This window comes from Cydia amplana, chromosome 13 (genome assembly GCF_948474715.1).
Source record: "Cydia amplana chromosome 13, ilCydAmpl1.1, whole genome shotgun sequence".
NCBI classification, from domain to species: Eukaryota; Metazoa; Arthropoda; class Insecta; order Lepidoptera; family Tortricidae; genus Cydia; species Cydia amplana.
In genome coordinates, this window is record NC_086081.1 from 2,055,300 (window position 1) to 2,115,910 (window position 60,611).

General features: G+C 37.6%; 3 protein-coding genes across 3 annotated transcripts; 2 read left to right on the forward strand and 1 right to left on the reverse strand.

Moving 5' to 3' along the window:
* Positions 1 to 5,644: 5,644 nt before the first annotated feature.
* Positions 5,645 to 6,724, forward strand: LOC134653222 (zinc finger protein 512B-like). The gene is made up of 2 exons (XM_063508550.1): positions 5,645 to 5,684; positions 6,196 to 6,724. The coding sequence occupies exons 1-2, from the start codon at positions 5,667 to 5,669 to the stop codon at positions 6,715 to 6,717; spliced, it is 540 nt and encodes a 179-aa protein (XP_063364620.1). The 5' UTR covers positions 5,645 to 5,666; the 3' UTR covers positions 6,718 to 6,724.
* Positions 6,725 to 9,529: 2,805 nt separating this feature from the next.
* LOC134653685 (uncharacterized) lies at positions 9,530 to 15,445 on the forward strand. Its single transcript, XM_063509077.1, has 5 exons — positions 9,530 to 9,553; positions 12,896 to 13,048; positions 13,955 to 14,119; positions 14,627 to 14,768; positions 15,260 to 15,445. The coding sequence occupies exons 1-5, from the start codon at positions 9,530 to 9,532 to the stop codon at positions 15,373 to 15,375; spliced, it is 600 nt and encodes a 199-aa protein (XP_063365147.1). The 3' UTR covers positions 15,376 to 15,445.
* A 2,613-nt stretch (positions 15,446 to 18,058) lies between these two features.
* LOC134653357 (uncharacterized) lies at positions 18,059 to 54,316 on the reverse strand. The gene is made up of 5 exons (XM_063508694.1): positions 54,225 to 54,316; positions 28,898 to 28,997; positions 26,814 to 26,975; positions 19,133 to 19,262; positions 18,059 to 18,209 (listed from the first exon to the last, which is right to left on the reverse strand). The coding sequence occupies exons 1-5, from the start codon at positions 54,251 to 54,253 to the stop codon at positions 18,112 to 18,114; spliced, it is 519 nt and encodes a 172-aa protein (XP_063364764.1). The 5' UTR covers positions 54,254 to 54,316; the 3' UTR covers positions 18,059 to 18,111.
* Positions 54,317 to 60,611: the final 6,295 nt, after the last annotated feature.

A 60,611-nucleotide genomic window follows, 5' to 3' on the forward strand; every position in this document is an offset into this window, starting at 1 on the left:
CTTCCTCAGGCCCGAGTGCTCGCGGCTGCTGCACTTCGTGCACTCCGTTGTCGTCTAAACAGTTTAAAATATGTCTTACGAAAGTTTAATTTCGATCATTCATTCATTCATTTTAGCTATCAGTCGCCCGTTGCTGAGCATAGGCCTCTCTTCGTGTACGCCACTTGCCACTTGTCCCGGTCGTGCTAATCTCATCCAAAAGTGTCCCGCGATTTTTCGAACGTCACCCAGAAGCTAATAATTTATGTCTGTCTGTCTGTCTACTGTCAATTGCACCATTCGACTAACCCGGGGTTAACCGATTTAACCTGGAGCTACCATGGTTACCAGTACAATTTGTTTGGTTAACCGTTTAACCGCTTAACCCCAGGTTAATAGTGGGATGGTGCAAGTAGCCCTAAGTAACTCTGCGCCGACTTGGACAGGTCAAAGTGTGGATGTGTCGTTAATGATTAGACTTCCATACTTTGTCATTGCGAAGTGTGTCTTGCCCCGACTCTATCACGTATGTAAGGAATGAGCTTGTACAGTCGCAGAATGCGGTCCTATCACTCAGCCAACAGGGCAAGCGGCCAGTTTTTCCTGTAAACAAGTGATAATTACGTAGCTTTGAAAAGTTTCCATATTATGTCATGTAACATGAAATATATTATTATTAGGTAAAACTATATTATTGGGACATAAAAAGACAAACTAAACAATAAAACTAAACTACATGCATTATAAAATTTAAGATAATCTTATAAATAAACTTATATATAATAAATGCTCCCCAGGTCGCTGTCATGTGTTATGGTGCCCAGAAGACTGGCAGCGTTACCTCGTTGGATGGCCATCCCTCGTTAAATAATTATTTACAAAACATTCTCGTACGCTTGCAAAGATACTCGAACTAACCCTACCAACAATCTTAAGCAACGTTTTACCTAAAACGCCAATTACTTAGCGAAACAGTATTATTTCCGACATCATTATAATGGGTATTATAGTACAATACGCGTCTGACACTACCCAGCGGCCTAGTTACGCAAAACAGTGCTTTGGCAACTGTATTACTTGAATCAGGAAGGGATCCGAAAGCCTACTGGTAAAGATCGGTTTTCCTAGGATAGCGGTGCCGTTATATAGCGGCCGTCTCCATACTAAATAATACGGCTAAATATGGATGTATGGAGACGGCCGCTATATGACGGCACCGCTTTCGGAGGAAACCAAAGCTTAAGCAGAGTTATTCTTAAAGTTCGCGAATTGTGTGTGGCTGGTCGAATGTATCTATAGTCTGACATGAAATTGTAGAAATTAAAATGTGTCAACATTGTAGTGTCGTTCCGTTTTCTTAGATTGATTTGAAAGGGACGAGACTAACAATGTTGCCACTTTTTAATTTCTACAATTTCTTGTCGTAGTTATATCCAATTTCAGTACAGACCCAAAACTACTATGATAACTAATGCAGCGGAATTGTGACATGTTGAAATACATATTTGTCGAGACATGGCACATTTGGCGTGTCACATGCGCGTTGCCGACCCTTTAAAAACTTGTAAATTTCTTAAGAACCCCATACTGTAGCCCCTCGGGAAAAATTCTGAGCGCGCGAGCTCATTCCACAGCCGGAACGTCTGCGGGAGGAAATTCCTCTTAATCGCACAGTGCGTGACCATTTAGGTTCTCAAGCTTTTTTGGTGACGGACCCCTTTTGGAAAGCGAAATATTTGAAGGAGCCTCAAATAAATAAAAAATCGGTCGTCTCTGTCTACTTATAGAAGAGCTGTTTTTTTTTTCTTATTAATACAAGTATTCTCGCGGAGTCCCAACAGAGGCCTTGCGGAGCCCTAAGGGCCGCGGTCACACTTTGAGAATGGCTGCTCAAGGGTGTCAGGATGAACACCCTGCCGACGCGACGGCGGGCGGTGCCATCATGTCAAACATTTTTTATTCACGTTCATAAGAGCAGTTACTTCACCAACCCCGATGCTCGTTTACTAATGATTTCGGCACGATCATTAAAGATTGCTATGCTATACCAATCACCGATCACCGCTAAGTTATCACTGCATTCTTATCATTGCTTTACCCAACATCTTTAATCGTCCCCGAAGCAATAGAAATACCAACCAGAGAGAAATAAGTTTATGAAAGAGTTTTAACCTCTATTAATTGAGGTACCTATACAAGACTACCTACTATAACTTGGTCAAGCAAATCAGTAGAAAAAGGCGGCAAATTTGAAAAATCGCGGGTTAGCAACACTATTACGTTTGAATTGTTCGAAAATCGCGTATCATTTATATCTTATCTGTGGAACTGTTTTGTTTAGATTTAGAATAATGGCCGACTGGATGTAAAAAGTAAATTAAATAATAAAGTGCTTGTTAATTAATCAGAGTATCTTTTATCAAATATCACACATTTCATCGTTGTTCGATGTACATTGCTGCTTTTTGTTCGTTTCCTAGGGATACCATACTTTAGTTTGCTTTACATTGTTACTGACATATCCAGCTTGATAAACTATAGTTTTGATTGATTACCATATCATAATCCGGATAGTCGTTCACAGTCGATCCGTGTTAAAGCGAGAGCGCTAGGATAATTTGGGGTTTTGTATGTACTATAATTTAAATATTACTTCTCTTTATGGCTGCAATAAACAATTATGATTATGATTTATTTTCTATCTCAGGCTAAATCATTTATAATATGAACACTTATTTACAAAACAATACAAAATACACATTAAACACATATAAAAAAACCTAAACTACGGTGCCGCCAGCTGCGGGGCAGGGCCCAAGCTGCCGGTGGTCAGGGGCAGGACCGCAGAGGTGAGGTGCGAGTGAGGAACCGACGTATTATACGGCAAATGGTGGCCGATTTTCCGTTTAGATATCATCATCTTCCTCGCGTTGTCCCGGCATTTTGCCACGGCTCATGGGAGCCTGGGGTCCGCTTGACAACTAATCTCAGTAATTGACATGGGCACTAGTTTTCACGAAAGCGACTGTCATCTGACCTTCCAACCCAGAGGGTAAACTAGGCCCGTATTGGGATTAGTCCGGTTTCCTCACGATAGATAATGAAGTGTAAAGTAAGTAATATAGAACTATATCACATAACTTAGATCAAACTTTGGGGAATAAGGTAACAATATTAGATAGGGCGACATACGAGCGAAAAAGGTCATCGAGCCATAAGTTCGCGAATTACCTACTCGCACGTCTATCACCCACTTTAAATGAACAATCGTTTGTCAACAATTTTATCCATACAATCGATAGCGCCATCTATACTACTTAACTACAAAGCCCGCAGCGTATAAAGTTAACGCTCTTGATTAACTAACTTCTCTCTGCACATTCCTGCTTCATAAGGGAAGCCATAAAGTTGAGCAGTTTAGCTAAAACAATTTGATAATCGCCCTTACGTAATAAGCCATTACGTCTGGTCTGGTTTGGACCTAAATCGGACAACATATAACAAGACAAGTGTGTGGCAGATACATTATTGATTGGATCTATATAGAGCTGGCGGCCTAGCCAAGGTGTTAATCGCTATCGCTTCGCCATCGAATCGCATTGTGTCTCTCTATCACTCTAAAAGTAGTAGTAGTAGTAGTAGTAGTAGTAGTAGTAGTAGTAGTAGTAGTAGTAGTAGTACGGGGCCAGGCCCCGTAGACAACATGCCAATCGCTAACGCTCCGTAGCGAACGAAACGCAACTGTCACTGTCGCACTATAATATGGAAGAGTGTAAGAGAGACACAAAGCGTTTCGTTGTCGAAGCAATAGCGATTGTCAGCTTCGCTAGGCCGGCTTAACCCCTCGTATGCTTAAGACACGGATCCGCGCGTGGGAATTTTAATCTATTGTTGTAAATGTCAAGGTCACTTTTTCAATGATCAAGTTTGACAGGCCGCATACGAGGGGTTAAATCATTCGCACTAGCTGCCGGTGTACCCAATCGTTAGTCTTTCATTTTTCCAATCGGTAGCCAAAATAGCGAAAACAAAACACTTATAGTTTTGTTTATGACTGTTTACCCGTCCGTCTGCCTGTCCGTAAGTCATAATCATTTTACTCGAAAACTAATAGTTATATTTATTTGAGTAAAATGTTGAATATACCTATGTGTAATTTGTGAGCCGCTAGCCGCTACTAAATTTTGAAGTTAAAATTCAATATTACATTGGGGTTCACTTCATACACGTAACTAAAGTGAAAAAATAATTGAACAAAAATTAAGTTTAACACATCATTCGATAAGGCTTAAAAAAGTTTTGGCTTTAAGGTTTTAAAAAAGGTCCTGCTTTTTTTAAAACCTTAGATTGCAGTAATACTCCCTATTAATTGTAGGTAATTCGAGTTAAATTAAACATTTAACTTTAAAATTCCTCGGGGTGTTTAACAGCTCTCATACATCGGAAGCAGCTTTCATACAGGGCGTACACAAGTTCCGTGCACCATACACCACACTTGACATTATAAATACCCTGCTTTCCTCCAGTTGCACACTTTCTTCCTCGCCTCGCAGAGAGAGAGAGAGAGAACGAGAGGAGAGAGAGAGAGAGAAAGAGAGAAGAATGAGAGAGAAAGTGAGAAGAGAGACAAATTTAATTATGCAGAAAATTGTGTTTAATGTTGTAAATATTTTATAACTACATAATATATACGTAGTTATAAAATCATAAGAGTAATATAATATGCTTATGTCATAATTAATTGTAATTTGTGTTAAATTTGTAATTTTGAATTTATTCCGCGGGGTATTTAACAGCTCTCATACATCGAGAGCAGCTTTCATACAGGGCGTACAAGTTCCGTGCACCATACACCACACTTGACATTATAAATACCCTGCTTTCCTCCAGTTGCACACTTTCTTCCTCGCCTCGCAGAGAGAGAGAGAGAGAGAGAGAGAGAGAGAGAGAGAGAGAGAGAGAGAGAGAGAGAACGAGAGGAGAGAGAAATAGAGAGAGAGAACGAGAGGAGAGAGAGAGAGAGAGAAGAATGGGAGAGAAAGAGAGAAGAATGAAAGAGAGAAGAGAGACAAATTCAATTATGCAGAAAATTGTGTTTAATGTTGTAAATATTTTATAATTATAACTATCATAAGTAGACTGATATAATATGCATAAGTCATAATTTTTATTCCGCGGGGTATTTAACAGCTCTCATACATCGAGAGCAGCTTTCATACAGGGCGTACAAGTTCCGTGCACCATACACCACACTTGACATTATAAATACCCTGCTTTCCTCCAGTTGCACACTTTCTTCCTCGCCTCGCAGAGAGAGAGAGAGAGAGAGAGAGAGAGAGAACGAGAGGAGATAGAGAGAGAGAGAGAGAGAGAGAGAGAGAAGAATGGGAGAGAAAGAGAGAAGAATGAAAGAGAGAAGAGAGACAAATTCAATTATGCAGAAAATTGTGTTTAATGTTGTAAATATTTTATAATTATAACTATCATAAGTAGACTGATATAATATGCATAAGTCATAATTTTTATTCCGCGGGGTATTTAACAGCTCTCATACATCGGGAGCAGCTTTCATACAGGGCGTACAAGTTCCGTGCACCATACACCACACTTGACATTATAAATACCCTGCTTTCCTGCACTTGCACACTTTCTTCCTCGCCTCGCTTCGATTGCAACACGTCGGGAAAATGTCGCGAATATGCTGTGTAAGTTTATTTATTATCTTGTTGATTAGGACAATTATTTAAAGTGAAATTAAATAGTGAATCACTTAACTTAGGCAACTATCGTGGTGAATTGGCATTGTGTTCAGGTATCTACAACAAAATGTATTTTCCCGCTATTAATTTTACAAAAACGATTATAATCGTGAAATTTTATTGATACCATTCTAATTTCTTGACTTCTCCGCGCGTAAGGATAAAATAGTTGTAGAAAGCAACATTAATATCATTTACCTACAATACAATAAATAGGTATTAATTAGCAAAAGATGCAGTTGTGTTATATTTCATACGGAAGCAATGCTAATTAATTAAGATAATGTATCGTCCAAAGTAAAATAGGTCAATATTATGTATATAGGTAATAATCTAATAATATTTTCTTTGGGTCTCTACGCAACAATTTTTCTTTATACGTATACAACTATTGTTACCTAACACTTACAACAAATTGTTGATGTTTACGATGTTTACCATGCATTTTATCTTCCAGCTACTACTCCTCTTGAGCCACCAAGCATTTTCAACTGAACAGAAAAAACGCAGCCTTATCAACTCCCTCGCCGTGCCAGCCGGGTTCCCAGCTCGCCACTCTGTTACAGAACTCCACAACCGCATACCAATACCAATACCCCAGCCTATACCGATACCTGTTCCACGGCCCGTACCGTACCCTGTAGGCGTTGGTGTACCTGTCGACCAGCCGCGACCGGTACCTGTGGTTATACCGCACCCAGTAGTCCATATCATCCCGCGACCAATAGCGGTACCGATAGATAAACCGTATCCGTACCCGGTAGCGCATCCTGTGCCGGTAACGATCACGCAAGGGGTACATATACCGGTTCCGCAGCCGTATGCGGTTGGTGTGCCGGCGGCAGTACCGGTACGGGTGCCGCAGCCGGTACCGGTAGCTGTTAGTCCGGTACAGCAGGTAGTTCAACCGGTAGCACAAGTAGGAGTGAGTGGGGGGGTTGTGGAAGCGCATGGTCAGACAATAGTGCATCCTTATTGAGTGATAGTCTCATCATAATGACTGTACTTATAAGATTCTTGCAAGGCTGATCTCCGATAATTCTCATGTTATGGAGGAAACAAATAAAGCATCGAGCTAAAAAAGATTAGCATTTTACGACATTTATAATGCATATTTTAAGTTTTGATACCAACATTTAGCAGATTTTAGAAATGTATTTGGCGTGAATAGATTCTTTATCATTCCCGTTAAAACTATCTGAGAGAGTTAATATCTAAAAATGTTGATCATGAACAATATCTATACGTTTAATTTAAAATTGTTAAATGTAACTACGAACTTGTGTAAATTCCTTTTGTGCTTCAATGATAATAAGTATAATGAAAACATTGAAAATGCAACGATTTTGCATTGTTTCATTATAACTAATATATAGGTAGTACAGTCACCTGCAATAATATGTTACTCTTCGAAGGCCGCAAAAATATCTAACAAGATCTTATTTGTAGAGCCATAAGAGCGTGTCACATATTTTTGCGGCCTTCGTTGTGTAACATATTATTGCAGGCGACTGTACTAATTATTTTGTTTGTATACATCTGTAACTACGACCTTGTGAAGATAACCGTGAGATAGCTCGCTGCTCGTGAGATAGCTCTGATAAGATGTACCTATTTCAACCAAATGTTTATATATTGTTTGCATTGATTACTATTGCATGATTTAAGTGTTAATGTGTTTGCATATAGTAGAATAGTTTTTTACTTATATCAGAACTAAATGCGTATACCACTATAGCAAAAGATGAAAAAAGTTTTCAGATGCGTTATCGTATAACCTCCCAACTACAGTCAAGCTCCCAACTGTGGTTCAAATAATTATCTGTTTTTTTGAAGTGAAAACTTCTTTAGCGGCGCTCTGCACTTTTGGTGACGGGGAAAAAATGTTAAACTCGTAACAGGTGTCACGTGGCCGTAAGGTACGTAAGACGAACACGTGACGTGATCGAAAAACTGTTACTTCAATGTCATTGAGTTTTTCTTTATTGATTTAAAAGCCATCTAGTGAGTTTCGCTCTAACTGGTATTAATATAACTCGAGTACTAACAGTGATGTGCTTAGAGGTTGCAAGTAATGCGATGAAATAACGCTAGATGGCGTTAACCTCAATTATACATAGTGCTGCAGACATTTTGCAATAAGTAGTGATTGAGTTTTCACTTCTGCCGGCACTCCCTGAGTGCAACCCATTGTTTTTTTTAGTTCAGGTATTTTTTGTAGTTCTAAGACAAGGTATGTTTATTAATGGAAGAAAAAACTCGAAGTAAACCAAAAGGGACATTGGTATGGATACTTAATTTCCTTTTGAACTTGTGGACCATAATAGTGGCAGTATTGGACTATAGTTGGCAGGTTTTACGGTAGTCTCCTATTCATCGAATCACTCTTTAATTCTAGTCCTAATGCCAACCAATTGTTTAGCTTTTTAAACGACGTTGTACATTAATCAAATCTAATAACTTTATTCTGTAATGCATCTTCGTTACATTATCTGATGTTAATTAATTAATTAAATTATTCGATATGCGCAGAGTTATTAACTCAATTTACAAAAACAAACTGCAAACGATATCGACCCTTGTCATATTACTTTGCACATATCGAATTGACGACAGCCTAAGTAGGTACCTAGTTTCCGTTAAATTAATTATCTAAGTTAACTTAATAAAGCTTTAACTTTTGTGTAACTTATTAAGATTTAATTATTAAACGTTAATATACCTCATTTGTATTGTGTCTTAGTCTTTATATGTACCTACCTACATATTTATCTTTATAAGGGCCCCCGAGAGCTGCCGCGGGTACACGGAGCGTGTGAGCAGGAAAAGAGGAAAGGGACGATCGATTCTCCACACAAACGTAGTTCCCATTTTCCTCAAAGTATTCAATAGGGATGATGACACATGTTGAATTTTATAACTAAATCTAGTAAAATAGATAGCAAACGAGCAATTTATCACAATAATGTGGATATTAAAATAAAATATTGAAAAATTACACAAATACAGGACCTGAAATTTTCAAAATTTAAGATTTTTTTAACTTCCAAAAACGATAAAAGTAAGGGTACCATTCGATTCCTTACATTTCATCCAAAAACATATTGTATAGCAACTATATACATAAACGCAATATTTCACCGACAAAAACGCAATTTTCTTGTTTTGTCCATACTACAAGATGGGCTCCGGGCTCCCAGAGACCTTGACGTCACGTTCCCTTGCCGTTTTGTATAGGGCGTTTCGCGAGTGAAGTGCTACTGTCGGCCTTTAACTACAATTTCTGACTTTTGTGTTACTTTAATACAATGGGTCCCCTATAGACATTTGATCCTAAAAACCGATCGATTGATACCATAAATGAAAATTAGTCATGTAGCATATTGATGGGGATTGCATTGACATTAGGGTTTTCTGAATAGGTATGCATGCATATATGCGTTGTTTAAAGGCGATATATGCATAATTGCTCTATCTGAAGTTTTTACAGCACACATAGTAAACAATACATTATCAGTTAAGTGTAACCTTGTTAGTATACGACTAACCCACATCTCGCTCTGACGCATTTTGTCAATGTTATTATAGCAAACAACCAGTTTTGACAGTGACACATTCGCTCACGTCTATACGTAACTTACTTTCTATGCATCTCGCTCGTACTGACATATTAGTGCGAGCGAGATGTAGGTACTTATAGAAAGTAAATTACGTAGACGTTGGCGTATATATCGGCATTAAGTATCGCGGTATCCGAAGACAATAGGTACGAGTATTTTATTTATATACACATGGGGCATTCTTCCAAAGGTCAGGTTTGGTCAGTGACGTGACGCGTATGGCAAAAATTTGTCAACAATTATTTTTTCATTTCTTATGCTCAGAGCCTATGCTATAGAGAAGAGAAGAGGGTTATTGTTGTTCTAAAAAGTATTTCGAAAGTGATACGTTTCTGCACTAGAGCATTTAACTTTCCAAGTAGGTACGATTTTTTTTATTTTTTACAATAAGCAATTGAATTTTGTTATTAAATGGATTTGACATAAAATTTCCATATCTGCTATTAAACTCCCCATTCCATAAATAACGATACTTTTACCTAAATGGTTAATTGAAAGTATTAGGTAGGTTCAAGAAAGGCTATAAAAATTATACTTACTTAGTCATGTTTAAAAAAAAACACATGTATTTTACTTTCCTTGTATTTGAAATGACTAGCAGAGTGTTTAACTCGGGTGTAAGGCATCATTTCAGCCTCGGAATATTGGCGCTCTCACTGCGTTCGAGCGCCAAACTACCTCGGCAGAAATGAGTGCCTTTCCTCCTTTTGTTAACAATCTACTATAGTTCGTTTTTTTTAGCATTAGAAAGAAGGAAAACGCTTTTTAAAAATCAGTAACTTATACTTATGAAAGCAGAAGAATATAAATTATCGTATTAGATTCATGATTGTTACATATTTGCCGTGACTTATTTTTAAAACATGTTTTTCAATTAATAGACACATCAAGATTGTTTACCTTTTTTCTAATGCTAAAAAAACGAATTATAATAAGAGGCTGAAAAGGGGGTGAAAATTTGTATGTGAAATCAATAACCGCTCAACCGATTTAGATGAAACTTGGTATGGAGATAGTTTGAGATGTGGGGAAGAATATAGAATAGTTATCCCCGAAATCATCCCTTAAGAGTGTAAAAAATTGGGTTGGAAATATATAGAGTGGACCAATTTGAGGGTCATTTTTTTTTTTTTTTTTTTTTTTTTTATTCTATACTAAAATCTTATAATAAATCAAACAGAAAAGTGCCGTGAAACCCTATCGGGTTTGTACCGACACGACATTCGTGGATACATTTTACGTTAAGCATTGTTGTGATACATGGGATAATCGATATTTATATAAAATTACAAGTGAGATTACTTAAATTCTACAAGAGATAAATTAGCGGGTATAACTAAATAGCTCCCACTCGAGTACACAATCGGCCGTGCATTCCTTATCGCTGTGCGGTTTACGTGTCAAGAAAGTCTTAAGCGGCTCAGGTTTTCCTTAAGGCGTATGCCATTAATTGAGTACCGAGTTTGAGTATGCACCGGGTGGGGCGTGCAGCGGTTACAGGATGATCTAATTTATTCAGTTAAAAACTTCGGGTAAGAGTATTTCAATTATTGATGGATATATTAATTATGTAGTTATTATAAAGCTTTTTTATTATTATAACGTTTTAACATTGATTATTTACCTATATTTATTACATTGATATGGAGAACAGATTGAGAAATATATGAATAGGTATATATATATATATATATATATATATATATATATATATATATATATATATATATATATATATATATAAATATATATATATACACATATATATATATATATATACATACATACATATGTATGTATGCTTTATGTAGATAAGTTTATGTTGAGACTCCATCAAGATAGTACTTATTTAGTAAATTCTTTTTATTTTTCTCGTTTATAGTGTTTTTTAAATTTATGGGTAGTTCGTTAAATAATCTTGGTGCTATATATGCTATTGTTCTTTCTCCGTATTTATTGTTACTGTTGATAGTTGTGACTTTCTTTTGAGAAATCTTTCTTATATGCATTTTTGATTGAATTGGTTTCATTATTCGTTTGTTATGAATGTTTTCCATTAAAATTAAGAATTTTATTTTACATTGGATGGGCATAACTTTACAAAATTTAAACAGTTTGCTATAGTCGTCTCTAAATTGATCTTTTATTTTTCTGGGAACTATTAGTTTTAGTAATCTTAGTTGTAGGTTGTATATTTTATCTAAGTAGCTTTTGAACGTTCTGCCATAGCTTGTAAGCCCATATGCTATGATTGATTCAGCTAGTGCATTGTACATGTTAATTAATATTTTGTATGGTACTTTATATCTAATGACTGAAAACTTAGAAAGGATTGCTCGCAATTTATCGCATAAGGCATCAATGTGTGGGCCCCAATTAAAGCGTTCATCTATAATAACCCCAAGATATGAGGCTTGGTTAGTCTGCTGTATTGTTGGACACGAACATCTAGGAAAAAGGGTGAAAAGTAGAATGGAATAAAAAGCAGAGTTGTTTAAAAATTAAGTTACCCAAATTACTAATTCCACGCAGACGAAGTCGCGGGCAAAAGCTAGTGTTATTATAAGTACAACATGTCGGCGTCTTAGCTTTATCAGAACATTATAAAATTCTGTCACCTACCGGACACAATTCTGATTTTGCACAACACAAAAACAATTTACTAAACACCTTTATACGTCTAATCTATAATCAAATTTCGTATATCTGTTATCAGTAATAATCCCTTATATCGACTGATACCGTATCGACGTGATTATAGCATTCGGTTGAACGTGCCGCCGCGCGCGCATCGTCGCGAAGAAAACTAAAAATAATCCTCTAAGAATAGTACTAGTGCCACAATGTACAAGCGTGAGTATATGTTTATATCACTCTTATTTTATTGATCTCTAGAGAGAATTTATCTTACGACAAAGATAAGTGATATGGGAGTTGCTCAGATTTAACGTATCACTGTTTTGTTTGAACAGGGGCCCATTTCTCGAACGGTATTAGATTAATAATATTATTAGTCTACGAACCTGTCAAGACCCATGACAACACTAATAATATTAGACTAATACCGATACCGTACGAGAAATGCACCCCAGATTGATGGAAACGTAGCATTTTTCATTTTGTTATTATTTTTTACGTGTCTGTGACACCTTTAAAAACTCGTCACTTGTTTACTTTGCTTGGGTGGAAAATCTACAACGCACCATTCTGATGATTCATACTAAATTTATCTGAAATATTATTTATTGTGAAATTAATAATGCGAAATCCTGAATCTTAACGTCCCACTTTCAGGAAAACATCAATTGCGTATGTCATCATTCATCAAGTGTCAGAAACTTTCTTTTTAAAAGTGTTACCAGTGAAAAATATACTATTATTCTTTTTCGCACTTAATCAACATTAATTATTCAGTACCCACTGTTCATATTGCCTCAATGGCAACATTTAACGCAAAGCAGTTAATTAAAACACGTTATATCTTTCATGGAACGATAAAGAAACGTTGACATTGTCATTATTGCATGCCAGTTATAGAGGAATGTAATATCGTTGCACTTTTCTTGGTCTAACTCTAAACGGTATCGGATTCCAGAGTTCCCGTTTTCGATGGAGAACATCCCGAGGCAAACCAGCTTCGGCTGCTTTTCACTCAAGATTGGGAGCATCTTTTCAGCGCTAATCGTCATAGTAAGTTTAATCATTATTCATTCGTTTCTGTAGATTGAAAATCCAGAGTCTGTGCGGAAAGAGGAATAAAATTATGGGGCCCAATACATTACACGACTCTTCTCTTTCTGAACGACTCTAGGTATTAACATTAAATATCTTTAGTCGTACAATTTTGTTATTATCCACTAGGTACTTGAAGTTTTGTTTAATACGCAATAATATCTTTAATATCCTAATGTACTCGATTTGCAAGTACATATTTATCTCAAAGATTAATGCGCCTATTAATTTTACCTGATAAATTTGTTCAGTAAATTATGTAGCTAATAATTATTTGCAGGCGTTATGAGATGTTAAATTAAAATTGTTTACTTTCCCTATCGTATACACCTGTGCCTTGGTTATAGGTGTCTTCGGTACTTCTAGTTTATATTTAAATTTGCACTTTATCATTATTAATCATAGAGTACAACCAGGATGGCGTCTTAATTATCAATTTTGTTTTGTTCAGAAATCAAATACTTATATCTTAACCATCTATCACTTGAAGGGGGTTGGCCGTTCGAAGTATTTTACAGATGACGCCAGGCTTTACATATCATTCCTACGAATAGAGTCAATGTTATTTTTTCTAATTTAAGCCAAACCACAGAATAAATAATAGTACTAAGTACAGAAGACTCACTCTCTAACAAAACGCGTCTGTTACGATCAGCACAGATATGGCCGCTAGGTGGCGACAGCGCCACGCGCGGCTTATGGCTTTCCCCAAAATTGGGGCGAAACGGATGTACTTTTAGCTACCTGTAGCAAAGCGACGAAATCGCGGAGTGAGCCACGCCTGGCCAAACCTGAACTCCATCTTTAAAAACCTTTGACAGTTACCAACCCTAAAGTGATTTAGTTTAATCTTCTTCGTTTCAGCTCTACTCAGTCTTGGCCCTAGCGCAATGCCTGGCCATACTCAGCGGGTGGCCACACGAGCCCCATCTCAACAGTCCAATGGCCTATGGCCTGGTGGTGACCGTCGCCATCGTGCATGCTGTCACGCTGTTCCTATCCACCGTCATGCTGATTGGAGCACTGAGGGTGAGTATCTCGGGCTTATATCCCACGTATCCAACCACCAAGGTTTTGCTTATATGTAATACTGATCACTGGAAAGGTAGGTACCTACTCCCTTTTGCATAGTACCCCCGTTCAGCCTATTGTGAGAGAAGGGTAACTACGGAACCCTACACTGAGCAACTGAGCAAATCCCGACGTGCTCTTGACCGTTTATTTATGGGGCATTCAGTTTGCGGTTTCTAATACAATACACAATAGGTTCTCCAACTTAGCTCGGCTAGAAATCTAAAAACTATATTATTGGATTATTACGCAGGATGACAGTAATTTAATCATCGCTTACTTTGAAACGTCTGCGAACGATGCTATTAAATTTAGAATAAATTTACAAGTGGAAAAATTTCTGTCTTGGGTGGGACTTGAACTCATGGAGGAGACTTTGCTGGCTATGGATGAGGTCTATGCAAGACAGAAAATTTACCACTTTTAAATTTACCCCACCCACTTACAATACCTTTGTGTCTGCAGGAAGACGCCCGCCTCATGCGGCCGTGGGTGATCTGGACCTCCATCCAAGTGATGTGCTACATGCTGCTGTTCATCTTCTACATGGTGAATAACTTCTCTGACAACAGCCTCACGGTCTACGTCATCGAGCTCCTTAGCTTGCGTGAGTTTTTCATTCTGTTCCAACCAAAACTTATTCATAACGGCCTGGCTACTACATTGCAGGACTGGCTTCGGCTAAGGCGCCAACCAAAGTTTGGAGCGAGACACAGAAATCGGACCTTTCGTTCCCACCTATGGTTTTCTCCTTATCAGAAGCCAATCGCACAATGTCGTGGCCAGGTCGTACCTAAGGGTGCACACGGCGACTTTTTGCAGCGATTTAGGAATGCCAGTGTGGCGATGTGGATCAGACGGTACTTACACTACATTGTGTTTAAGTGTCCCGTCACCAACCATGATACAAGTGATGTGCTACTTAATGCTGTTCATCGTCTTGGTGAACGCATTCTAGGTTTTCGGTTGCCTCGGCCCGGACCCGGGCCGTTCTAGCGTGAATCATCCTGAAATCCGTATAGTAAAATCAACTCTCTTTCCGTATGTCTGCTATTTAAAGGTTTGTTACGTATTTACGGCCATTTATTTATTTTCCAGTGGTCCATTGCTACATGCTGATGCTAGTGTCCAGCTACTACAAGCAGCTGGAGGAAGAGCGAGACGAAAGACTAAAGAGTCTCATCAACAAAGACATTTGGCATGAGTACGCGTAAGACGGACTGAATAATGGAGCGTTTTCACGATCAACTCCCATGTATAATGTAATAGTTTATGTGACCGCTACATAATGAAGGGCATTAAAACACGAGTTGAAAGAGAGTTTCATAAAAACATCACACGAGTGTTTTAATGCCTAATTAATAATTATGTACATACAGTTATATGTAAACTGATTTTTATCTATACACATAATAAGCTCTCTGTTGACCGCTATTGCAGCAATTTATCATTTATCGATAACAATGTTATTATTACATAATAATAACGTAACATTTAACGAAATAACAGTTAATTATGCTGGCTATAGTTTGCGGTTTTTGCATCATAGAATGACATACGTTTATATAAATTTGTTTTAACTAGTGGAATAACGGGCCTATTTCTCGAACGGTAATAGTCTAATGTTATTAGTGTATTGCCATGGTAACCCATACGACTGTACAGGGGCCCATTTCTCGAACGGTATTAGTCTTAATATTATTAGTGCGTTGCCATGGTAACCCATACGACTTTATAGGGGCCCATTTCTCGAACGGTATTAGCCTTAATATTATTAGTGTGTTGCCATGGCAACCCATACGACTTTACAGGGGCCCATTTCTCGAACGGTATTAGACTAATACCGTTCGAGAAATGGGCGCCAGTTCGTTGACTAATAATATTAGTCTATACTATAACGTTCGAGAAATGGGCCCCTGGGGCCGAATGCATATAATAACTTGTAACTAATAATATTAGAGGAAGTCTCTTTCCAACCTTTGATTCTAGGGGCCCATTTCTCGAAAGATATTAGTCTAATATTATCAGTGTGTTGTCATGGCATCCCATACGATTTAACAGTTCGTGGACTAATAATATTAGTCTAATATCGTTTGAGAAATGGGCTCTAGAAGAATTTCGTTTATTATTATTAGTTACAAGTTATTATGCAATGGGCCCTGAACGTAAATTTCGCAATAAGAATTGTGAATCCCGCGCTAGGAGCACATTCGCCAGAATTTGTATGTAACCTCGCTTGCAACGTCGCCATCGGCGTGCAGTTCCCATACAAATTGCAGCCGGGTTGCAGTCCGTCTGTGCCGGCCCATACACACACGTTTATTGTGATATAAAAGGTTATAAGGTTTATATTTATATTTGATAAAAAATATGATTTTAAATTAAATAAATAATTTAATCTTGATTGTTTTATTGTGATATTAACATCTTTTTTGGCATAAAACTTATAACATAAACATAATATTATACTGTCATTGCTATCTTATTTATGAACTAAAGTTGGTCAAGCAGATCTTGTCAGTAGAAAAAGGCGGCAAATTTGAAAAATGTAGGCGCGAAGGAATATCGTCCCATAGAAAATTTGAATTTCGCGCCTTTTTTATTGACAAGATTTGCTTGACCAGCTATATTTTTTATATTTTGTTCAAAACATAAACGTTAACAAATCCATTTTTATATCAAAAATATCCATCTTTATACAAAATGTACATTTTTATATCTATACTTGTGTAAAACAAGTTTAGGTACTTCATAATATAAATTTTAGGAATCTTGATTTTCTGTAAGTAAATACGTAATACTATATTCATAATATATCTAGTCCAGTTTTCTAAGTCGGTCTAGCTATCTATATAGGCGTAGGTAGGTAGGTACCTAAACGTATAGTTTCTTTTATTAAGGCACTTTTTATATATTATATACTCTATGTTTAAAGTGACAGAGCCATCAAAATTTATGAAATATGAAAATTCCATATAATTTTAATATAAGTACTTATAACTTTTATTTAACACTTTGACAGCTTCATCAAAATACACATTTACTCGCTGTACAGAAAAGGCACATTACTGAGAACCTAGTCATCACATTAAAAACCTGTGAAACATTAATGAATATTAAAAGTAATCATTCCTTGCACTTTATTTTCTTACATTTTATAATTATTAGATATAATTTTAATCATTTAGTAATGTATATCAACTTTCATTCATTTCATCTTCATATTAGGACTTATTTTCTTTCGTAATCATATCAATTCTATGATATTTAGTTACCTATTCATAGTTTCACAGGAACTGGTAATCAAATGCTCATATACACTAAACTTGGCTGGACTCACTAAAAGTATTACCATTACATCCCTTTCTTTCCTCATATAATGAAAGAGAGGCAGCAATCGAAGTCAAGAATGTCTTATGATAAATGTTATTGTTTTCAGTTTACCATTAAGTATGTACCTGTTCTGATTTGACTTCTCATACACGCGCGCACGAATAATACCGTAGTTGACCCGACATTTCCTCTCTATCGCACACGCAATACATACCATATTGCTGTCCCGCTTGCAAAGTGGCATTGACCGCCATAGACTAGGAATCCTCTAGACGGAGTTTAGAGCAATTATCTCATGAAATCGATGCTGCCAAAAATACGGGGGTGCGGGGGACGAGGTGAGCGAGTCCCGTGCCGTGATTGGTCCGTTCAAAGACACGGACCAATCACGGCACGGGATTGACTCGAAGATGGAGTAAAACTACCGTATAAGTGGCAGAGGGGGTAGCGTTACTATGCTCAGTCTAGAGGATGTCTTGTCTGTGCCGTCGGCATTATGCCGACAGCAATAGAATTAAGAGCGTGCGACAGAGATAGGAAATGGCGAGTCTATGTAAGAAATTATATCATGGGGAAGGAAAGAGATGCAGCATGTCGAAAGCCAAGCCCGACGCAGGTTAGACGGGATCTCTTTCTCTCGTGTACTTGACGGTGCCGTCTCGCTCCATCTTGACGATTGAGCTCCAAATTAGGATTACTAGGTAGATCTGGAGCACTGGAAAATAAGAAAAAATACGTTAGACATAAGATGCATTTTTAAAGTCAAAATACCTGGAAATTAGGCCGATACGCGTATGCTGTTATTAGGTATCTGCCTATTTATAAATGTCCCAAACCGCCCCAAGGACAGCTGACAGAGTTAGATGGAGACAGCACGAGAAACTTTGAGAGATAGACCTTCAGAATCGACACCGACCAAGAAGATACTTAAGCGGTCGCCGTTTAAGAAGTGTTAAGCTCTTACGGTAGATGTCGCTTGGGTCTCCTTGACCCATATGGTGGAATGATTTGCTGGCTATGGATGAAGTGCTGGTGGCCTAGCGGTAAGAGCGTGCGACTTGCAATCCGGAGGTCGCGGGTTCGAACTCCGGCTCGTACCAATGAGTTTTTCGGAACTTATGTACGAAATATCATTTAATATTTACCAGTCGCTTTTCGGTGAAGGAAAACATCGTGAGGAAACCGGCCTAATCCCAATAGGGGCCTAGTTTACCCTCCGGGTTGGAAGGTCAGATGGCAGTCGCTTTCGTAAAAACTAGTGCCCACGCCAATTACTGGGATTAGTTGCCAAGCGGACCCTAGGCTCCCATGAGCCGTGGCAAAATGCCGGGATAACGCGAGGAAGATGATGACTTACTGAGTTGGAAGAGTATGAGGAACAGTTCGCTGGCCGTCTCCTTGGACATGAACGCCAGGCTATACGCCAGGGTGGCAAGTACTTGCAGGTTCCATATCAAGTATACTTACTCCTTGCGGGCAAGGTGGAGAGGAAGACACCCCGCGGCCAGTCTCCCAGCTATTGATGTGACCATCGACGATCACTGGCACTGTTTCAACCGCCCTAAGGACAGCTGACCGAGTTAGATGGAGACAGCACGAGAAACCTTGAGAGTTAGACGTACAGAAGAAGATACTTACTGAGCTGGAAGAGTATGAGGAACAGTTCGCTGGCCGTCTCCTTGGTCATGAACGCCAGGCTATACGCGAAGCCAATGATGGAGAACACGATCTCGAAGTACAGGTACACCTTCATCAGCACCACGTGTTTCTGGAAAATTAAAGTAAAGTAAAGTAAAGTAAATCTTTATTTCAGTACATATTTGATATTGAGCATAAGTATTAAACAAAGAGGTTAAGCAAGTACTCGAATAACATAAACCAAGAACAAATTATACATGGTTCCTACACTAGGCAGTGCCTGTCCCGTAGGTAGCCGACACAGTTACGAGTATTCAAACGACATGTAGCGCGTAGTTAACACAATCAGGCTTAGATTATTGCAGGTCATACTTATTAAAACGAAACTTATTTAAAAAATTACAAATAATATTAATATAATCTATGAAGTTAAATATTTATTTACATTTTGAGCTTACTAAGGTGTAGCGAAATGCAGGTGTGTAAGTGCGTGTGTGTGCAAGTGAAGGGGGCGAGTTTGTTTGTATGTATGTTATGTTTGTGTATAGGTGAATAAACTAGTCCATGTGTTTATGCTAGGTATTTCTTCTATCTCCTCATAAGATAGCGTATTTAGCCATGTTTTGAGTTTGCGTTTTAGTTCTGCGATTGAACAATCTTTAAAACTAACGGTTGCACTAACTTTGTTGTAGATGTACGGTTGGAGATATACTATAAATCTTTTAGCGAATGCTGTTTTAACTGTTGGAATGGGAATTTTATACTTTCGTTTTTGCATCATAGCCGAGAGATCTGGCGATTCAAGAACTCTAGCGTGTTCGTTCATCACTACCCGCATAATAAACAAACTACGAACGTTCAGTACCTCCAAATCCCCATACACTTGCTTCGTTGGGTACAAGACTGGCTTCTTAAGAATAACTTTTAGTACAGCACGTTGAGCTCTTTCTAACATAATCATAGCTGTTTTAGCCGCCCCACCCCAAGCAGTTATGCAATAAGACAAAATCGGTTGGCAGATACTAACATAAACAGTGCTAAGAAGCTTTTTATCAGCGGAATTGCGCAGGTTCTTAAATATATATATTAATTTACGTATACGATTGGCAGTGAGTTGTATGTGTTGTTGAAAGTCAAGCTTTTCGTCAAATGTAACGCCAAGATATTTTACCGTTTTAGTCCGACTGATATGTTCACAAGTGCAGTTTGGAATTTGCGACCCGAAGGGGTTGCATCTATGTATCACGATATTTGGCAAGCTAGTAGGCGCGGAAGCTTTAGATTTATGAAAGCATACAAACTTAGACTTGTCAACATTTAATGTAAGTAGGTTATGCTGAAGCCCTTTGGCCACCACTGCCATTCCCTTCTCGGCGGAATTGACAACTTTACTCCACGTGTCTTCATGAAATAGAATGGCAGTGTCATCCGCGTAACATATGACGTCTGCACGATCAATGTTTGCATTAGCTATGTCATTCACGTATAAAATGAAGAGTGTGGGGCCCAAGATACTGCCTTGCGGGACACCAAAATCTAGCTCTACCGCGCCGCTCACATCTTTGCCTATCTTTATTCTCTGGGTACGACCGGTCAAATAACTCTGAAACCAGCTTAGAGCGGTACCCCTAACCCCACAGAGCTCCAGCTTTTTTAACAGTATAGGGACAGAAACAGTGTCAAACGCCTTCGCGAGGTCCAAAAATACTCCCAAGCAGGCCTTACCGTCATCTAAGTATCTTGAGATGAGCTTGGTCATGAGCTCCACAGCATCAGCAGTCGACCTCTTTGCTCGGAATCCATATTGGCATTCAGAAAGGATATTATTTTTTTCTAAGTAATTCACTAAGCGCCTGTTCACCACTTTCTCTAAGAGTTTAGAAAAGGCTCCCAGCAAAGAGATCGGTCTGTAGTTGCTAGGATTAGATTTAGGACCGGATTTGTGGATAGGAACAACAGCAGAAACCTTCCATTCTTCAGGAAAAACTCCTTCAGATAGGCTGAGATTAAAAATATGAGTGAGAGGTACCGCTATTATACTCTTAAGAACCTTAAGTAAGCGGTTAGTTACCCCGTCAATGCCTGGTGCACTGTCTGGTTTTAAACCGTTGATGAGGGATTCTACTTCAGCTACGTCGGTAGGATACAGGAATATAGATTGAGCAGATGATACCCGGACTGAGGTCTTACTAGCTAAATTTTCCTGCGTGCTATTGAGAGACGTTAATATATTACCAGCAAGACAACGGCCCACACTTGAGAAGTATTCATTGCATTGGTCTAGAGATTCAGTTACTGAGTTCTTAATGTGTGTGAGTTCCAAAGGTATTTTAGCAGTTTTCCTGGTATACGTAATGGTTTTAATAGTATTCCAAAGCTTTTTTGGGTCATTTTTACTTTTTTCCAGCTCTAACGATTCGTATTTGTATTTTAAATTCTTTAGTAAATTATTATAAAAGTTTTTGTACCGTGTATATATCAGCTTTAGGCTTTCATCGTTAGGGTTGTTACGATATTTTGCATGCAGACGATCTCGGTGCTTGGAACATCTAATTAGACCCGGAGTCATCCATGGCTTGATAGCGAATTTGGAACGACTAACCTTAACCTCAGTAGTGTGTTTGTGAATGACACTGCAGAACAACTCGTTAAAAGCTTGAACCGAATCATTTACAGAGATCGAACTGGTCACCCGACTCCAGTCCAATTGTTTTAGCTCGTCCTTAACGGAGGTAAAATCTATTTTGTTGGACTGACGCCGTTTTTGGACCGGATGCGCTATTTTAGTTTTTATCCCTGCAATCACCATATCGTGATCAGTGACGTTTGACTTACACACTACTGACGAAGCATGATAACGAGATGAAACGTGGATGTGGTCCAAGCAAGCGGCACCTCTAGTAGGTTCATTTACAGTCGGGATAAGACTTAGTTCCGCAATTGAGCAAAGATAATTTGCGCGAGTAGTGAGATGATTTGAGTCTACTGATAGAGTATCGATATTTATGTCCCCGGCTACTATCTTACAATGCGATGTTTTGATGGATGTGATTACTGAAGCGAGTGAATTCATGAAGACTGAAGTGTCAGGAAAGGACGGAGAGCGGTATATAGCAACAACACTAAAATTATTCTTCACTGTCACCAACAGACAATCAGCTTCATCAACCTTTGGTTCCGTTGCTTGCGCTGGCCATCTGTTGTGCACATAGACGACAACTCCTCCCGCTTTATTAGTGATTTTTTGAGTCCTAAAAGATTGATAACCATCTATTTGTGGTATGATTGAACAGTCGTGAATCCAGCATTCCGTTAGAACTATTACGTCAATAGTCATATTAAGTCTTAGTAAAAGAACTAGAAACTGATCAAAGTTTTTCTGCAAACTCCTAATGTTTAAGGTAATAATTTTGACATTAAAACGGCTATCTATAACGGTATTACAGAGCTCTGGGAGTTCTACAGAAAGGCAAGTTGGTTCCTGAGAATCAAGATCACGTAAAATTTCTGACTTACCCGTTATCAAAAACTTTGAAATGCGATTTTATTCCGACGTTAACGTTAACTTGCCTTCGACGTTTCGAGGAGCAGTTGGATATGCTGTGGGAGTAGAGGTTGATTGCTGGACTAGTTATGTGTGTGTGTAGTGATATGTATGTGTGTGTGAAACTTATAACTAGTAATGTATGTAAATTTAATGTTCTATATGTCCCTTCCATCGGCCAACTGGGTGTTTTGAGGATCTTCGCTCCGTTCCTTGCTGGGGATGGTGGGTGCTGGTCCTGGTCTATTGAGGATACGAGTAATGTCGGCATGTGTTCTAACATTAATTGCCGCCGCTCCTTTTCCTCTTCCTTCACACTTCTTGACAAAAATTTTCCCTCCTGTCGTCCAGCAAAACTTATACCCAGCCTTTTCTTTAAATTGTATCCGACATTCACGAAATAAAGTTCTCTGTTCGCGGGTTAGCCGTTCGTTGAAGTATATGGTTCTTAAAGGTCCCTCAAGGTTGATGTCCTTAGTAGTTAAGCGCTTGGATTTCGCTAACTTTAGGAATTGATCACGAGTGTTGCGTCGGCTAAATCTGACCACCAGCGGACGAGGTTGGTTGTTGGGTCCATTTTGTTGTTGCCCTACGCGGGACAAGAAGTCAATGTCCGGGTCCGAAAGTTTCATGCCTGCCATCGCAGCTAACATTAGGAATGAATGGTGCGGATTTTCTCCCGTTACTTCGCTTAGTCCTTGGATCTCAATGTCGTTTCTCAGCATAGCTTGGGAATGTGATTTAAGCTGCTCCTGCAGTAATTCATTTTCCGCTTTGAGTTCCGATACAATAGCAGCTTGATCTTCAACCGCTTTTATCCGGGAGTCGTATGTGGCGAGGGTATTTGCGTGAGTAGAAAATTGTACTTGCAGGTTGTCGGTAACCGTTTTTAGCTCTTCAACTACCTCCGCCTTTTCCTCGACGTGTAATAAGCGGGATTCAAGTGTAGACACGGTCGCACCAATGCTCTCGAGTCTATGCTCGCACTTACGCACGGTTGTAATCGCTACATCCAGGTCCGACCGCATGCTATGGATGTCTTGCCTGAGCAGTGATATTTCTTCTGCCAGCTTTGTTAAAGGGGAGCCGGTTTCCGGATCCGACGCTAGGTCCCTATCCGAAACGCCTGTAGTTGACCTATCGGGGTGCGTACCAGTGCTGATCTGCTGGCCTCGTACAGGAGTGGCCGTATTATCGCCACCTTTTTTTTTAGAGAGCACTGACAGTCCGGACATATCCATGTGTTTACTGTGTGTGTCTGCATGTTTTCGATTCCTACGCAAGCTAGGTGATAAAGTTTTCCACAGTTACGCCCGGTGCAGGTGATGTACTTCCTGTCCGTGATGGGTTTGGGGCATCCTGAACAGGCATTTTTATTAAGTTTCGGCGGCATTTTAATGTCCTCTGCACCAAGGTCGCAGCGATAGGTAAACGACAGCTAAGCGATAGTATCGCTAAACGCACGGGTCTCGTGGTACGGGTCGATAGGAGCGAGCCGCGGCAGCGATGACTCACACGCGCAGCGGTGCACGGTATTAGATGGGGTAGAAATTAATAATTTTAAAAATGTTTTTGCTTGTGGCTCTGCAATTACTGCACTGATTTTAAGTCTGTTTTCACAATTATTACGACTAATTTATACATTTTAACACTGTCACTTTTTTATTCACATAACATTAGATTTTACGCACAAAAAAGGATAAAAGTACGGAGCGATTCAGCGGTATGTCTGTAAAATACAGTGAACATAATTAAAACATGGCGTAAAAAAATTATAATTTGAACGGGTCATATACAGGGTGCCCAGTAATTAGTGGATAACCATCTAACCACCGACAGGGCACCTTAGACTGGCCCAGAAAATGCACTTATAGGTCTAGTAAAAGTTTCATGGTTTTCGAGATAATCGTACTTTTCAATTATCTCGAAAACCACGAAACTTTTACTAGACCTATAAGTGCATTTTCTGGACCAGCCGAAGGTGTCCTGTCGATGGTTTGAAGGTTATCCATTAATTACTGGGCACCCTGTATGTATCCATTATTTTCACGTCTCTCCTACAGACATACCATCTTTCTGATTGAGTTTTCATTCGCATCGCATTCCTTTAAGAATGACTCACGCTAAAACGGTCCGGGTCTGGGCCGAGGCTTTCGACAATTCGTTTTCTATGACGGGAGGTTGGTGATCAAGTGATGATTTCTATAGAAAACTGAATTGTAGGACGCGTCGGTCCGGACCCGGACTGTTCTGCATGAATCCAGAAATTTCGCTAATTTTGCTATGCCATTTCTCATTAAACTATAGAACTTTAGCTAATAAAGAAACATCATATTATTTTCGCGAAACGCATAACCTCAATTGAAGGTATTCAACAACACCATTACATAATACAAATCGTATTTATTTCAGTAACTTGATCTGTAAACAATTGGATAACATTACACTTGGCAGCTGAGCGTGGAAGACACGCGCCTTGAATGAAGGTCTTAAGTAACGCCTTGATGGCCTTGACTTTAAGTACATTGATGAGATAGACGTTAAAAAGGACCCCCCACTCAGCGTAATGCTACGGTAAAGGATGACTCACACTAGACCGGGCCGTGGCCGGGCCGGATCTTCCGAAGTTTCGTTTACTATGGAAAGCATCACCGTGCTCACCGGGGCCCGGGAGTAGCACGGTGCGGGCCCGGGCCGGTCACGTCCCGAAGCCTCCTGACAACCCGGAGACTCAATTTTTCTCTTCGGGTGGTATTCTACTTGTTCAAGATCTTTGTCCAATGCGCATTGCGTCTCACTCTCTCATCTTTCAAGCAAAATGTGAAACGCAAATACACATTGGACCAAGATTAGACAGATGGAATACAACCATTAGCAATATGCATGCTCTGTTCTCTTTGTGCAAATTTCATACAATTATATTGCTAGATTTTCTCTTCATACGTACATTTTCTGCACTTTAAACCTTGATGTTTATGTAGTACATATTCATTTGTCTGCGCCAATAACAACAACAACAACGACAGGACAGTTGTTAATCAGGAATTCCTTCTTAGAATGGTACGTTATTTGATAACGCAAAATTTGAGACCACAACTGTTCCAAAGAATGGGCCCATTCAACGCGGCATTTCAAGTTCCGGTCATTGTCTTTGTCTTTAACATACCTTGTTTATTATAGGATGAATGCTTTATTAATTACCTAAAGCTCGGGAATAAAACACAACCAATAAGTCAGACATTAGGTACCATTTAAAATTTACATAATCAAGCAGCTTCCGGCCATTCCCACAGTGTACAGTTGTGGGATTTTCATTTCATCTCAATTAACCCGATTGAATCTAGACTACAACATTTTTCCAAATCATTGGATTTGGTAAAATGTTGCACCATGTGCAATGTGAATTGGCGTAGATGACTTTTGATCTTACATGTACAGTCACGCTCCGTGATTGTTGAATTTGTTGAAGCCACTTAGGGTTCTAGCTAAATTGGATATTCCATAGCGCAAGTATCGAACAACCAATTTAGCTAGGACCCTAAATAGGTATAGCTCAACAATCACGGACCGTGACTGCACAAGTGCGTGTTTTGGTCGTTTTAAGTGAAACAGATTACGTCTGGGGCATCTACAAGGGCCCCATCTGGGGGACTACCTCCTAATGTTGTCGAAATATGAAAAACCGAGAGGTATGGGTACCTTAATATGCATCTGTAAAAGGGGTCAAAGTTTTACAAAGTTGATAGTCATCTTCCTCCATCATTGACCCAAAAATGACTAGAACTGTGTCTTAGCTGAGATAGAGCCCTCGGCTGTAATGGCACCTACCTACCATAGTCTGTGGTCGTAATCTTAAAAAAATAAAAAACCGGCCAACTCGACGACTCGCGTTCCAAGGGAACCCGTGCATTAAGTCCAACTCACGCTTGACGGCACATTTCTAATAGGTTTTCCTGTCATGTATAGATGGTAATTACCTATTTTGTGTATTTTTTTCAAAATTTTTGACCCAGTAGTTTTGGACATAAAGGGGGGGGGGGGGGAATGGTGATCCTATAAGGGTTCCATTTTTTCCTATTGAGCTACGGAACCCTAAAAATATAAATGCTTAAAGTGACAGTCGACAGTAATATGTACCTTATGTAACGCAACGATGAACGCCACAGTCATAACGGTCTCCATCACCAGCGCTGTAGTGTCTGCTATGAGACGGGGAAACTCCGACGGGTCCGTGATGCCCTCATTCCGCAAGTACGAGATGTAGAACGACAGGAAACCTGTCACTACTAGTGTCAGGATCTGGAAACGAGAAGATAAGATATGAGACAGGTGCAGGTAAAAGGGAAATTTACTAAAGAAACTGCATTTTTTTGGCGTGCTTTCGATCTTCAATTTTAAGCAGATTTTAAGCATACCTTAAATTCCGACTCAACAACTCAACCACTTTCAGCTGGTGCTGGTGCAACTCAGTTGAAACGTCGGAATTTAAGGTAAAACAATGAAAAATTATATCGCAGTATACTCATTTGTGTAATTGAATATGTGTACAAAACGCGAGAGTTTAAAATGTTATAATGAAGAGTCTACATGACGAAGAAAACTGTTTAGAGACTATAGAGTATTTAGACTTTACAGCATAAGAAATAATTCATAAATTTGAGTCGAGCAAAACGTTCAGTTTTAATTGAGATTATTCTAAGATCTTGGAAATAGGACGCATCATAACGAGTATAACCGGTATGTAGTGTTGAGTACCTATATTATATTATAATATAGTATATTTTGTAATATATACAATTTATTGTATATATAGATGCCGATTATCTTTCTAGTAAAGGTGTTGCAGCTTTGTATCTTACTTTCTGCATGAATTGTTCATTAATTATCAACTTAAAAGAAATATGCTTAAGTTTTTAAGTTAAAGTGGCGTCGGCGAATAAAACCCAAATAATAATAACGAAAAATGTCTTTTCACCCGAAAGCATTACGCAGGGTATCATATTCTGCTAATACATAATGTTTACAACATTAAACTGATTTGTTATTAATCCTACACGTGTTAATTAAAACAAAAAATCCATTTAAGCACTAGAAACTGCATAACTTGCAATATAATTATACCTAATGAAGCCTCGTGTTTAAAATAACATACTTTACTAAGTATTTATCGGATGTGTGTAAAGTCCCTTAAGTTAAGTTAAGCAATGTAAGGTTTGCGCCACGCTCGCGGTTTCATCACTTTCCGATGCCAAGTAAAAGTTGTTTACTTATACCGTGCTCTATACAGTTCACAACATACTTAGGGAAGGTCAGTGACATTGCCTCTGTTTATCAGTGTGATAAAGCATCCGTCATTTCGCAGCGATATGGACTTGACATCCTTTCTGCGAACACTTTTTGTGATAGAACTTGGCCTATGTTTTACAATTATGTTTTCGGTGGCTTTATAATAATTCGGATATAATAATTATCAGTTCCAGAATGATCTTCATGTTGTTTACATCCGTACCAGTATAGTTCTTTAAAGCTAGTTTGAGACAGATAAGTAGATGTTGATCACGTTTGGACGGGCCCGGGCCGTTCGAACCTAATAACGCTAGAACAGTCCGGATCCAACAGGGTCCGGGCTGAAGCTCCGACACTTCGTTATTTATAGAAGTCATCACGTGATCACCAAGGCTGGCCTGGACCCGAACCGTTCTAGCGTGAGTCATCTTTAAGCGATGCATGCAAGAAGAATAAACCATCAATCATATGGAGTTGAAGTGTTGCGCATAAAAAATGATAACAACTTGAGACCGCCTGTTGTACCTGCTTGTGTTTCTGTTTTCTTTTGTATTGTTTTCTTTTATTGAGGTGTGCAATAAAGAGTATTTACATCGTGCTAATTTCCCGCACTAGTGCGGCAATAAGCACTTTTCCGTGCCTATGTCGAAAATTTAAAGGGCCATATAAAGTCTATTTTTTTATTCGGTAGACTTAAATGACATTTCATAGTATGAAATGACGTTTTATGTTCATACTATGAACTGTCATTTCAGTCTACCGAATAAAAAAATAGACTTTATGTACTGTAAAACGTTGTACGATACACGTGCCAATAGGTAATTCGCTACTCGTATTTTATCGCCACTCGTTTCGAATTTCCTCTTTTCTGCACTTGTATCTTAAATAACTAATTGTATTGTATTGTATAGTATAATATTGATAATGACTCATACCAGGTTTCCATATGCGAAGGCGATAAGTCCTTTCCGTAGTGGAAAACAAAAGCAGCATCTTGTCAGGATTGGGATCTCTATCGAGTCGACCACCTTCTGTCTGAAAATTAAAAAAAAATACTCTTTCAATTTCTTCAATGCTCCGAGTACTCAGCACCCCTAGCTGCTAGCACATGATTGGCGCGACAGTATCTCGCGGCGAGATAGAATACCCGTCTTTTTCTATGTTAAAAAAAGAGGGACGGGTCGCGCCAATCATCCGGCAATCGCGCCGGCTGGACGGTATCCATATTAGCGCAGCTGAAATTGGAAAAGGAACCTAGACTTATCCACCATCTGTCTTCAACGAGTGCTGAGATACTTCGGTCATAGCTCGCAGAGACCCTGACAACTTGAGAGACCTGTGGTGATGGGAAAGAACGGCAGACGGCCTAGAGGACCAAATCCAACGAGATGGTGTTACCAAATATCCGCCCAGATGGACATCACAGGACCTAGTAAAAAATACACACCTTTTACGGTACGCGTTTTTCTTAGACAACACCTAAGCTCTACCTAGGTACCTACCAAGTAGTCATGTATAATAATTAATAATATATAACTAGCCAACAAAAAAGGTGTCTCTCCGGCTTTACACCATACATCATCTGCAATAGACGCAAAGGCCAATGATGAATATAAGAATATAACTATAGTACCAGAAACCGGTTCATGAATTTATTGTGGAATTATCCTTATTCTTCATCTACATTACAAAAATCTCTATCTAAGAAAATCATCGATTGTACGATCGTGTTAAGAAAAGTTAACTATGGAAAATTTTGTTCGAGGTATTCAGATTTTGGCGGCTTGGCTATACTATATTACTTTGATACGATACGACTCTTAATGCATCTTAGTCATACCAATAAACACAGGCGAGATGCCTTATCACAAGAATCACAGAGTATTTCCCGCATACCAATCGTCAGGTGGGATAACTGGGGATAGTTTTTTTTATTTGTTCTATTAGCTACTTGAAAAATTGAGCCTAAGACTGGTAAATCCTGAATATCCCTGATTCAAAGATTGTCCAAAGTACATTGCTATCAATCACTTTCATATATTTGGGGAATGTTTTCTTTGTCTAATGTTGCCCCTCCTGTCCCCAGTTATCCCACTTGACTCATATTAGGTAACTTCAAAACCTTAACATATTTTAAAAACAGAATACCGCTCGTGAATTTCATTATTTTGAATAAAATTAATTGACAGGGGCAAACCAACCCAGCAAAGCTGTCAATCATAATAAAGTAAATAAGAATATGTAATAGGCACCGCAAAGCCACAAATAAAATTGTAATAGACATGATTGTCGTTCGAAGCTAAATGGTAAAGACCTAAAGACCTGCGGGCCTAGCCAAGGTTACAATCGCTATCGCTTTAACAACGAAACGCTTTGAGTCTTTCTATCACTCTTCCATGTTAGTGTGACAGTTGCGTATCGTTCGCTACGGAGCGTTAGCGATTGCGATTTGCGAGCTTACCTCTTGTCATAGCGATTGTCACCTTGGCTAGGCCGCCTGATATGTTTGCACTTTGTAGAATTAGACGGTTATTGCAATAGAGTAGTCAGCAGCATTAGTTTAAGCGGAGAAAGTGTGAAGATACAAGGCTCTATTGTTGAACAAAAGTGCCTTTAACGGGCATAAGCGTAGAGTCTGTGTGGAAAGAGATGAGTCGTGGAAAGTTTGGGAACAATTACATTATAGGATACAGGAGTCTTCTCTTTCCGCACAGACTCTATCAGAAATAACGGAAATTTTAACCCTGTCACTTTAAAATGAAGTTTAAAAACATTGTTATAGCCGTTAGAAGGTAATTTTTAGTATTCCGTACCCAAAGGGTAAAAACGGTACCCTATTACTAAGACTCCGCTGTCCATCTGTCTGTCACCAGGCTGTAACTCATGAACCGTCCGCGCGCACTTGGCCGATTTAGTTATTTATTTCACGCTTACGCTCAGTGAGAATGAGAGAATAACACAAACTTACTGGGCCTTAATTTTTTAATTTGAGTGCAATAAGTAGTCAAAGATAATTATTTTAGATAAGTCAGCACCTGTTGGCCAATTTGTTGAAATAATGCACGTGTGATAATAACGCCAGATGTCACGTGTGAGATTGCAGTTGCAACACCTCGCCGTAACTGTATAAAGATATACTGACAATAGCTCATATTTCGTGAAGGATTCACTGAGTTTATACCTATACAGAGATAAGGTAACTGCGCCAAAGAGGGCCCATCGTTATGTTTTATTTTTCATACATACATACATACATCACTGGCTCAGAGACCCAAAGAGGATCTTGGCGTCTGACACAAGAGAGCGCCACTCTGTCCTATTCTGTGCCACTTCGCGCCAGTTGGGTATTCCGAGGGCGGACAGGTCTTTTTGGGTTTCGTCACTCCAGCGGTATCTGGGACGCCCAGACGGACGTTTTCCACCCGGGTGCCCCACATACGCTCTTCTCACAGCACGATCCTCCCCCATCCTCTCCAGGTGACCAAGCCAGCGGAGTCGTGTGGCTTTGATCTCGCCAATTATATTGGGCATTGCAACCAGCTCCTCTAGCTCCCTATTTTTCCTTCGCCTCCAAGTTCCATCTTCCTCTCTGATAGGCCCCAGAATCTTCCGCCAAATTTTCCTCTCCGCCACTAAGAGTTTGCTCTCTTCTTTCTTTTATTTTTCATACTGTGACGTTTAGCGTCGCAGTTAGGGTTGGAAAGAGGTAGGAAGGAAATGAAAGTTGGAAATAGGTAGGAAGGAAATGAAAATTGGAAATAGGTAGGAAGGAAATGAAAGTTTAATTTAGAAAAGTTAATTAATATTAGGTATTTAGAATTACAATAAGTTAGCTAGGGCCGTGAGTCCTTATAACTGAGCCGGCAAGAATGAAATAATGAAACAAGTCTTTAATGGGAGGCACTTTCCTGGAACTCTACTTCGCAGGCGGGCAGTTGTAGATGGCTCCGCTGAACAAAGCAGGCATCGCAGTCGCAGGTCCAGAGTATTCTAAGAAGGCTCCGCACTGTGGTCCAGGATCCTCAGCTCGGAATGGAAACCTTCCAAATTGTGGAGCATGCGCATAGCGCAACCCGGGGTAGTGCAGGCTAGTGGGCTTTCAGAGTCAACCCCAGACTTGATCCCTAGCAATATTGGTCTTATTAGATTATGCACACAACGGTGACTGCGTCATCCGGCCCGCAAGGAAAGAAATATCAGGAAAGTTAACCTTTTAGCGTTTCTTTAGTGTTCACGGATGAAGCAGTCAGAAAAGAACAGATTAGTTAACAGCATAAAAGAATACAACGTAAAATTATTCCCATAAGAAACTTAGATTAAAGATTCACAACACTTACCCGATCCGGGGAAATGTACACAACATAATAAAAGCTTGTGAACACAACAACTTGTGATCTAAAGGTATTCAATCAAGTTTACATTTAATATATATCAAAGAAAATTTGCGAAAATACGAGAGCAACCTTCACCATATTTTTCATGTGACAGATTCACAGATTCCTGAAGGAATTTTTAAAATGTAATGTTTTTTTTGCAACCGGCCAGCACAAAACGCCGAGCGCAAACGAGGTTTTATAGCAAACCGTTACAATACCTATGTTTAATTGTCATTATTATTTCAATTAATCGTCTCATTTTGCATATAGCAGACGTGGTAATTTATTTATTTATTTATATATATTTAATTCAGATAACAAGATCCATACATTACAAATTAAATTAAACTAAAACTATTTCTTAAATAACTTAAATAACTAAATTAGCCTAACAGCACCTCTATTATGGTCCATGTGCATATCGTTCCATTTGAGCACTATTGGACACTGCAAATTGTCAATAACAGTGTTCAGAAGGCTGCTGGGGCTGTCCCTAACACGGCGCATCAGGGAGGCCACTCTCTTGCGCATTATGGCTTGAAAGCCATCCACGCGAGCTTCGGCAAACATCCCCGACGCGCTGCAAAATCGAGGCAACCCCAACAACACCCTGAACCCGTTATTATACTGAATGCGTAAGGCATTGAGAGATCTCTGCGTACACTTGACCCACAGGCTGCACGTATAAAAAGACTGACAAAATGCTCTAAAAAGAGTTATTTTGACGGTCCTCGTGCAACGTGCAAACCTGCGAGCCAACATGTTGCTTCTCACCGCCAATGCCCTACGCTCCCGCTCCACATCAAGGTTGTCAGATAGGTCCTCGGTGACCCAGTGCCCCAGATACCTGAACTGAGTGACATTTTTTAATTCAGTTCCTCCAAGTTTTAGTGGTGGTATGTACATCGGTTTTTTTGAGCCCGCCTTAAACACGAGAAGCTCACTTTTCTTGGAGTTGTATCTGAGACCGTGGGTCTCCGCGTACCGCTCACAAATCCCAATCAGAATTTCGAGGGCTCCGATCGATGGGCTCAGCAGAGCCATGTCATCAGCGTAGCTTATATTGTTCATTATTTTTCCACCAACTGAGCACCCAATGCCGGCTTCGCTGAGCTCCTCGATCAGGTTGTTGACGTACAGATTGAAAAGCCGCGGAGACGTCAACCCACCCTGTCTCACGCCGCATTCCAACCTGTACTCCTCTGAGTATGAACCGGCCCATCTTACACTGTTGTTCTGGTTCTGGTACCAGTATTTCATAATGTAGACCAACTCTCTGGGTGTAGACGTCTCCCTCAAGAGCTTATCCCATAAGATATTGTACGTAATGTATAAAAGATGTTCAAGTTACATTGGTGGTTTACAGAATACAGTAACATTTTATTTTATAAACGTAACCGTCGTCACCCGATCTTTAAAACTCTTTGTCATAACGATCTTGACTGAATTTGTAGGCATCTTTTAGATTTTTTTTCGAGAATGATTCTTTCTGCTCTATACAGCACAAGCGGAGTTTTTAATCACGATTTTTGACCACCACAGCCACACAAATATTATAAAATAAGATAAGATAGCTTTATTGGACAACCGTGTTACAGAGGTGTTATGTAGTACATGTGAGTTTCAACGGTAACTCGGGTATACAATGGAGACTTTAATACTAAGAAACACATAACTATTATACACATACATAGCATATTTATCTATACACAGTAAACAGAAGAATATAATTCAAAGAAATCCTTTATAGAGAATAGAATTCATTCTTTATAAGCCATTTTTTAAACTAAGTTGTACGCATAAACTCTATGTCATCTAACATTTTTAATCTGGAAGCTGATTAAAGACGCGAATTATTATGAAAGGTTATAGCGTATCACATTCATCAATCAAATAGAAATAAACTTTTACCACATAAATATAAACCACCACTAACCAAATAAATTTTGATCTATGGCTACATTTAAATACACGTAGGTATAAAAGCCGTAACAACCCTTGGATGTCACATTCAATTTTATACCGTGTTCTCATGCAACAAAGTCCAATTTCGAATTCATAACTCATTCATGAACTCTGCCCCCCATAATTTATTTAAACAACCCATTTGCTCACAATTTCACTTTCTCCGTGACAAGTAATCGGTCACTAAATCTAATTTCGTTTGTTAAATACACATAACTCCTCATTTGGGAGTTTATAGGTAATAAAACGTTGTTTATAACCTTTCGTCATTTGGTGGGCTTAAATTGGAGATGCCCCGGCGTCGGTCCCGCGCTGTATTTTATAGATATTGAACAGCGCGCCAAGCGGGACGTTTTGGAAACTCAAAGTCCCACACAGAAGGAGATGTAAGGCAAACGCGTACGTCACGTCAGGCTATCGAATGAAATTTAGACTAGGGGTGAAGTTGGACACATTCTTTTCGTTCTATCCGTTATGTTGAAGAGACCCTTTCGATTTCCAACGTCTGAACTCTACGCCGAAGCTAAGGTCCTGACCGTTCGGCAGTTATTTTTGCACAGAATCGTTTTGCTTACACAAAAATCGTCTACACTCATGACTTGTTACGTCTCGCTTCTCAAAAAGCGAATCTTTAACCTACCTGGCTGCGTAGCCAAACGTGCGAATCGCTTACGCTCCGTAGCGATCGAAACGCAACTGTCACTGTCACACTAATATGGAAGAGAGATAAAGAGACACAAAGCGATTCGATGGCGAAGCGATAGCGATTGACACCTTGGCTAGGCAGCCTGCCGGCCTAGCCAAGCTGACAATCGCTATCGCTTCGCCATCGAATCGCTTTGTGTCTCTCTATCACTCTCCCATATTAGTGCGACGAAGACAGTTGCGTTTCGTTCGCTACGGAGCGAAAGCGATTGGCAGGTTGGCTACGCGGTCTGTTCCGAAAGTCTTCTCCGCCTTCGGTAAACGATTTGGGGACCACCTTAAGGCTTCAACCTACAATGCCATGCTAAAGCATTGTCATCTCAAAGGCAAATCAGTTATTGAGGCCAAAAATCTTACCTACATTCTTCTTCAATCACTCAACTACTTGGAGACAGAAACTATACTAAGATTACTAAGTAATATTTTATAATGTACGCAAAGACTTAAGTGTAATTTTTAGTAATTTTATAACTTGCATGCTAAGTATATCTACCTATTAAGTAACTAAATCCAGATACTGTATAAATCTAACTGGTTCCCCGCGATACAGGTCTCACCTAGTGCGGGGGCCCCTGGTAAATATGTAAACCATAGTTTATTGGTAAATAAATGATTTTATTTATTTTATTTATCCTCTAGCTGCCGAGAGACCTATAAAAAGGTCTCCTGTTCCATTCTAATTTGAACTTTGTGTTGACAAAATAAAATTTCATTTTGCTTGGCAAGGTTTGACGTATGGGCGGGTAGAGGATATATCCAGTTCGAAAACCAGCTGTACAATTATAGTATGTACTTAGTAAGTGCAGTCGTCCTTTGTTTTGTTTTTAACCTTTGTACAACATATTTGTCATATGAGTCAGGTTAGAGAAAACAAATGTTTTTTATCACGTTAACAGCGTGAAAGTCGAATGACGTCATGGTACACTTTAACATTCCCAAGGAGGTAATACAGTACAGTCACCTGCAATAACATATTACTCTTCGAAGGCCGCAAAAATATGTGACACGCTCTTATGGCTCTATAAGATCGTTTCAGATATTTTTGCGGCCTTCGTTGTGTAACATATAATTGCAGGTGACTCTACAAACCTTAGTCATGTGGCACGTCGGGCTAACTTCGAAAGCGGGGTTATTTTAAAAATGGCAAATATTTTAAATTAAATAAAAAATAAAAATTTATTTCAGGAAAATACCCATTTTAAAACCTAGCTTAACGAAAATACACATATCTCATTTTGCTAAGCTATTAGATACGCAAAAATGCAGAGTGTACATTCACCTGCAATAATATGTTACTCTTCGAAGGCCGCAAAAATATGTGACACGCTCTTATGGCTCTACAAATAAGATCGAGTCAGATATTTAGCGGCCTTTGATGTGTAACATATTATTGCAGGTGACTGTACCTACATGCTTCTACAGAAACGTGTTTGTATATCTACATAATCCTCATGATCGGATGCCTCATATTGCATACTCGTTTATATTTGAGATTAATGATAACAAATGTTTTTATTTATATGTATTTACATGTAACATTAAGTGTTTGTCGTGAAAGATTAAGTACCTATTAGTCGTGTTAAAAATTTATGTAATTGTAAATGCACGCTTGCACGGAATCATCAGCGAAGACGATATTGAAGATGACAGTGTCATCCGATGAACACTGCCTATTAGGCAGGTGAAATGACGGGTGATTTACTTTATAATTATGAACAGTAATTATACGCCGTGCTGCATCTCAAGGCCTTGATAAGAATAGGTAAGCAAACAAGCCATAGCGGGTATAACACAGTTTAGCAGACTCAACTACTTGTCACGGGTCTCTATTGTTTACAATAAAGTTTTAAGTCATAATGTATTTCCGTTAGTCCGCATTTTCGTTAGTCATCATTTGGTTTTTCTCAGAAACTCGTAACTTTTCAGGATTGCCATAAAACAAATCTAACCTAACCTATCTATAGGATGATCTTACGAAAATCCTCGAGCGATTGAGAAGCAGATAAAGAAATTTTGATTGTCGTTTAACGTAGCAGAGCCTCTAGACCCTCATATAACTTTATAAGTAGGCTTAAAGAAAATAAATAGTTACCATATAAATACAAAACAAATAGACTACTATTACGAATATTAGTCATGTTAATAACTTCATGTTGACTCTGTTGCAATCTCTATAAATTATTTTTAATTTGATAGTATTTGCAAACCACCGTACTAATACGTTGCTAATTTTAAAATGAGCACATATTGATTAGGTAATGTGAATTTTAGAAACCGCTTTTCAACGATTTCACACAACAGTGAAGCATGGACATCGAGCTTTACTTTAGGATAAGCAGAGTTCCTTTCCGAATAGTAACATTTATGCAGTAGGGCTAAAATGGTGTTTTTTTTATTATCTTTCATCATGCCTGTCACGTTCTAACAAGTGTGTAATAAGTGCGAAATTGACGCATGACATGACAAGTGATAAAAATGCGACCATGATCGCAGATCTAAATTTGCATACTTTACCTATTATGTATGACAAGAGAGCTACTAGGTATTGGTATATGTACATATACCATATAAGGTATACCTATAGGCGTTTTGTCTATACCAAATCTATACTGTGTCCCTGTTCGTAACGGCTAAAAGATGTAGACATGCTGCAAAATTATTTTTTTATTTTATTTGCATGCATTGCACTTATAAATTATATAATATCTGGCTGTTCAATCTTACTTGACAATTTTTACATGCACCCTTACGTGCAAAATTTATTCAAGTACATGTTAAACTAAACCAAAAATACAGATTTTTTCACTTGCGTATGCCTCATTTTTGTATTTATTCAGAACTCGTTAGATCCTTATTTCAGAACCCGATTACAAGCACAAATTTACAAATATTTACAAACAGCTGGCTCGTTTACGACAGAAGTTACACTTCATTACTTATGTGTACCAATAATCTTTGACCATAGATGTACCGTATGTGTTTGTAATAAGGTTTAAATTGCTAGTGGATGTTAGAATTACGATATCAGTAGGAATTAGCGGCATTAGTGGTGTTTGCCGTCTGTGTGTGCAAGGGATTGAGTGTGACCGGGCCAGACAATAATGTGGAAGTAAATATTGGTCTTTGCTCTAATGAGGTGAAAATAACATTGATTCAGATCGCCTAGCGCCTAGCATGACTTGCTTTCTCGCGCGCGACTTCGTATAGAGCGCGTATTCAAGTACCTACTTATTGAGTCGCGCGCGAATGCGCAAATCATGCTACTCATGCTAGGCGGTCATATGTTTACCTTATCGCAAGCTTTAAATTGCCAAATTGTCTACTGGTATCAAATTATTAATATTTTATTTTATTTTATTATATAGCAAGACTTACTTGTTCTATCTTTATTCGATATTTTCAATTGAAAAAGCGGCAGCGTATTAATTAAAGTGTAGTACCTAAATACCTATCAGTTCTTTAACCGGTAATGACATACGGAAAAAAATTACGTTACGGCTATGTTAGGACGACGCCTCAGAGTGATTACCGCGTAATATTGTTCAAGCAGATGATACAGACTGCGCACGATTGAGATAATTACGCCTTACACCGCCGTATTTATTATAGAGTCACACGGCGGTGTATAGCAGTCACGTGACGGTATGAAAGAGTTACAAATGTCACAATCGGAATTAATCTGGATTATGCACTCATTGCACAATGCAACAAAGTTATTATTTCTGATACTTACATATACATTTTTGGTAATTTTATTTACCGACTGACTTGACGCACAGAGCACAATCTAGAACTAAATCATAAGGGCAGTTCCCATACAAATTGCAGTTGGGTTGCAGTCCGTCTTTATCGACCCTTAGTATCTTCAAGGGTACATACCTATTTCTTAGGGAATTGAATTTAGAATAAACAAATGGAATCACAAGCAATCTCAGAAACCACATATCATCCCACCGTGAGAATGATACATGGATAATCAGCAGTAATCTAGTAATGGCGAACTAAACCGCATAATTGTGCAACAATTACTGGCCTAAGATGGTCGTGTTTACTGCAGTACGAATACGATGGTTTCCCTTTCGATTTCACAACCTTTTATAGAATTTTTTTATTTTATTTGTAACTATGAGTCGAGATTTTATTTTTGGAAAAACACCGTACATAGGTAATAACAAACAAAGTGAACATTAAAATTAAAACAAACTATAATAAATCTTAAAGTAAACTTATGAATTCATATTATTAGGTACCTATTATTTATTTATTTTATTGAACTTGCAATGTTTGTAATTTGTATGTATGTTCGGGTCAAATCTTATAAGCTAAATTGCCACTTCCCATAACTCGAACGAGCTGAAACTTCATATACAGTATACATATGTTGAACTTACATAAGTTGGGTGACAATGCAATCTTATGGTACCATCGAGCTGATCCGATGATGGGCACAGGAGGTGGCCATGGGAACTCATGGATAATGAACAAATGTAAACGGAGCAACCTATATAGACTCCGTATACGCTTGAGCCGTGAGAATCGACATGGCTAATCGCACAATCCGCGCTATCATGCAATTACCACTGCCTACTTAGCCACTGCCTTATCCTGGCCGAGATGGTGCAATGTGCAACGCTTTCCCTAGGGGCCTATTCGAGATTGTAATATCTTAATCTTATAACGTCCACGTCCTCAACATTGCCTACCGTGCCCAACATTGCCTGGCTTAAAAAAAGGTGATTCCCTCCAAAACAGCTGTCTGTAGGTATCTATAGGTAATTAATATAATAGGCCTTTATTATTACCATCTGTGTCAGATGTTTAAGCAGCATCCCGGTTACGACACTTGTGTTCGTGGCTGTAAAGCCCTATACGAGAGAGGATCCCTCGGCCACACACGCAGCAGGTGTATGCTCCCCCAGGTGCACGGAGAGAAAAAATTTGTAGAATCAAGTAAAAAATATTAATCATTAGTAAAATTTTAGTGAATTCCATGACAAGTAAATTATACTAACGATTATGAACCAGTTTTACTAATTGTATTTACTAACACCAAAAAAATTGTCCTTTTTGGAACAACAATACTGTTTACTAAAAACAAGTAAACTTTACTAGAAATTACAAAAAAAAGTCATGGAATTTATGAAGCTGATAAGTTTTATCTAGTGTTTTGTTTCTTGGTTTTACTAATCCCGTGACTAAAATTCACAATAGTTTGCTTGGAAACAATAAAGCAGCACTCTTATTTTCAGTAATATTTTTACTAGGGATTGGGATTCAGTAAGCTGCGTTTTGATTTCAAGTAACCATAATTGCAATGTACAGATGCGTCCGCACCTGAGCCTGATCCAAGCGATCCAAACGCGATCGAAACGTACCAGACATATTTAGATCCCGTAAGGAACGATCACTTCTTACGTGATCTAAATTTGCGTGGCATGCTCCAATCGCGCTTGAATGGATTGGATCTGGATCAGGTACGGGTGCATCTGTAAATTGCAATTATGGTTACTTACAAGTCGCTGGCCCAATTTTACAGGTTTCTTTGTTATTTGTTCAACGTAGTTAAAACTAGACTTAGTCATAGTTCCATTCAACGACACACCACATGCACCAAACATAATTTCTCCGATGAGCTCCTTTCGCCGATGAGGTTACAAGCAAAATGGACGAGTCAAAGATGGATACGGAGTACGCGTGCGGGGGGAGGGGCGGCTAGTGCATTTAGGAATCGTGTTATTAGTACACTTTACTAATATCTATAAAGCTATTTACTATTTACGGAAATAAGAATAAAACTCATAAGAATAAGAAAGGGACTTGTTATTACAAGATTACGAAGTATAGAAATCAGAATTGACTTATAATTATTAATAGTCATTTGTAGCCACCGATTTTAATAAATCCCATTTGTATTATCTAGTAATCTTTACGTACTGTAACTAGTACACCATTTATAAACTCAAGAAAAGTTTTATAGAATTTATACAAATCTGTTATTCCGAGTAAAGAATATTAATTTCACGATTAAGTAAAACCGTTTTGTATTTCCTATACTATGAAATTAATAAAACTTCCTTGAAATTATATTATTTTCTATCGCCTAGAAAAAAAATGTAAAAATTAATAGAATTTGATAATCCCGTCTTTTAGTAATCAGGTTTTTAATTCGAACAATATTTTTTCTCTCCGTGTGGGCGGGGGTTGGAGGCCTGCTCGTGGCGCCTCATGCGTTTTTCTATTAATGAGGAAAACCAGTCATTGTCGTGCTTGGAGTGACCATCGTGAACATTATCAGAAAGTAGGCAACGACAACAGTTTTGTAAAGAAACACCGTTTTCTAAATTCAGGCAATGTTGGGCTTTGGAAGCAATATTAAAGAAGTAGTCAGTATTGACATCTGTGCACATATCGGGATGATACTGAGTACGAAAAAATCCTGTAGTTGACTCTGTTCACCCACCTCTGTTCACCTGGGTTAATTAAGTAAACAAAAAATACACTTAATTCACCTATGATTTTCTTGCTACCAGGACCCAACAAAAGATGTTTCTAGTTCTTATTTCTCAGTGTACCCCACCCTAATACTAGTAATAGCAGTTCACCTAATTCATCTCAACCCCGCAAATTATGAGTTACCGCACTAGTTAACTTTACGTAACACTTGTTAAGTTGTGTTACGGTTAGCCTGTGAAGATTTGTTATGACATAGTATGTAAGCGAGAAGCGCTGACGTCAAGAGATATAACAGGTGATTGCTTTTTGCTGGGATATATAGTGATATTAGTGACTAGCGACCCGCCCCGGCTACGCACGGGTTACACAAAATCTTGACAAATTATACACCTAAGCCTTACTCAAAAACCTTTACTCTATTGATAGGTGAAAAACGCATGAAAATCCGTTCAGAAATCTTCGAGTATATCGCGAACATACATACACACAAACAGACAGACGCGGCGGGGATTTTGTTTTATAAGGTGTAGTGAAAATCAGCGTCATGGCTTGCCGTGGCATTATGCTGAGTGGGGATCCTGTTTAGCATCTAGGTTGTGTTGTATGTGTTATTTTAAAGTATTGTCCAATGTTTTTAGATGATAAATAAATGTATTTCCTTTCTTTCTTTCTTTCTTTCTAGTGTAGTGATTAATCAGATGACATTCGGATGAAAACTACAGCAGCGCTGACAAATCATCGTGAATTAAACTGTTTTTGTCGGGTTAATTTGGGTCAAAGCAATTAAATTGTCGTGTTTGTCGCTAATAATTCATTCGGACCTTGGTCATTAATGACGTGATGAAGATTCTGCGTAGTCTAATAACAGTACTATTTTAGAATTAAATCACTACACCTTATAAAAACAAAGTCTGTATGTATGTATGTTCGCGATAAACTCAAAAACTACTGAACGGATTTTCATGTGGTTTTCACCTATCAATAGAGTGATTCTTGAAGAAGGTTTAAGTTGTATAATTTGTCAAGGTTTTGTGTAACCCGTGCGAAGCCGGGGCGGGTCGCTAGTTCTATATTGATAGCTATTTAGTTATATATACTACTAGCGACCCGCGCCGGCTTTTTACGGGTTAACAAATTATATACATAAACCTTCCTCTTGAATCACTCTATCTATTAAAAAAACCGCATTAAAATCCGTTGCGTAGTTTTAAAGATCTAAGCATACATAGGGACAGACAGACAGAGGGAAGCGACTTTGTTTTATACTATGTAGTGATGATTACATTTTTTCTTATTTTTGTGCGGCTAGATAAGTTTTTATGCAAATTTAAAGTATTCTGTTTTTTTATACCATTTGATATTTACCAATCGCTTTTCCTTATAGGAAAACATCGTATTTAAACCGGTCCCAATAAGGCTTTGTTTCCTCTCTGGGTTGGAAGGTCAGATGGCTGCGGCTTTCGTAAAAAAAACTAGGTAGGTACGTCAAATATTGCGAATAGTTCCAGAGGGTACTCTAGGTTCCCATGAGCCGTGGTGAAAAGCGGGGAACACGCTTGGAAGATGATGTTAAACATTCAATTAATATTTTTAATGCTCCATAAAAACTTTGTTTACACTTATGAGATCACTTTGGTCTTGCAAATCGGTTACATGCGTTTTTCTCAGGCACAGCCATATTCGAACTTTAAGATACACGACAAATACTAGACATTGAAACGATATGGATTGAATATGACAGTGTCAAACAAGTGTCAAAAGTTACATTTCTTCAAACAAAAACTTCATTTTTGACACTTGTTTGACACTGGCATATCTTGGTGATGTCTAATAGATATCTAGTTCAAAATCCGAATAGGTAAAATTTTGATCTAAGGGTTATTTTAAAGATAAATCTACAGTAAAATGGCATAAGCTGCGGTATTCCGTCACGTATATCGACGGGCATAGGTTTTTGCCTTTATTACGTGTTTCCCGGATGCGCGCAATCTTACGTTTACTCCTAGAACCCATGGTTAGATGTAATAACAACCAACCAACCAACAAACACCTATGTAGCTACGTATACATCTATATACAAACAGCAACACTCCTAATTGTACATCGGTGGACCTTATTACAAAAAGAATAAGGTCCACGTACAGTTAACAGTACGGGCAATGGTACAGTACCAGGAGCCCAATTGAGATTTAAGAATTTGTTATAATCTTGATGTGGTTTGGATACGAAGTCCTTGAAGGTCGCTCTCGCCGATTGGTGCATGCGAAATGAAGTGAAAGCCGTGCGTGAGATGCGCGCTAATCACCAATACGATCGTCAAGGTCGTATCAAAACCAATTCATAACTATAACAAATTGTCAAATCTGAATCGGTCTCCAGAAGTAGTTAAAATACAAACTGTTTACAATAATTTGCACACGTCATCACGCACGGATGGTTTTCAGGTAAAAAATGGCACCGCTCTTGGAAGGCGTACGGAAAAACTAAAACAGTAGTATTATCTGGTAGGTAAAGTGTTTACTTTCATCATTGGTAATGTACATCATATATTTTTTATAGTTTTATCATTCTCTTATTTTAGAAGTTACAGGGGGGGGGGGACACACATTTTACCACTTTGGAAGTGTCTCTCGCGCAAACTATTCAGTTTAGAAAAAATGATATTAGAAACCTCAATATCATTTTTAAGACCTATCTATAGATACCCCACACGTATGGGTTTGATGAAAAAAAAATTTTTGAGTTGCAATTCTAAGTATGGGGAACCCCCAAATTTATTGTTTTTTTTTATTTTTGTGTGAAAATCTTAATGCGGTTCACGAAATACATCTACTTACCAAGTTTCAATAGTATAGTTCTTATAGTTTCGGAAAAAAGTGGCTGTGACATACGGACGGACAGACAGACGGACAGACGGACAGACAGACAGACAGACATGACGAATCCATAAGGGTTCCGTTTTTTGCCATTTGGCTACGGAACCCTAAAAAACGATAGATAAAGGAAAATAAGCGGACTTGATGCCATATGGCACTCTCATGCAGCTGTTTCTCTCATAGGCGCCTTCCGACTTCCGATATCGAAAAGGGGCTTCCGATAATTTCAGCCATGTCGGTGGCTATATAAAAATATTACGATCAAAATAGATATATAAATGAACTAAACGATATATCTCTATTAACATAATGATATACAAAATTGCATGTTTAACTCTACGACACAACTCTTCCTCATTATCTAAGCGTGAGTTAACGCTCTATAACATCTCGCTGGTGACATTAATTTTACAATTCTTTACTTTGTAACAATCATTACTGACTATATCACGCAATTAAGAGTTGCAATGTGTATACAAGATGACAATGAAAATAAAGTTTTTTATAGCGATTTTATAAAAGGAATATAAAACCGGTTCACGACACCTGAATCATTCAAAGAATAGTAATAGCCTCGAGATTAGATTAGCTATTCCCTTTCAGAGATTGTAAACCATTGGTTCGAAAATTAAGTCTTCTCAAATTGAGATTTTTTAAGTCTCACGAATCCTGAGCCAAAAAGTTTAATAATGTATTAATATTATAATTTTCAATAATGTTATTGTCCAGAGAGTGAGAACGTTTGTATGAAAAGGTGATCGCCGGTCGTCCATTTTTATCTTAACCTTCTGAGACCCCGTGTCATAAATATATTACAAATAGTGTGGACTCTATACATACAGTGCTAAAGTAAAAACTTGTCTGTAAAAGATGACGTCACCTCAGGAGGTTAAGATACGCTTTTTTGGATTACCTTCTGTTGTTTGTTCTTTATTATGTCCGTTAAACTTCATGAAATCGTCAATTGCAATCATCTACACAATATTGTAAATATACACATTTTAATCGGGTCTTCCGCCGATTAAAAATCCAATATAATTTGCGCTCTTCCCATAAGCAATTCAATAATTAAAGCAGTTCTGGATAAATTGGCGCCCAAACGGAATTGTCCACTTTATTTAGAACCTCAATGCGAAGAAGCTCGTAATAAGATGGAGATCAGGTTATAGTTGACGGAAAAACGTGGGTGCAGTGTGGTGTGGTTAATGCAATTGACTTGCATTCATTTAGGACATTCGTTTATCATTATTGAATTAGTGATTAACTTTTGAGTGGGTTAATATTAAACAAAAATTGCAAACTTTAATCTATCTATCTAATACCTTTAAACGAGCAATTCTTGCATATTTATTTATTTATTTGTATACCTACAATATACATTTCGGGGATCTCGGAAACGGCTCTAACGATTTCGATGAAATTTGGTATAAGTACGGGGGTTTTCGGGGGCGAAAAATCGATCTAGCTAGGTCTTATCTCTGGGAAAACGCTAATTTTTGAGATTTTATACATTTTCCGAGCAAAGCTCGGTCTCCCAGATATTTTCATTAATTTGTGTTTGGTGTAATTGCTAAATTAACTAAAAGCAGATACCCAGATATCGTTTCCTTTTGTCTCTCGAAACGCTATAAACGTAGAAACGAAACGCTATATGTCTATATCGCACTAATATGGAAGAGCGATACAATAGCGTTTCGTTTCATTTTCTGCAAACGATTGTCATCTTAGCTAGGTCCCCAGAGCCCGTACCATGAGTCACTGACAGTGTCAAAACTGTCATATACGCTATCGAGAACGTAATTTACTTTCTATACATCTCGTATGCACTAATATGCGAGTACGAGCGAGATGTATAGAAAGTAAATTGCGTTCCCGACGGCGTTTATGTCAGTGCCAAACTGATGGTAGCCGTACAGAAGTCATGGCGCCTCACCTTAAGTAAAGTCTGTGCGGAAAGGGAAGAGTCGTGAAATGTATGGGAACAAATACTCTTCTCTTTCCGCACAGACTAGCTACCTACGTATTTATTTACAGTTAACTATTTCACTGATAGTTCTACCGAATGCCATCCTAAGCTAACGGTAGTAAACTTATATTTAGTTAAACTATGTACTCTACTATTTAAGTAATGCATTAGTAAACAAACGATATGATGGCGCCACTCGCTATGCTGTTAAAAGATAGTAAACCATTAAGTGAATTTAAGTGTCTTCTTAGATAAGTCTATTTACTAGTAGTGTTCATTGTACAGTGATTTACTAGTAGGTAAATTTTTAATTAGTTAATAGATTATAAGAGGTGTTAAGATTTAACAATTACCTACGTTGCTATAGTTTTAATAACTTTACGGCTACCATCAGTTTGACAGTTGACACTGCTAAGGCAGTCGTGGTAAGGCTACTTGACACGACTCGCATCGCGCGAAGCGTGCAACACGTCTTAATAACACGATTCTCAGTGCATTTCGCACGCATCTACTAGCACGAGCGGTTGTATTGTATCATATCAATATCAAAACTAACTGATGTTATAAGTAGAATACCTACCCCTCAGAATAGTATTATTAAACTGAAGTTTAGTATTTATAGCTGCTGATGTTTTCTAATCAAAATAAACAAGTACGTCAAGTAGGTATTAGAGGTGTAAATAAATTCATTTATTTTTATTTGTTTTACAAGGCGTATTTCATTCATTCATTTCATTCCATTCAAATTAAGCCGGAGCCGTATTTATGTTTTTTTTTTTACATCGATTGTGATAAATCAATTATTGTTTTTATGAATATTTGTAGAGTCTCTATGTTTAAAAAAATAACCATATTTATGTATATATGTATATGAGTAAACTAGTTTTTATCAAGCAACGTATGCGAACGGCACAGCGGTGATTTTTTATTGTTATATATACCTATTATTAAATCCAGTTTTAATATATGTTTCCAATAAACATTTCACTAGGCCTAGTCTCGGCATGTGTATCAAAGAGCGCGACTGGTATTTAGTTTTCACTCACACTTTCTCATGACATGACCTGCATTTTGTGCCCAGCGCCATATCGGGCCGATTTATAGCGATCGCACAGTTTTGAACGCATAGCTCACCTTTGCTTAAACCGGTAAGCTACGCGGGTAAATGAATCGCTTAACTTCAAACTCGGGTAAATCCATCTGTCATATTATGCGATTTTGATATTAAGAATAGGTAATAGATTTGAAATAGGTAACATAAGATAAGATAATATATTATTTTATTGACAAAATTGTGTTATCTAAAGTTGGTGTCATACAATAAAATAATGTTATTACTAAGCCCTTTCAAGTGAGATATGTCTCAACAGTATACATCCATGGGACAAATTGCCCATTCTCCTTTGACATGAACATATATGCAAGGTAACAAACATATTATAACATAGGTAGGTACTAGTTTAATATATTTATGTCTGATACTAGTTTTCGTTGCTGGAAATTATAATACAAAGAAATTAGAGCGAATAAAGATTTCAAATAAAAATATTTGATGAATCCAACAAATAACGTTTCCTATTTCTTTTTTATGAATTTTTAGATACACTATAAACAATAATTGGCCTAATTGAAGAGTAATAAGGCATATTACATTCAAATTTGGCTACATTTCGCAATTTTCCCATAGCCATTGTTAAGCTAATAGAACACAATTTTCCGTGTTGTTTGCTATGGTTGTGTCACTGACCGGCGGACTGTTAATCAGTGGGCCCCTTTACCGCTAGGCCACCAGCGTACAAAGAAATTTTATATATAGGTACTAAGATGAATTTAAAAACATTTCGTCGTTAAAATTGCGATAGAATATAAAAACGATACGACACGACACCGCTATTGCTAACTGACTGTAGATTGAGGCTTGAAACTTGATGTTTGTATTTAATAATTTAATTTTTGATAATATTTTAGTAAACGCGACATATTTTATAGTAATATTTTTGTAACGTATTTTCTTTTGACATGCATGAACTATGTCAATACAAATAATTTTCACATGCCATAAGGCCGAACATATCATGGGTCAATATGTATACTTAATAACATCTACTGTACCATATGTTTTCGTGAATAAACTTTCATTTCATTTCATTTCATTATGCATATCTGCACTAAGATGAATTTAAAAAAATTCGTCGTTAAAATTGCGATAGAATATTAAAAAAAACGATAGGACACGACACCGCTATTATGCATATAGGTGGTACTAAGATGAATAAAAAAAAATTCGTCGTTAAAAATGCGATAAAATATAAAAACGATACGACACGACACCGCTATCATGCATATAGGTACTAAGATGAATTAAAAAAATTTTCGTCGTTAAAATTGCGATAGAATATAAAAACCATGGTATAATAATATACTCCGCCTGGTGCTCTCTTCCCAGATTCGCGAATGACCTAACTCATCATGCTGTTTACAGGTTCTCAAACTTTGAAATGTGGGAGAATTTTAACCAACGGTGAAAATTATTTTAACGGCATTAATTTTAAGTTATTCATGTAGAAACATAGTAAAATAAAACAAATCTATACTGCACTTTTCACTCCTACTCTTACAGTTCCGAATAGAGCAGCCAACCATTTTCGTAACAAAACATTAATTACCAAGCTTACGACGTGAAAAGTTTGGAAAACACTGCGACTCGACTGCTGACACTGAGCGAGAAGGAAATAACAATTAACACGCGTTCGACAAGGATGACGGGCAGGGACAAAATGGCGGATTGTCAAATGTGACAGCGCTATCCTGTGTTGCCAGTAGTGTAAACTGAATTACCCGAACGTCTGAAATTTCTTTCGTGAATCGGAAGATATTGCTAACGAATAATTAAAAATGACGTGTTATTGTATTTAAGATAAAATACATATAAATGAAAATTATAAAATTATAAAGAAATATTTTAACTTATTAACCATAGATATAATGTACCCATGTAACATGTTATGTTGAAATAAAGTGGCAATGTTATTGTGACGTAGGCAAGTGACACTCTGGGAAGAGAAGACCATGTTTTGTTAGACCATGATAAAAACGATACGACACGACACCGCTATCATGTCGTCTAATTGTTGCGCCAATGACTGAAGAACAACGATAATAGTCGTAGACTGTGACGAAACTATTGTTCTTGTCGGCCATGCGATCACGAAGGATGGATACAACAGCGGCCGGCAACCTTTTATGGCTCCTCTACACGATGGGCCAACGCCGGCCACTCCAAGGGACGCAGCCATGCGGTAGAATGAGATAGCAATATAACTTGCTCCCTCTAACGCATAAATGCGTCCCTTGGAGTGGCCGGCGTTGGCCCATCGTGTAGAGGAGCCATTAGCAGCCAAGGGCCACATAGTAGTTAACGAAGTTGACGCGGGCCGCACTTTGTCAATATTTATGACTAGACTAGATATTGTCGTTTGTCAATATTACATACAAAATAGTAGAGATGCACCGGATATGCGGTTACTATCCGGTATCCGGCCGTTATTTTAGTATCCGGCCGGATACCGGATTGTGACCTAATATCCGGCCGGATACCGGATAGTAAAATTAACACACTTTGGGGTAAAAAACGGAATCTAAAAAACAGTCTCGGTCATAATGCTAACGACACAGTAGATAGAAATGAATAAGTACGTAACCAATGTCACACATTACACTTATTTGTTTACACAAAAATACGCGCGCGCACTTGTAACTATAAACGAACTTACTACGTAATGACATGATAAAACTCGTTACGCTCTTAGAAATGTGTCCGCGCGAACGTTCACTACGAAACAGGTCGAAACCTGCACGACGCGCACCTGCAAAACTCAAAATATAGGTATAGTTCCGCCGGCCGAATATCCGGCGGCCGGATACCGGATATTCGCCCAGAATCCAGGCCGGATATCCGCTATCCGGTATCCGGCCAAACAACTATCCGTTGCATCTCTACAAAATAGCCTCGCGGGCCGCAAGTGACAGGTTCACGGGCCGCATGTGGCTCGCGGGCCGCGGGTTGCCGACCGCTGGGTTGCAAGATGGAATTCAAATTTTAGGTTAGTACCTAAGTACCTACTGTAGGTACCTACTTAATATACCTATTTATAGAACAACATTTCACAGGGTTATGAAATTGTATTGTACAGTCGCCATCAGATATATCGGAGCGGCTAAGGCGCTCACAAATATCTGAACACGCCTCTATTATCAGGGCGTTTATATAGTGCGTGTTCAGATATTGTGAACAAGGGGCCGCTCCGATATATCTGATGGAGACTGTACATAGGTGTTATAAGCGCTTAAACATACATAACATCTTTTTAATATGTGATACATGTTTAGTTATAAGCGCTTAAACATACATAACATCTTTTTAATATGTGATACATGTTTTGTTATAAGCGCTTAAACATACACAACATCTTTTTAATATGTGATACATGTTTTGTTATAAGCGCTTAAACATACATAACATCTTTTTAATATGTGATACATGTTTTTTTATAAAATTGAGTATTTACTGTAAAATTATATAGCTTAACTCCATGTAAAGTAATTTAATGAAAAACACATTAAATTTTATGTACATCTATGTTATGTATATGGAATCCTAGATAAACATTTTTTAGTATTAATGTAACAAATCTTTCTTATATATCGTCGGGTGACAAGCAAAAGTCACTAACTAACACCATTGAAATTATTGGACAATAAACCCTGTTACGAGTGTAATAAAGTGCATTGTTACTTTAATTTTTTGATAGTACTTAGTGACTTTTGCGTGTCACCCGACGATATGATAAATTCAGGTTTTTGAAGTGAAAACTTCTTTAGCGGCGCTGGGCACTTTTTGAGGTGGGGAAAAAATGATAAACTCGAGACAGCGTAAGGCGATCACGTGACCGTAAGGTTTAGATGGCCACTCATTTAGATGGCATTCAAATCAATAAAGAAAAACTCAATGACATAATTCAATAATAAAGCTACATCTTGATGAAATCGCTAATAAAAGTGAACTCTAGTACTGGTGAATAAAACTCAAAATACCATGACCAAATATATTTAGATGCGAGGTCTGCAAGGTAACTTTACAATTTCTATTCGAATTTTAAACAATTAATGCTACAAATTTGAATTTCGATTTTTAAACAAGCTCACTGGCCAGCAATCTCGGAACTAAAGTTTTTCAATAGAAAGGAGGATGAGTCAATTATACATAAGTAGTGCTGCAGACATTTTGGACTAGTCATTGAGTTTTCACTTCTATCGGCACTCCCGGGGTGCAACCCGTTGTTTTTTTCATAATGTAAGTACTTACTGTGAAATTGTAGAGCTTAACCTCATGTCAACACACTTAATGTTATGTTTAGTTACGAGTATATCGCGACTAGGCATGAGTTTTTATACCAAACGTCTGCTTAGTACTATAATTGCGAACAGTCTGACTGATATAATTATAATAAATAATTAAATTCGCGATGATGACGGTGATCATTTAAATATTTAAAAAAAAAATATTGACTCTACTCTAGACAATAATATTTTATTATTGACTCATTAAATTAAATAAATTATGTACGTATTATTCCAGGACGATGACTCGCTGCATCTCTTAATATAGCGTGAAAAATTATGCAAATGCAAAAATATTTAACCTACTCAGGGGTTGAGGTGAAATAACTATGTTATGACTTATTTATTTACTTTGACAAGCGAAAGTGGAACATAAAATTGTAAAGTTACAAACTTAACTTTCATAATAAGAAAATACGTAGGTACCGTAAAATGGGGTGAGTAGGGTCAAAACTGAAATTCAAACCTCGATAACATTTTATTTTTACATATAAAAACTGAATGGTGTATATAATAAGTGTTCCGGACGTTTGTATTTTAGTTTTTATTTTATTTGGGGTAGTTTCATAACTTCGACGATAAAGAGGAAAACCCACCTCACCCCGTAGTGCCTCGTATTTGGGGTGAGAGGGGTTTTCATACAAAGGTGATTTTGGAAGATTGTTGGATCGATTTATGCGTATTACTATAGCTCCATTTTAAATTGGAATACATTATTTTTGTAGCATTAGCCTTAAAATCCCTTCTCACTCCCCTCTCAAACCTTCTCTCCCCATTCATAACCCACCTCTCCCCGCGAAACCTACTCACCCCGTTTTACGGTACTATATGAACAGATTGTAGTGCATAATTGTTGTAGTGCGTATTTTCTCGGAAACGTTTGTATTTGTCAAGCTACTTCAGTCCACCTCACTTACTTACTCGTACTACTTACTTTACGTACTTTTTGTGCCGAGACTGACTGAAATAGCAAGACAAGTTCGTACGTTTCCGTGAAAAGCAATGCATATGGAAAATAATTAAGTACGACATCTGTATTGTTAAATTTAAATGAAATTGTGGTATAATGTAAATTATAAACTTTAAATAAATGTCATATACTAAGAAAAAGTGACCAAGGCCTCCAGTGCCCCAGGCTGGAATCGACCCAGCGTCCTCTGCTATCGCGGCAGGTGCCTTTATTTAAAGTTTATAATTTATATAGTAGTGTGTCTACTTGAAATAAAAAAACAAATTAAAATATTTTCTGAAAATAATTTAATTTGTTCTAATACATATACTGTAAATTAATTACCTATTTTCTAGTAGAGTAGTGTATGATGGTTTCCGATCTGCCCTACCTATATAGCCAAGATGAGAGTCGTACATCACCAAACGTCGATCGACAAGAAAAAAATATAGGGACGAGAGTTGTAAAGGAAAAGTCACGTGATCATTTCCATGCATTATTTCGCTTCCGATTGGCACTTTCTATCAATGATTGTCAATTCGCTAGGCGTTTGCCTATAAATAAATGTTTTTAAAAAAAATAAAAAAAATAAAAATAAAAAAAAACATACAACCGAATTGATAACCTCCTTCTTTGAGATTTGGAAGTCGGTTAAAAATAAAATTTGTGACAGAAACTTATTTACCACAATTGGCCACAATTAAATATAACTAAGTTTTGTTTACTTGGCTTGTTTGTTTACTATATTAGGTATATCGCGCTAAACATCCGTAGGGGTAAAGTGGTTGTCGTAGTATAAGGACGCTTCGAAGAAACTAATTGTGTAAGAAAGTAAAGTAAGTAACCGACTCAAAGAAAGTAAACGAGAATGACATCCTAAGCAAATATTTGATTTAAATATCACGGTTCTTCTTTTCATAAAATCAGGTTATTAACTTCTTTAGAGTCTAAAGTGGCAAATTCACGCTTATTTAAACAATTTTGCTTTTTTTACACAGGAACCACGGTAAATGCTAATTCGTTTTGAATAAACAATACTTACCCGTTCAAAACTTTCAAGAAACACAAACTATTAAAAACCGCGTTTTTGCGATTTCGCGCGCATCAAAAAGAAAGCAAGAGAAATTAAACAGGTTTACCTGCTTTCTTATATTATTTTTCTTATATTTATATCTATATTTATTGTTGTGTTAAAGAGCGCTTTTATTTTTGAATCACCACACAATAATGTTACTTCATTTTGCAATAGGTACTTACTTTATTTTTTCTGTTTCCGCGATTCTGATAATTGACATGTGTGAATATTAGTATCTCCTTACTTTAAAATATTTGTAATTTAACAAACCTTTGCATGCTTTGTTAAGCAGGCTGTATTGGACATTTTTATATTGTAAGAAATTGTTTTGTGTACTACATTCTTGCAAATGAATAAATGATAAAAATGAAAACCGAAACTAAACCCTTTAGGCTTAAAAACAAACCGTGCAACCATCTTAAAAAAAACAATTCCTGCCCATGACTTTTGGGTACGTTCCAAAACGAGTTATAAACTTTCGCCGGCACATCACTTACTTCCAACTAGTTTCGACTGTGGCGGCCATTTTGACGCGTGCTGTGCGCGGCGCGGCACTATTGGTACTGACTTTCGGACTGTAGTTGCTCCAGTGATTTAGTAAGGCGATATAGAGATGATAATACCACCTTAGATAATTAGATAGACTGATAGCAGTTTGGAATATTATTCCAAACATAGCAGCATTATGTAACACGAAATAACATTTCTAACATGGTCTTTACTCACGAGGATTACCCATTCAAATAAAAAACATGTATTAATTGTTTAGATAAAAGTTAAGATTAATTACTAGGTATAAGTTTAATTTAACCATATAATGTAATTGTAAACTTTAGATGAGTAGGAATAAAAGCCTTTGTTTAACACGAAATAAATAAGTAGGTACCGTAAAACGAGGTGACTTTAGGAAATTTTGGGGATACTTTGATAGTTTTAAAACTGCCACTAAATTATCATTATTCATTATTTTCTCGAACTGTTCGTGTAACAAGTTAGATTATTATACATACTTGTTTACCTACTACTAAAAAATCCGAATAAAATATGTAACGGCTGAAAAACTGAAATATCGAAGTCGCCCCTGCATTTGAAAGTCACCCCGGTTTACGGTATTCATTCGTTCATTCATATTATTATGAGAAGGCAAAGATAATGTAAATTATGAAGATTACTTCAATACACGTCCGCAATCTTCAGTTTACTGAACCACGCTAACGTAGGTATCTAGGGTCTGGCCACCTGACAATCTTTGGCAGAAAACGCCAATAGAAAGTGAAATAATGTATGGAAATCACGTTGATGATCACGTGACTTTTCGTTGCGTCTGACATTCCTATATAGTTTTGTTTCGTTTGACGTTTGTTATTTACAATTCATAGTATTCATACATTGTGCTCGGTCAAATGTATGAACGGCCTTGATTTGCCGCTCGCCGCGCCGCCGGTGGCGTGCGTCCAGTCCACGGCCTTAAAATCACACCTACCCAATCTAAAGTCACACCTACCCGATCTAAAGTCACACCCAAACCGCTCTATGCAGTCTCCGCCGGCCACCACCGTGAGAAGATGCATTGTTTGACGACGTTACTGTTTCCATTTTGCTGTATTTTGCATTGAAACCTTCTGAGGAACCTTGATGAGAACCGCGGCCGCAACACGAATATAGATAAACCATAAATTAATTTTACAGTTCATAATATGGTGCTACTTTACCGCACTAGTGCGATAAATAGCACATTACGCAACTATGTCTAAAATTTAAAGAGCCATATGTACTGTAAAACGTTGTACGATACATGTGCGAATAGGTTATTCGCAACTCGTGTCGATTTAAAACACTCCCTTCGGTCGTATTTTAATTTATCGCTACTCGTTTCCTATTTTTCGCACTTGTTTGTACATAATACTATTGTAGTCTGCGAACGATGCTAATTAAGCTTAGAAATAAATTAAAAGTGGAAAAATTCGCCGTATTGGGTGGGACTTGAACCCACGAACACTGGATCCATCCTACATCCTGGATCCAGTGGTCGTGGGTTCAAGTCCCACCCAAGGGGGTGAATTTGTCCACTTTTAATTTATTTCTAAGCTTAATAGATAAACCATTTTTAAAGTTCGCCCCTTTTTTGCTCTATAGGTATCTAAAGTACCTACTTATCGGACCAATTCGAACAATGCTTAGAAGATCTCACAGCGATACGATACCGATGTGTCAGTGTCATAAGTGACATTTTTTCAAACAAAAACGTCTTTTTTGACACTTACAGATCGGTATCTTCCTTTATCCTCCTAAGGCCCAAGGTCCTACCTATAGTACTTCTTCAGTTCGATGAAATTTAAACCATATTCAATTGGAACAGAGTTGCATTTCCTTTGTTTCGTTAAATTTTCAAACAAATAAACATCAACTCTATTCCCTGCACTAATAGGTTCAAATTTCAGGCCTTAGCAGCAGGGATCGGAACCGGTTTTTTGCAAAAACTTAGAAATAACCATATTTTTCGAACTATTTTATAATTGAAATGTAGGACTCAGTTGTGTTTTTAGGTTACGACTTCGTATTATTAGATTGCTCAATTAGAAATGAAGTAATTAGCAAAGAACGAAAAAATACCGTTTCCGTTCCCATACAAAAAATACCGGTATCCGATCCCTGCTTAGAAGGTTATGCGAGCTTTCCTGTTTAATAAACGACATAATATGTTACAACAGTTCTTTTTGTGTTTATTCGTGGTAAAAATTAAACTGCTTATCGCTTAGTTATCGGCTTATGTTATGAACAGTCCCTTTCATTCCTTATATATGTCACCGTAAAATTGTAAACACTCATCATATTATAATCTCGCTAGTTACATTATAAACTGACGGCAGGGAGATTATAATCTAACCTAACCTAACCTACGTTAGATTATAAACTAACGGGTTCACAATCTTACGGTGTCATTTATATTAGGTGTAAATTCACAGTTCAAATGATAATAATTAAGCGAGTGGCATTCTAACTTTGACAAATACTTATTGATATTTATTTATTATTGATAATATCTGGGATTGATAAAACATGTAAAAACTCAAAAACGCGCATTTTCCCCGAGATAAGACCTAGATCGATTTTCGGCTCCGAAAACCCCAATATATCAAATTTCATCGAAATCGTTAGAGCCGTTTCCGATATCCCCGAAATATATATACAGGGTGCTTCCTGTAACAGGAGCAATAAATTAACTGTAGGCTGTACTCCTCAAACCGACCAACATTTGTTCAGCAACTTTTGAAAATAACTCATGTTTTGGTTTTTATTACACTTTAAAGTTTATTCTAAGACGCAATGTATTGCAAATTTTGTTATGTTTAAAGCGTGACAACTGCTGACAAGCAACGTCAAACACACTGATTTCAGCGTACTTTGAAGACAATATTTATTTTGTATGAAAAAGAGGAAGTCTAAAGGATTCATAATTTTTAAAAGTTGCTGAACAAATGTTGGTCAGTTTGAGGAGTACAGCATTTAGTTTAATTTATTGCTCTTATTACAGGAAGCATCCTGTATATATATAAATAAAGAAATAAACAAGAATTGCTCGTTTAAAGGTATAGGATAAGATTAAATGTTGCTTAAAGCGTTGTTGTGACACGGGCATTACATTTAACTCAACCAAACAATTGACAATTAAAGGTTTTTTCTTTTAAATAAATGTTATTCTTATTCTAAATAAATATATATACAAGAATTGCTTGTTTAAAATGAATTCAGAAGGAAGAGAGGCATGCCGTAAGTGATTTATTTATTACATTAATTTTAAACACTTATTTTATCAGGCAAATACCGAATGTAACATGAACCTAAAAACTACTTATTACGTAACTTTAACGTAATCGATATGTATTTTTATGATTGCCATGAGTTTGCAATCGCAACGCTTATCTTTTCATATTCATAAAAAAGTAAATTCAACTTTATAGTTTCTATACTTCGTTTTTTAGCATTAGAAAAAAGGTGATTTGTCTTTTTATTGAAAAACACTTTTGAAAAATAAGTCACGGCAAATATGTAACAATTATGAAACATTTAATATTATTTACATTCTTTTGCTTTCATAAGTAATAGTTACTGATTTTTAAAAAGCGTTTTTCAATCAGAAGACACGTCAAGATCGCGTAGTCTTCTTCTGATGCTAAAAAAAACGAACTACGAGTATAAGCAGTTTTTAAACCTGTAAAATGAAACTCACAGCATATTGTAGCATAATAGTTGTTTTAACATTAATTTCGTCTTGTTATAGGCTTAATAAAGCAAATTATGTACATTTTGCGTGTCCTCAAGCAGTTTCGCTATCCATCAACGCAATAAAAAAGTTCATCAGATAGATCGGAATGTCACGGTAACGTCAAATAATAGCCATAGCGATAGTAATTACAGTCACGTAATGCCCGCGACCTCTGAGCGTCACAAATGACACCATGGCATAATCGTCTGTCAAGTGTCAATCTTATACCCGCTAAACGTTTTGTGAACTGCTATTTATTATAATTTGACCTAAAGGGGCCCACTGATTACCAGTCCGCCGGACGGTATCGGCCTGTCAGTTGTTCGGAACTGTCAACTTTTTGTACTAACTGACAGGCTGATATCGTCCGGCGGACTGTTAATCAGTGGACCCCTTTAGAAATTAACATTAGCTATGTGAACTTGAAGGTCATAAATAGTCATAACCTAAATTTTTCGTTAATTGCTCGTTTATTAGAGTGATAGAGAGGCATATACCTACTCAACGAAATTTAATTTTTTGATGTTCATGGCACCATGGCAGACCCTCTGGTCTAAAAATTAAATTATAAATAATACCCTGATTTTTTTAAATATCATTGTAACAAGATGTTTAGGTATAGACATACTCGCGACCCGTATATATAGTCCGTCAACCAAATCTTGTCAGTAGCAATGTAAAGCCAACTAAAGTAGGGCAACACTCAAAGAGCAGTATTGCGCTAAGAAAAGCAGCAATGTACATCGAACCAACAGATTTTTTTTTCCGCTGAGCGCGCCCTGCGTACGTCAATTCATATTGTCACTCGCGGTTTATTGAAAAAAATTGAAACATGGACGGACAATTTAAAAGCGATGTTAAAACAATGTTAATCAAAATGATGAACAAATTTGAAGATATCAAAAACAACTGCTTATATTCTCTTTGTTCCCTATCTATGTCTTCTAAGTTTACTAAAATAAAATCATATCAAAATGCAGATAATTAGATAGTGCATATATTTGTTATTTACAATATAATATGCCACTTGTTAATGTAAATTAGTGTACTGTTCTGGATGAATATGACATACCTGTGTAATTTTTTTGATTGGTATATATTGTACAATATACATATTAAAAATAAAACAACTGATATTTGGGTGTTTATTTAATTTAAAGGTAAATAAGATAAGGGTCACTTTTCGACTTGGTTGCGTTGTACACGTACATAAACCGCCATAGGTAAGTATTGTCTGAAAAGATACTACCTACTACGAACGCCTTATATTGGGCAATATTTAATCCTGCAACAAACATGTATGGATTAGGTAGATATTGCGAAAGAACGGCGATATGATCAAGGCTCTTAATACTGTTTAAAAGGTTTACCTTTGTAAATAGTCACAACTGATTGCTGAAAATATTAGACATGTGGGCCTATGGACGGTTTCCAGGACACAATTTATGGTCTTGTTGGATAGATTTAGGCATACGTTTTAATTTTATTTATGCCTTTTAACCCTAAAACAAAAAACTGAACATAATCTTAAAAGTTCGAAAGAGTTCTTCCAATACTTGTCATAACCTCAATTTTTAGTAATGCTTACCATCGACGCCAACGAGCATGATTGTACATTGTAGGCCCCTTAGCTTTGCTTATTCTTATTTAATGTATTGGTATTTAATGGTGACAGCAGAAATATCTCTTGAAACAGAAACGATTCAGAATGAAAACCAAATGAAAACAAATAAGGAGACGGCTGTCGTTCACGATCCACATTCCACAGATAAAACACAGATGACACGCGTTTTGGAATTATTTGAACACAGTGTTGCTAACCCGCGATTTTTCAAATTTGCCGCCTTTTACTACTGACAAGATTTGGTTGACGGACTTTAATTTATTAAGGTTACACAAAACCTTAACAAATTATATACCGATATATTATCAGTACCGCAGGTCCAACGCCAAAGACGGATTAATCGGTCACATACCACAGAGCATCATAGTTCAATTTCAGTTTTGACACTTCGGTGACGTGGCGTCCGAGTGACAGCTTTCTGCATCCGCAACATCCCTGATTCGAAGCGAAGCACGATAACTAAATGACATCAGTTAGATGGCATTCTGATATCAGTTTACTATTTGGCCTGACATCATCATTGGCCACAGCATCTTTGCAGATCATAGTTGCAGCTACTAAAGAGGTATTTTGAGTAGGTAGTCTAGAGCCTACATCGACTGTCAATTAGCCTGACACGTGCGTAGCATTGTCTCTCTCACACAACGCTGCAGCGTCACGTGCAGTCGTGCACGCATCTTTATAATAACTTCGTTATGCATAAGTTACTTTTATATCACAATGCAGTTCGTGACATCATCGCTGACACGAGGAACAGCCTTGAATTCCACGAAATAACAGGTCTTGTATAGCGCGTGATAATATTTACTCAATATTGCCTTATCATTACTATCATTAGACATGAAAGTTTTACAATGCACGCAAATCTGTGTTGAAAGCGTCTCTTTCTTTATCAAGCTGTATACTTCTTACAATATTGTAGGACACATATTAACTCACATTTATAGACGGGCCTATCGCTAAATTTATTTTATTACCTTTATTTACCAACGT

What these genes read in the sequence shown, in the direction of transcription:
- LOC134653685 (XM_063509077.1), top strand. Translation starts at nt 9,530, where the DNA reads ATGGGGCATTCTTCCAAAGGTCAG. An exon ending in GGCATTCTTCCAAAGGTCAG is followed by an intron (nt 9,554 to 12,895) that starts GTTTGGTCAGTG and finishes TGCCAGTTATAG; the next exon opens with AGGAATGTAATATCGTTGCA. An exon ending in TTTCAGCGCTAATCGTCATA is followed by an intron (nt 13,049 to 13,954) that starts GTAAGTTTAATC and finishes TCTTCGTTTCAG; the next exon opens with CTCTACTCAGTCTTGGCCCT.
- LOC134653357 (XM_063508694.1), bottom strand. Translation starts at nt 54,253, where the DNA reads ATGGCCGCCACAGTCGAAACTAGTTGGAA. An exon ending in TCATCGTTGCGTTACATAAG is followed by an intron (nt 19,263 to 26,813) that starts GTACATATTACT and finishes TTAATTTTCCAG; the next exon opens with AAACACGTGGTGCTGATGAA. An exon ending in CCTCATACTCTTCCAGCTCA is followed by an intron (nt 18,210 to 19,132) that starts GTAAGTATCTTC and finishes CTTATTTTCCAG; the next exon opens with TGCTCCAGATCTACCTAGTA.